The sequence below is a fragment of the Vipera ursinii genome, assembly GCF_947247035.1.
Source record: "Vipera ursinii genome assembly, chromosome: Z".
NCBI classification, from domain to species: domain Eukaryota; kingdom Metazoa; phylum Chordata; class Lepidosauria; order Squamata; family Viperidae; genus Vipera; species Vipera ursinii.
In genome coordinates this window covers 585033-636228 of record NC_139517.1, presented here as the reverse complement: position 1 = coordinate 636228, position 51196 = coordinate 585033, and the positions used below count along the sequence as shown (strand labels likewise).

Here is a 51196-nt window from a genome sequence, read left to right as displayed (position 1 = left end):
GTCCTGGGGCAGCTTGCAAATAATGGATGCAGGAAGTAACAATAAAAGATGAACACACAGGGGTCAGTTTAGGTCAGTGGTCTTCAAACTCGGCAACGTTAAGATTTGTGGACTTCAACTCCCAGAATTCCTCAGCCAGCCACGCCTGTTTTTTTTTCACCTATCCCTTAAAGCGGAGAGATTGGAGAGGAAGGGATTATAAGAGAGTAAGCAGGGCCACAGTGAGTATGCTGGCTGGGGAATTCTGGGAGTTGAACTCCACCAGTCCTAAAGTGGCCAAGTTTGAAGGCCCCTGGTTTAGGTGCTGAATTTGGACAAGGGAGAACGTGGATTCAGAGAGAATTGTGCATTTTCCAAATGCTTCCCAGAAATGACCAGAAATAAGAAAATTCAAGCGTGTAAATTTTACACAAAATCTTTTGGGTGGAACACATTACTTTCGCTGGGTGATTTCTGCAAGAAATCCAGACAGTGACGTTGTCCAAGGATTCAATGGAGTAACTTCTAGTATTGCTCTTCCTTCTTCTTTCCTGGTTTGCTGTAAGTTGCGTTTATCTATTTGCACCACCGGAAGCACCAATAGCATCAGCCTGCTCAGAGCAGGAAGGCTAAACGGTAGCAAAGGTTTTAAGGGCTTTTGCACCTTTGATTAAAGGGTTCCGCCGCGTAGATACAGTGAGCAAAAGTCTCGTGTTGCAGGATGAAGGGAAGATGAAACAGGTGTTACCATCTTTTCCTGAAACAATCCTGCATGAAGGATGGGTTCTGAAGCTCTCTCCCTCCCTCCCTCCCTCCCTTCTTCTCTTACTTTTTCTCTCTTCCTCTCTTCCTTTCTTTCTCTTCTTTCTCTCTCCCTCTTCCTCTCTCTCTCTTTCTCCCTCTCTCTCTCTCTCTCCTTTTCTCTTGCTTTCTCTCTCTTTCTTTCTTTCTCTTTCTCTCCTTTTCTCGTTTTCTTTCTCTCTCCCTTTCTCTCTTTCTTTCTCTCTCCCTTTCTCTTTCTCTCCTTTTGCTTTCTCTTTCTCTCCCTCTTTCTTATTCTTTCTGTCTCTCCCTCTGTCTCTCCTACTCTTTCTCTCTCCCTTTCTCTCTCCCTCTCCCTCTCTCTCTTTCTCTCTCCCCAGCCCTAAGTTGTCCTCCCGGAAGCTCCTACAGCCCGTGTGGCCCAGCCTGCCCTGCCACCTGCACGGATCCGGCACCCGAGAAGGACTGCCCTGCTCTGCCCTGCGTGGAGGGCTGCGTGTGCGATCAGGGCTCCATCCTCAGCGGAGACCGCTGTGTCCCTCTCAGCCAGTGTGGCTGCACAGATGCCGACGGGCACTACCACGTGGTGAGAAGGACCCGGCTGAGCCTGCAAAGGCAGTTCAGCCTCTCGTCTCTCGTCTCCTGGGCTGGGAATCAGCCCTCGGGCAGTCCTCGGCTTACAACAGCTCATTTAGCAACCATTCAGAGTTACCACATTAAAAAAAAGTGACTTGTGATTTTTTCTCGCATCCCCGTGGTCACGTGATTAACATTTGGACGCCTGGCAACCGGTTCATATTTACGTTGGTTGCAGTCTCCCGGGGGTTGCACGATCCCCTTTTGTGATTTTCTGACAAGCCAAGGGGGGAGTCCAGATCCACTTAAGAACCACCCTAACTTAAAACCACTCTGGTGTTTCACTTAACAACGGTGGCCAGAAAGGTTGCTGTAAAACAGGGCAAAACTCAGACTCGCTTATCGACAGAAATTGTGGTCGTAAGTCAAGGTCTGCCTGTAGGACAAAGTCGGATGCCGGGCACCCCTGAGTCTTTGTGGGGGTGGGGTGTCTTCCTCTACACATACCGGCAGGCAGCGCAACAGCGGGAGGAGCCGATGCCCCAAAGGGCTGCCAGGTGACCTTGAGCCAGAGCGGGGGGGGGGTGAGATTTTGGGAGACAAACCCTGAGCAGTCCCACCTCAATGCCCCCCCTCCGTTTCATCCTCAGGTTGGGGACAGCTGGATGGGGGACCCGAACTGCACCCGGCGATGCTCTTGCGCTGCCGGCAACCAGATCACCTGTGAGGAATGGGGCTGCTCCCCGGTGCAGGAGTGCCGGCCCGTGGAGGGCCTGTTGGGCTGCCAAGACACAGGTGAGGCCTCTCCCCCTGCGGCATCTCTGGGGCCCCTGCCGGCCACAGGACGGAGCCCCACTCCACCCCTCTGCCCTTGCTCTTCCCCCCAGGACTGGCTACCTGCCACGTGGCAGGAGACCCCCACTACTACACCTTTGACAGCAAGATGATCTCCTTCATGGGCACCTGCACCTACACCCTGCTGGCCCTGTGCCAGCCTGACCCTCGCCTGCCGCTCTTCAACATCACGGCCAAGAACGAGGAGCGTGGCCAGCCGGAGGCCTCCTACCTGCGCCACGTGACGGTCCACGTACGGGGAGTCACCATCACGCTGCAGAAGAGCCGGCGGGTGCTGGTGAGGGTCCTGGCTGAGTGGGAGAGGAGGCCAGAGGGCAGGAGCATGGGCCTCGGAGTCCCCGTCTGCTGGCAACCAGCAGTGGTGGCAAGAGAGCGCCTCCCTAGAAGGGGACAGGACTTCACTGCGGGAGCCGCATCCTCAGTCTTGGGCAGGGGTAGGCAACCTTGGCTCTTTTAGGACTCGTGGACTTCAACTCCCAGAATTCCTCAGCCAGCATGGGGGAACTAATGGCCCCTTGATGACCCATGGACTTCAACTCCCAGAATTCCTCAGCCAGACACATGTGCCTGGCTCAGGAATTCTGGGAGTTGAAGGCCACGAGTCGTAAAAGAGCCAAGGTTGCCTACCCCTGGTCTTGGGCTTGGTCCAATAAGTGGTCACTCCAGAAAGGGAGGATCAGAAAGAGGAGACCAGCCCATGCTCTCTCGTTTGACCCCAGATTGATGGCCAGCGTGTACGAATACCTGCGGAAGGCCGCATCCCGGGGGTCTCCATCGTCCCCAGGGGCATCTACGTAGTCATAGAGACGGACTTTGGGCTGGTGGTGAAGTTTGATGGGAACCATCACTTGGAGATTCAGCTGCCTGGGACATATTTCGGGAAGGTAAGGCCCTGACCTGCCCATCTGGGTTTTTTAGGCTTCAGACCCCACGCCGTGCCGGGGCTGCTTCACGTCAGCCTTTATTTCTGATTGCTGCATTCATTTTCCCGACTTTCGAAAGCAGGAGTCTTCAAACGTGGCCCTTTGATGACTTGTGGACTTCAGCTCCCAGAATTCCTCAACCAGGCACATGTGCCTGGCTGAGGGATTCTGGGTGTATCCTGTCTCTCGCTCCCATCACATCCATCTTCCCCTCCCAGGTGTGTGGCATGTGTGGCAACTTCAACAACCAGAGCACAGATGACTATCTGATGCCAAATGGACTCTTGGCGGTCAACGACAGCCAGCTTGGGAATAGCTGGAAAGTGCCCGGTGATGCCGACCCAGGGTAAGCTGTCGGGGGAAGATTGGGCAGTAAACGAACCAGCAGGAAGCTTATAACTAACGTTGCAAAGGATCTTTGCAGCAGAGAACGCTAGTCTGGAAATAGAGTGTTTTTCAAGCTTGGCAACTTTTAGAGACTGGACAGCCCCTTGTTTGGAATGGTATAAGGTCTCCTGCTTGAGCAGGGGCTGGACTAGAAGACCTCCAAGGTCCCTTCCAGCTCTATTTTCATCGACTGATATTCCTCCTAAAGCATCACGGCCTCTTTTTCCGACAGCTGCCAGCCGGACAATCGTCCGGACTCAGAGCCCAGCTGCTCCCGCCAGGAACTGGAGCGCCTGAGCGCCTTGTGCCTGGAGATCACGGCGCCCAAGTACCAGGCCTGCAACTCCCTCATCGACCCCAAGCTCTTCTTCCAGAACTGCCTTTACGACATGTGCCAGTACCAGGGCATGGCCTCCGTCCTCTGCGACAACATCCAGGCCTACGTGGAGGCCTGCAGGAGCCACGGCGTGGCCGGCATCTCTTGGAGGAACAGCACCTTCTGCCGTAAGAGCCCTGGGGGACTGCAAGCAGGGGCCCGGAGGGCCACACACACACAAAAACCCACAACAAGCGATGCGAGGGACCGCTAAGATGTGCGGGAGGGCAGTCGGGACACGGAGGACCTTCTGCCCCTTTGCGTCCGTCCTCTCCCACAATCCCCCAGCAGCCTGGCCCTCGTCCCTTTGTGCTCTTCCGGCACTGTTGGGTGAGATTCTACCTGAGTTTTTCATACAGATCGTTTTTCACACAATCGCCGCAGCCTCCCTGTGCTCGCACGATCAAAGTTGTGACACTCGGCAACTGACTCATCTTTATGGCGGTTGTAGCGTACTGGGAGGTTATGCGGTCCCCTTTTGTGACCTTCTGACGAGCAAAGTCAAGGGGGAAGCCGGACTCACTTAACGACTGTGTGACTGGCTTCACAGATGCAGCGATTCGTTTACCAACCGTGGCGACGAAAGCCGTTAAAATGGGGCAAACTTCACTTAACAAAAGTTGCACTTAGCAACATAAATTTGGGGCTCCACTGTGGTCGGGTACTCGAGGAATACCTGTCCTCACGTTGTAGTGGCTATTACAGGTAGTCCTCGGTTTACGACAATTCATTTAGTGACCGTTCAGAGTTACAACCACACTGGAAAAAGTGACTTATGAGCGTTTTTCACACTTACGCCTGTCCCAGCGTTCCCCCGGGTTACGCGACCAAAATCTGGGTGCTTGACAATGCTTGAGAGTTGTTGTGTCGTAAGTTGAGGACTACCTGTATTGAGGCCATGAGATTAGTGTAAAAGCACCCCATCCCCACCCCCCGACACACACACACACACACACACACACACACACACAACCAGCACATCATTTGCTAGAAATGTCCTCAGCTGCCCGGTTTAAAACAAAGGGAGTTTCCGCGATTCTGTTTCCAAAAACACTTATTGCTTTTTCTGTGCTTCTCCGTCTCCTGGCACAGCTCTTCCCTGCCCTCCGAACAGCCACTTCTCCGAGTGCGCCTCTCCGTGCCCGGCCAGCTGCGCCAATCTCTATGCCCCCGCCAGCTGCCACCACCCCACGCCCTGTGTGGAGGGCTGCGCCTGCGACCGGGGCTACGTGCTCAGCGACCTCACCTGTGTCCCCATGCGGGAGTGTGGGTGCCGGGACCATCAGCAGGAATACCACAATGTGAGTGGGGAAGGCAGGGGCCGTGGACTCCCGCCATAGGTGGGCAGTGCCACCCTCGGGCACCCAGAGCCAAATCCGGCACCACGTACCCTTTGAGGCCCACGATCCGAGTAGCCCTTGGTTCCTCCCTGGATCTTTTGGGGGTCTATCCAGCGGAGATCTATCCTGGTGGTCTTCCATCCGGGCACCTTCTGAAACTGGTCCGGGGCCAGCTGAGCGTGGCATCGAGCTGGCCGGGCAGCGGCCGGAGCCTCACCCGTTGCGCTTCCTTTGCAGAACGGAGACACCTGGGTGACGAGCGGCTGCCGGCAACGCTGCACCTGCCTGGGCGGGCAAGTTCAGTGCCAGCCTTTCAGCTGCCAGGCGGGGTCCCTGTGCAGCACCAGCAACGAGGGCTTGCACCACTGCCGACCCACCAGTGAGTCCGCGGGGCGCCCAGGGCCACGGAGTGGGGGTCCCCGCCTGGCTCTGCCCCCCTCCTCGCTTTTGCCAACTCCCTTTCTCCGGCAGCCTTCCACCAGTGCGTGATCTCGGGGGACCCGCACTACCGCACCTTCGACAACTTCGTCCACCACTTCCAAGGGCGCTGCACGTACACCCTGGCCCGCACGCTGGGCCAGCTCCCCGAGGGCCTGGAACGCCTCTCCGTGGCGGGCCGGAACCACCGCCGGTCCATCTTCCACCGCGTCTCCTTCCTGCGCGAGCTCTACGTGGAGGTGCTGGGCTTCCAGATCACCCTCATGCAGGGGCGCAAGATGGCGGTAAGCGGCCAGGAGACCACCACCCCCAGGCGGTGCTTTGGTTGAGGGGCGATGGGCCGGGGGGGGGGCTCGGCCTGACTCCGCCTCTTTCCAGCTCTTCTTCGTTCTTGGGCTCCTGGATGGTCTCTGCTCCCCGTGGCGGATGATTCCCCCCCCCACATCCACTCAGCAGCTGGTCTTAGCCCCCCCGACCTCTGACCCTCCTCTTCCTCTCCATCTTCCTTTCCTCTCCTTCTTCCCCTCCCCCCTCTTCTTTCTCCTCCCCTTTTCCTCTTCCATTCTTTCTCCGCTTTTCTCCCCCTCCCCCTCCCCCTCCTGTTTCCTTCCTCCTCCTCGTCTTCCTCCTCTTTTCCTCCTTCGCTTGCCGGGAGCCAGCTGGGAAGGTGGTAGACGGTGACCACAGGATGCTGGGATAACGCAACCGTTGCGAGTGCACACCGGTTGCCAAGCCACCTGATTTTGCCTCGCCCGTTCGCGGGGATCCTTCGTCGCCATTTCCAGGCCCTTCTGACTTTGAACGGCGACCGGACGGTTCGTCATAAGACGAGGACCTCCGTCTTTGCCAACTGAGTCGCGGCATTGCGAAAAATGGCTCCGTGTGAACAAACCGCCGGAGGGGCTGCTTTGGGGGCGGGGGTCCTTTCCCCTTTGCCCCCCACCTGCCGCCCCCAGTGACGGTTCCCCCCTTGGTTCCAGGTCAACGGCGTGAGGGTCACTCCCCCCTACTCCCCCACGGAGGGGCTCCAGATCACCCAGAGGGGCCGCAGACTGCTCGTCCAGACCAATTTCGGCTTCTCGCTCTCCTACGATGGCCACAATGCTGCCGGTCAGTATTGTCCAGGGAGGGAGGGAGCAGGAGGAGGGGCGGGATGTGAGCGTCTCCTGACCGGGCCTTGGCCTCCGCCCTCGGACCACAGCTCCCGGCCAGGAAGAGCCCTCCCGTGGGGCAGGGACCGTTCAAAAGCAGGGAGGGTGTGGGTTAGGGTGCAAAGGGAGGGGGGGGACTGCCCCCCACACACACTGAAATTGCTCAGAGGGCGGAGTGGAACTCAGAGGCCACGGGAAACCAACAGCCCTGCGGAGTTGTGAGGGGTCTCGTCCCCCTGGCCCAGCCGAGGGGCCTGGGTGCCACTGCAAAGCAGAAAAAGGGGAGGGGGTCTCCCCGGGTGGTCTTGGCTGGAGCACCAGGAATTCACAAGGTGGGGGTCATCTTTGGCGACCTTGTGAAAGCAGGCAAGGGAGTTGGCCTCCGTAGGTAGAGCTGAACATAACCCATCCTCCACGCCCATCCTAGAGGGTCGACACAAGAACCTCTGCTAGCCTTTCGGGGTCCCCAAAGGGCATCTGAACCTCAGGGACAGCTACAGCAGCCCTGACCTCAAGCACTGTTGCTCCTCGACCTACGACCACAATTGAAGCCAAAATTCTTGTTGATACGTAGGACAGTTGTTTTGCCACATTTTGTGACCTTTAAGTGAGCAGCTGCGGCTGCTAAGTCAGGAAATGGGGTTGTTAAGTCAGTCTGGCTTCCCCAACGACTTGGCAGACGGCCGCAAAAGGGAGCCACGTGATCCCGAGACTGCAACCGTCGTAAATACGAGTCGGTTGCCAAGCGTCTGAATTTTGATCACGGGACCACAACAGTCATAAGCGTGGAAAGCGGTCCTAAGTCACTTTTTTCAGTGCCTTTGTAACTTCAAATGGTCATTAAATGAATTGTTGTTAAGTGGAGGACTCACTTTAGGGCAGGGGTCTCCATCCTTGGCCACTTTAAGACTGGTGGACTTCAACTCCCAGAATTCCCCAGCCAGCCATGCCAGTTTTCTTTCACCTAACCCTTAAAGTGGAGAGATTGGAGAGGGAGGGATTATAAGAGAGTAAGCAGAGCCACAATGAGTATGCTGGCTGGGAAATTCTGGGAGTTGAAGTCCGCAGGTCTTAAAGTGGCCAAGGTTGGAGACCCCTGCCCTGTTTCATGTCCTCCCCTGTCCCAGCTCCCCCCTCCAAGAAAGGGGCTGGCTGGGGAATTCTGGGAGTTGAAGTCTTAAAGTGGCCAGGTTTGAAGGCCCCTGCCCTATTTCATGTCTTCACCTATCCCTTAAAGCGGAGAGATTGGAGAGGAAGGGATTATAAAAGAGTAAGCAGGGCCAGAATGAGTATGCTGGCTGGGGAATTCTGGGAGTTGAAGTCCACCAGTCTTCAAGTGGCCAAGGTTGGGGACCCCTGCTCTAGGGGATTAAGGGGTGATGGGGTGACCCACCCAGGATGAGGTTGGAGGGGCTGGGCTGGGCTCAGGGTCCCCCTTTCTCTCTCCGTCCTCAGAGATTGTCCTGCCCAGCACCTACCAGAAGCGGGTTGGCGGCCTCTGCGGGAACTATGATGGCCGTCGCAATAATGAGTACATGAAGCCGGATGGGACCCTGGCCCGGACCCTCAATGCCTTTGGCAACAGCTGGCAGGTTTCGGTGAAGAGGAAGGAGCTGGACGAAGGCAGCGGAAAACTCAGCCCTGGCAGAGTCAGGTCAGCTGGGGGGCACCGTGGAAGGCATGGAGGGAGGGTCCCGGGAGGGAGGGAGAGAGGGAGGGCACTGGGCCCCCAGGAATAATCAAGCAAGGATCAATCAATCGGTCTATCAATCAGTCAATCAATCAACCTAGGAAGGCAGGAGAAGAAGCAATGGATGGAAAAATTATGAAGGAAAGAAGCAACATGGAACGAAGGAAGAACTTCCTAACAGTGAGGACAATTAACCGGTGGAACCGCTCGCCACCAGGAGTTGTGGGGGCTCCACCGCTGATCGATTCATTCCTTGATCTTCCTCCCTGCTTTGAGCACCCCAAAGGCCTGTGGCTCTGGCTTGGCTGCCAGCCCCGGGTGCGAATCCTGAAGCAGCCCCTCTTTCCCGACAGGCGTCAGGAGCCGGAGGAAGAGCCCGAATCGGGGTTCGAGATGGACTGCACCCCAGAACAGCTGGCCGTCGTCAACGGGGCCAAGGCCTGCGGGGCACTGTCGGACCCCACCGGCCCCTTCTCAGCCTGCCACGCCGCCGTGTCCCCTGCCCCTTTCCAAGAGTGAGTGTGCAAGCGGGGTGGGGGTCCCGGGGCGAGGACAAAGGACCTGCCCCCCCCGGCTGTCTCTAACGGCTTCCCGCCTTGGGCTTGCAGGAGCTGCGTCTACGACCTCTGCGCCTTGTTTAACGACACGGAGTTGCTGTGCCAGGCCCTGGAGGCCTACGCCCAGCTCTGCCAGGAGCAGAAGGTGGACGTGGGGCACTGGAGGCAGGAGACCGGCTGCGGTGAGTACCCCGGGCCCTGGTGTATATGGGGGGTCCTCCAAAGTGGCATCGCCCCCTGCCTCTCCAAATGAGCTAGACTAGAAGGCAGGGGGGTCCTCGCTTTACGTCCCCTCACCCCCAGGGAGCGCGACCGTTTGAAGTTCTGACGGGCCTCCCTTGGAGTCCGCCTGACCCAGGTTCCGTGTTCCGACGGTCTCTCTGCAGGCACTTCGGGCCCTTCGCTCAAAACCTTGCCCCTAAGCAACCCCGCCCTGGCTTAAGGACCTCAGTGATTCTCTTAACGGCCGCCGCTGCAAAAAAAAAAAAGATCATAAGATAGGGTGGGTCGGGTGGCGGGCCCATTTCACGACAGTCGAGGCGATGCAACTGTGATGGGCAGGCCCCGCTTACGGTCGTAATGCGAGGACTGCCTGGACGCCACTCCTGAGTCTGCAGGGCCCTTTGGGGAATGGGCTGCCTGGGGGGGGGCACAATTTGGGAGTCCAGCGGCCGAGCCCTCTCCTCCCCCCCGCAGCGATGGAGTGCCCGGCCCACAGCAGCTACCAGCCCTGCATGACCGCCTGCCCGGCCAGCTGTGCCAACATGGCTGCCCCGTCCAGCTGCGAGGCCCCCTGCGTGGAGGGCTGTGCCAGCGCCCCCGGCTACGTCCTCAGCGGGCCGGACCACGTGCCCTACGCGGAGTGTGGCTGCTCCAACCAGGGGCAGTATTATCAGGTGGGGGCTCCCTTCCTCTCCCCCTCCCCTCTCTTCTCTTCCTTCCTTCCTTCCTTCCTTCCTTTCTCTCTTCTTTCTTTCTTTCTTTCTTTCTTTCTTTCTTTCTTTCTTTCTTTCTTTCTTTCTTTCTTTCTTTCTCTTTCTTTCTTTCTTTTCCTTCCGTCCTTCCCTTCCTTCCTCTTTATTCCTTCCTTCATTCCCCCTCTTTTCCTTCCTCTTTTCCTTCCTGCCTTCCTCCTTCCTTCTTCAGAGTCCTTCTATCACCTTCTCAAATTTCTGTATCAATGCGGAGCTAACCTCGAGTCGACCGATCAGACAATTCAGTGCAGGGGGATTATTCCAGGGGCTGCCAAATTGGATGGAGATACAGACGGGGGGGGGGGCTGGTGAAGGGGGTGCGGGGTGGGCTTTAAGGAGGCGCTGCCATGCCTGACCCATCGCCCGCCCACCGGTGTGGCTGTTTTGGTGACCCCCAGAAAGAGCCGGCAGTTGTGGGATTTGGGACAGGAGGGCGGCCGAGCGGTGGGTGGCGAGTGGGGACGGGAGCTGCGTCCTCGGGGCTGCCCGGGCTCTCCTGCCTTCCCCCCCCCATGTGGGCATCTAGTTGGCAGAGGGTTTCCCTGCCCTGGCACTGACCCCCTTCTCCCCAGATCAACGAGACCTTCGTGACCGAGGACTGTTCCCAGCAATGCACCTGCCAGCCGACGGCCGTCCTGGACTGCTCCCCACTTGGCTGCAGCCAAGGGGAGGTTTGCGCCGTCTCCAACTACGTCCGCAACTGCTTCAAAGGTGGGCAGGGGGCCTGGGGGAGGGGGCGTTCTGCTCTCTGTTGCGGCAGGCAGTCCCTCGCCTGTGGGGCACCCCGGTTGGTGCCGCCCATTTGCACCACGTTTCTCCCCTCTCTGCCCCTGCAGCCGACGCCTGCCTCAGCGACCCCTGCCAGAACGAGGGGACGTGCGAGGTCACCCCTGAGGGCTTCCACTGCCTCTGCCTCGAGGGCTACGTCGGACTCTTCTGCGAGGATTCCCCGCTAGAGAGTTCAACCCCAGCGCCCCCCATCCCCACCACCCACAAACCCATCGTCTCCAGCACTACCCAGGCCCTGCCAGACGTCAGCCTGACAACTAACCCTGGTAGGCAGCCCCCTGCTCTGCTGCCCCCCCGGGCCTGGGGCTCTCTGGCCCCTCATTCCCTCCCCTGCTCCCCTCTTTGCTCTTCTCCTCCCTCCAGGGGACCCCGAGACACCCGACTTGCTGGCCATCCTGCTGGGCATCTTCATCCCCCTAGCCGTCATCCTCCTGGCGCTGATCATCTTCTGTGTCTGTCGGCAGCGGAACTTGTAAGGAGGGGCCTCGACCTGGGTGGAATTGAGCACCCCCAGAGTAACAGAGTTGGGGGGGTCTCCCCGACAGAGAGACGACGGTATCACTTGTGAGGAAGGAGAAATGTTTTAAGAACAAAGGAGAATATTTGTATCTCAGGGTTGAAATGAGGGTCCTCGGTGCTCTCTGAGCTAGGTGGGCTTCTTGCAGATGTTTTATGAACCAAATAGGTAACCTACATGGAGGGGGTTTTGGAGGAGGAGGAAGAGGAGGAAGAAGAAGAGGAGGAGGAGGAGGAGGAGGAGGAGGAGGAGGAGGAGGAGGAGGAGGAAAGGACTGTGGGGTCCTTGGTGCTGTCTGAACTTGTTTTCTCGCGGACGTTTCGTGACCCAACTAGGGAACATCATCAGTGCTCTGTCACCCAGTCTGGGTAATGAAACCTCTGCAAGAAAGCCACCCAGCTCAGAGGGCACCATGGAGAAACGTTTGGGGCTGGCTGCCCGCTCAGCCCCCTGTGAGCCGTCAGGGCTGCCCTGCCAGTGTGCTCCAGAGACTGACCCACACGCTGCCTCCCTTGTGCCCTCCGGCCAGCCTCACCCATCTCACAGCAAGGCAGCCCCGGACGGGTTGTTTCTCTGCAGCTCCTGCCACCTGCAGTGCACTTCCCCCCCCCCACCTGCCCCCCCAGACCCCGCCTCTTGCTCGCCAGGCTTCTCCTGCTGCCATAAGTCAAGGCCCGCCTGCAAAGGGTTGCGTTGGCCTCACAGGAGACCCGCAATCAGCCGTTCAAGCGTGACGTTGCCCAGGAACTAACCACAATGCAGCCCTCCTGTTTTAGCCTCAGACTAGCCTTGCCCTGGCACTGTGAGGGGTGCCACGGGGTGCAGGAGAAACCTCCGGGGAGGCGGGGGAGGGCACCAAGCAGGGCCGGGGCTGGAGTGGGGCGGCCTTTCTGGCGAGAGGGATGCTGCGCTTGCTCCACTTCCCGGAGGGGCTTCAGACCCCGATTCCCCCAGACTCACTTTGCCTTCCTGTCTTTTCAGCGGGTACAAGATGAAGCTGAGGGAAGACCGCGTCTCCATCATCTCGACCTCAGGTGAGCCCCTGTCCCCTCCGGGCACTGGGCAGCTGGCAGCGAGCGCAGCTGGTTGGCTCTGACGGGTGACCTTCTGCCCTTCTGTCTTTCAGGCTTCGCTGGTTTGTGAGGCCCAGGTCCACAGGAAGAGGCCCTCCCTCGTCCACCCCAAGCGAAGACCCCCGTCCCCATTTTGTCAGGGCAGCTTGCCATAGGTCACCACAGGACTCTCCCCCCCATCTCTAGAGCTGGCTTAATTGGGGGGGCAGTGAGAGGACCTCAACCCCAACTCTACCCCACCAAGTTGCTTGCTGTTGCATCCAGCTTTCTCCCTGACAGGGGGGGCCTCATCTCTGCACCCCCAGGAGGGGAAGGACTCTGCAGAAAGTGTCTGGAACACAGAGGGAGGGAGGGAGGGAGAGAGGGAGGGAAAGGAAGAACTCATGTATGTGAGAATTTGGAGACCCCATCCCATGGGGAGCACAGCAAGCTGCCCCCCCCTCTTTCCTGCAGGCCCCACTGCACCCAGGGTGAGGTTCAAAGAAAGACCCCAACAATTTGCCCTACCCCGACAGGCTCAGGCTGGCTGCTTAGGAAGCAAATGCCCCGGTTGGGCTGCAGGCAGCCAGGTGGGGCGGGGAGGCAGGGCAGGGTCCCTGCGGGGAGCCAAAGGGGTGGGGGGCAACCAGGGCAGGGAGGGGGGATTCAAGTCCCAGATTTAATTCCCCAGCACAACCTGAACCCACCTGCAGGGGGAGCCCTAACACCAAAAGCCAAACACAGGGTTGAAGCAGGTGGATGGATCTTGATTGGCAGCCGCCACGGCTTCCCCCTTTGTGGTGGGCGCCCCGCCAGGAATGCCTTGCAGCATTGGGCAGGAAGGCGTTGGCCACGAGGAGCTGTGGGCCCCGGACCTCCCTCCCTGGGGCTCATCTGCCTCTCTTTCCATCAGGCCCAGGGCAAGCCAGCCCCCCCCCCCCGGTGTCTTTGCTCCAGATGCCCAAGAGACGGGGCAGCCTTGCCTGAGGAGCAGGTGCCAGGCTGCCCCTCGACGGCTGCTGCCAACCCGGCCCCCAGGGAGCCCGCCCGGACTGGCCCCGGTTTGCACTGCTGCAGTTTGCGCCCCGCCTCCAGTCAGGGAGAGGGAAGAGGGCCCCCCTGGCCATCCAGACGTTCCCATGGATGCCCCCCCGGGGCCGTCCTGGGGGATCCTAGGGGGAGGGTCCCGTGACAGAGAGAGGCCTGCGTCTGAATGCGTGTTTCTCAGCCGTGGTGACTTCCCTTAAGATAAGGAGCCTTCCCAGAGGCCCCCAGCCAGCACGTGGGGCCAGGGGTGAGGCACACGCACCCCATAGCAGCACCAGAGTGGGCCGGTTTGCAGAGCGCCCCCCCCAGATGCGCTCCGGTTGCCCCGATCGTGTCCAACTGCGAGACCCACGGATGTTTATTATTCATTTTAAGGGATGCCAGCCTCACACAGGTCAGCTGGGCACAAATGTCCACACCAGCAAATTAAACAACTTTGCAAAACCTTTCATTAGATACGTTGCTCTTGTTGTCCTGTTGTGTTTTTCCATTCCTCAACAACAAAGTGTTGTGTTCAGCTATTTCTCTGTTTTATTGTACTCGCTAAAAAGGCTATTCAAGGACTCTAATAAAGATAATGTTTACAAAGCGTCTCAAGAGGGCCCAGCCTTTAGTGCTGGGGGGCCATCCCAGCCCTGGGCAAATGGGGGGGGCAGAAAGGGCATAGAAAGGACCCCATGAAGAGCTCAGGGTGTATCTCAACCTTGGCAAGTTTAAGATGGGCCGATTCCCAGAATTCCCCAGACTGCGTGTTTTAAGATGGGTGGACTTCAACTCCCAGAATTCCCCAGCCATCCATCCTTAAATTGGGATGCAGAACTGTTCACGTGGGAATCTGACTTAAGCTGAAATCAGCTGGAACACTTCCGGATTCAGACCTTTTGCTGATTTGTATTTACACCTTTGCGCTCCCCCCCCCCCGTTTGCTTCTTCCAGGGGTTCCCCCAACATCTGGCGCTCCGTGGCTGTGGCCAACCTCATTTCTCGGCCTTTCTTCCAGAGGATTCCTCTGCCAGCTGCCTCTGCCCCACTTCCCACGGGGCAAGAGAGAAAATGGAGCCCAGCCTGATGGGGGAGATGGTACCTGGGAATTCCAGGCCCGGAAGTCTCCCCCGAGGCTGCCGAGAGTTTTACCGCAGCCCTTGTTTGCGCTGATTAACCTCCAGCGTGTGGAGCTGGCTGGCTTATCGGCTGGCTGTTTGCAAAGGAGCAGCAGCTTCAATGGGGCCATTATGACCGCAGATTAAGGCGGTCGCTGACCCTCCCCTCTGCCCCACAAGGCCTGGCCCAGTTGGGGGGCGCTTGTGGAGCAGGACTGCAGGCTTTCCGGCCATGCCAGGGCTGTGCACCAGTCAGGGCTGACCCCAGCCTCCCTGGCCAAGTGGGAATCGCTGCCTCTTCGCCTAAATGGGGGTTCCCACGGCCTTCTGGACCCAAAGCAAACCTTCTGTTGGGGGGGGCAGCCCAGTTGACAGGGGCTTGCATCCACCTCAGCCCCCCCCCTTGCCAGGGAAACAGCAGGGGTGCTCCTGGCCACCAGCGCACCAGGAGGGCGATGTGGATTAAGCTTTGGATTCAGGATGGGGGCATCCTAAACTCACCAAGCACTGCCCCCTTGGGGGTCTGGGGAAGGAACCCAGCCAGGCCTTCCCCCCCTCTGAGTACTGAGGTTGGGTGCCTGGAGGAAGTCCCTTCCCCCGGGCTGGGAATCCCCCTGGACAGGGACCCACACCCGGGCCCTCCTGGAAGCCCACTTGGGGTTTTGCTACATGGCAGGAAAGAGTCTTCCTGCCCCCTTTGTCTGAAGCCAGGCAGCTGGGAGTTCTAGTCTGGCCTCGTGCACGAAAGCCGGCTGAGTAACTTTGGGCCGATAACCAGGGGACGGTGAGTTCCAGTTGGGCCTTAGACACGAAAACCAACTGGGTGACCTTGGGTCAATCTCTAGGAGACAGTGAGTTCTAGTCCCATCTTAAGCATGAAAGGCAGCTGGGTGGCTTTGGGCCAATCACAAGGAAATGCGATTCTTCTCCCAACTCAGCCATGAAAACCAACTGGGTGACCTTGGGCCAATCCCCAGGAGGTGGTGAGTTCTAGTCCCGCCTTAGGCACGAAAGTTGACTGGGTTCCTTTGGGCCAGTCCTTCTCTCTTGGCCACCCCACAGTGTTGTTGTTGTGCGGAAAATAGGGGGAAGAAAGAGCATTGTGTTTGCCACCTCGAACTAGTTATAGAAATAATAAAGAATCTGGAATACAAATAAATGTTAAGAAATATTAAAAGCTTGCTTTCTTTGACAATGACCGGCCTGGAATGTGCAGCAACCAGGCATCACAAAGTGTCCGAGTGTCCTTCTGTGGCCGTTGTGTATCCCAGCTTGGCTCAGACCCAGCTCTGTCCTGGATCAATCCCCAGCGTGGGTGGTACAAACAAGACCCCCCACCCCACCCTCGGAGCAGCCTAGTGCCCCAATGCTGAAGTTTTTGCTATGCAAGCAGGAAAGCCAGGCCCCTCTGGGGACCAGCCCTTTCGCACACCCCACAGGTCCTCCACTAGGAGTGTCTCTTGTGCACCGGCTTTGCTTGGGTAGGGGGTCTGCAGCTCTCCCACCCCCAGTCACCCAGCAGCCTCCCTCTGCCATTCAGCAACGGGGACTCTGGGGCAGCCCCTGGCCGGCCCTCCCGCCCTCCCGCCCGCCCGCCCGCTGCAACTCCTCCAAGGTCCCGGGGTTATCTCGGTCTCTTATCGTCAAGCGATTGGGCACGTGTGGTGTTGTGGTTTTCGCAGCCCGGAGATAGCAGGGAGCCAGAGGTGACCAGAGGGGGAGGGGCACAGCCAAGCCGTGGGGCTGCCCGAAGGATGCGGCAGCCGAGGAAGGGGGTTCTCTGATGAGAGAGACACCCCACTGCTGGATCTGGATCTCTAAGCCTCATACCCCTCCCAGGGTGCCAAGAGAGACAGACAGACACACACACACAAATACCTGCAAAAGCCAGCCCTTGGTAAGGTGTAGCCTTGACTGTCTTTTCACTGGATTTTCACCTGCAACTGTCCCAGCCCCCTCCCCCTTATTCCCCCGTTCTGCTTTCCGGGTGCCGGAGGGCAAACGAGCCAGAGGCCTTCGGCCATCGGGACACTTAAAACAAATTACGATCAACGAATCATAGTTTAGGATGGCAGCGATTGGGGAGGGGGGATTGCGATTCGCCCATCGCCTTCCCAGGAGCCACAAGCAAAAAGGAAAGTTGGGGGGGATGTCCCCAACTTCTTTCCACCTGTTGGGAAGGATCACCACCGCGCAGGGGGCAGGAAAGGTGGGACCCTCCCCCCGCGCTGCCACTGCGGTCCGAGAAGACCCCCCTCCCCCCCCCCGCAGGCGGGTAGCGTTTCCGAGCGGGGCGGGCGGACCTTCTCTCGGAGGAGAAGGAGAATTTCCCCCCAGCCCGAAGCAGCCGCTCCAGAGTTGGGGCGCCGAGAGGGGCTCCCCAGTTCTGCCCCCGCCTGGCGGGCGCTGCGGAGGACGCCCCGGGAGCCCCCCCTCCCTCCCCCGGCGCCGCCCCCGCCCCGCCCCGCCCCGCCCGGCAGGATCTGAGCTCACGGAGGAGGATGCAGCCCCGCGGCCAGGGCCCGGCCGGCCCGGTCACATGCAGAGCCCGTGACCGGCATCCCGGAGCCGCCGCGCAGCCCGGAGCCAGGTGGGTGCGGAGAAGCGGGCGGGGGGCTCTCGGAGCCGGTCTTCGCCCCCGGAGGGTCCGCCGCCCCCCCTCCTCCTCCTCCTCTCGCCCGGCTTTCCCGCAGGGACCCCTCCCCCCCTCCCCGCTTGGGGCGCTCAGCTGCTCGGCCACGGCCCCCCCCAGCCGCTCCCCCCCCGCCGCCTCCGCCGCGCTGCTCGGCCCGCTCCGTCCCCACCGGCGAGGCGCCCCCGAGGACCCCCGTTGCCCCCCCGACTGCCCCGCCGGGCAACTTGGCGCAAGCGGCGCCCTCTAGATGGGCCGGAAGGGGGCGCCAGGCGACCACCCCTTCCCCCCCCCTGGTGGCGGCGGTGGCTGCCCCCAGGTAGACTCTCCCTGGACGCGGAAGCTCCAGGCAGCAGCGGGCAGCCCCTCCCTCCTCCCTCCCTCCCGGAAGTGGGCTTCCTGCCTGCTGCGCCGGACCGGGAGGAGGGGGCGGGGAAGGCGGGGGGGGGTCTGCGGCAGCCTCTCATCGCCCCCTCCTCTCCCCCCCCAGCTAAGCGGCCCGGGCCATGTCCACGGAGAGCTCCCCGCTGCTCAGCGGCCGCCTCTCTCGGCTCTCGGGGGACGCGGAGATGGCGGGGGTCGCCCAGGAAGAGGCGCCCCTGGTGGTGGGCTCGGCCTCCGGCGGGAGCGGCAGCCCCGACCCGGCCCGGCAGCTCTCCACCTTCTTCGGGGTGGTCGTGCCCACCGTCCTCTCCATGTTCAGCATCGTGGTCTTCATGCGAGTCGGTACGTGGGGACCCCCCCCGCCCCGGCGGCTGGGGGGCTCCGGACCCTCGGGCCAAGCGGGTCCGGGACAGGGAGGCGGAGGGGGGGAGGGAGGTTTCCCAGCAGGGGGAGGAGCCCGGCGCTCACCCCTCCCCCCTCCCCCTCCCCAGGGTTCGTGGTGGGCCACGCCGGGTTCCTGCAGTCGCTCCTGATGCTGGTGGTGGCCTATCTGATCATCTCCCTGACGGTGCTCTCCGTGTGCGCCATCTCCACCAACGGGGCCGTCCAGGCTGGGGGCGCCTACTGTATCCTTTGGGGCTGGGGTCTCCCGGAGATTGGGCTCCTGGAAGGAGGCCGTCCTGGCTCCGGACGGCAGAAATCCGGTCTGCCTGCAGGGGGCAGCCCTGCTCAGCTCCTCCAGGTCATCCGAGGTCACCTGGACGCTGCCCCTCCAAAGCCCAGCCGGGGTGTGGGCCCTGCCCTCCCTAGACCCCGCAGAGGCAGAGATGGGGCTCCTGCTCCTTTGGAAGAAGGAAGGGGACACGCCACGGCTGTGGGGGCCCCCCCCCCCGCCTCTGATGCAGGGCTTTAGCACCTCACCCAGGGAGGGAGACTGCTTCTCGAAGACCCTACAAGCTGCAAGGGGGGAGGGGGGACAGCCCAGGTGGTGAGGACGGGCGGGGCTCTCCAGGCTCACCAGCCAACCCCCCCAAAAGTCCGGCCTGAGCGAGAGACCCCCCCCACCATCAGGCACCTCCAGCTCTGCGGGGCGGCCGTTGGTCTCCCTTGCAAGGGCGGTGTGTGGGGGGTGTTCCTTCTGTTTTTATGGAAGCTTTGCCTTAACTCCCCCCCCCTCCCCAGTCATGATCAGCCGGACTCTGGGCCCCGAGTTCGGGGGGAGCATCGGCCTGATGTTCTACCTGGCCAACGTCTGTGCCTGCGGCGTCTATGTCCTGGGGCTGGTGGAAGCCATTCTGGACGTCTTCGGCGCAGGTGGGCTTCGAGCCGGACCCCCGGGGCTGGGTTGCAGAGCAAGGGCCGCTTGCCCACTCTGCTCTGCTCCGGACACAGGTGCGAATGGCCCCCTGAATCGCCCCTCCCTCTTCCTCCTCCCTGCCCAGATGGATCCGACCCGCCGGGCAGTAAGACGCTCCCACAGGGCTACCTGTACAGCTTCATCTACAGCTCGCTGGTGCTGTTGCTCTGCCTGCTGGTCTGCCTGGTGGGCGCCCACATCTACTCCCGGGCAGCCTTCTTCATCTTCCTGCTGGTCAACCTGGTGCTGGTCACCATCTTCGTCAGCTTCTTCACCGTCTCCCCTCGGCTCATCACCGTCTCCCATGGAGACAACCAGACCTTCAACGCCTCCTTCACGGGCTTCAACATCTCCACCCTCAGGGACAACATGTATGGTAGGGGCGCTTCGCCGGTTTGGCCAGGAGGGGGGGCAAGCGCTGGCGTTCAGCCCTGGCGTTTCCTGGGGGGTTGGAGGGCCTCTGGCAGCTGGGCAGGGGGTGCCCGGTGCCAATCCAGCCTGACCGTTGGCCAAGTTGAAAAGCCCTGGGGCGGGGAGGAGAACGGAGGACTATATGCAGCGGTGGGGTGGAGGCAGCCATGCCCCCCTCCTGGGATGACCTGGATCTTCCCCCCACCAGCCATGTACTCGCAGGACTACACTACCAATAACCTGATGTCTTTCGCCACCGTCTTTGCCGTGATGTTCAACGGCTGCACCGGCATCATGGCCGGCTCCAACATGTCAGGTGAGGCCTGGGGGGCCCTGAGGAGGGTCTCGCGGGGTCCTAGGAGAGCTTCCGTGGGGAGGCGGGATGGTTAACCCCCTCGATCCTTGCAGGGGAGCTGAAGAACGCCAGCGCCTCCATCCCCAAGGGGACGATTGTGGCCGTGCTGTACACCTTCGTCATCTATTTCTTCCTCTTTTTCATGACCAGCTTCACCTGCGAGAGGTGAGGGGCTGCGGGGGGCCCAGAGAGGGACCCCCGCAGCAGGTCGCCAGCCTCCTGTCCTCCCCCTCAGCTGGGGACTTCCTGGACTCAAGGCTGGCATGGGGGGGCAGACGTCGGGCATGAAGGGGGGGCATGCCTCCGGGGAGGGGCTTGTCAGGTGGAGGCCTGCTGGCAGGGGGGAGACTGACGCCCCCCCTTGGCCTCCCCCAGGGCCCTCCTGAAGGGCGACTACGGCTTCTTCCGGTCCATCAACGTCTGGCCTCCCTTTGTGCTGATGGGCATCTACTCCGCCTCCCTCTCGGCCTCCATGAGCAACCTGATTGGCGCTTCCCGCATCCTTCACGCCCTGGCGAAGGACGACCTCTTTGGTGAGCGAAGCCCCCTGCCCGCCGAGCCCCTCCGCCAGCCCTGCCCTCCTCCGCCCGGCCAGGAGGTCCAGCGCTGCGTCTTTCTCCCTCTGCAGGGCCTGTCCTGGCTCCGGCCAAGATCGTCTCCCGAGGGGGCAACCCCTGGGTGGCCGTCCTCTACACCTGGGGTCTCGCGCAGGTAACACCTCCCCCCCAGGTCCTGGGGACCAAGGACCGCAGGTGGAGGGAGGCATCTCTGGGGCTCCTCCGGTAGCTGGGGTCTCCAATCGTGCCCCTTTAAGACTGGTGGACTTCAACTCCCAGAATTCCCCAGCCAGCGTAAGTGATCTTGACCACTGGTGGGGGAATTCTGGGAGTTGAAGTCCACCAGAGGCCACGATTGGAGACCCCCGGTCCATACAGGCAGTCCTTGACTTACGGCTATAACGGAGCCCCAATTTTCCGTTGCTAAGCGAAACATTGGTTAACTGCCGCTTTGCAACTTTCCTCGCCACCGTCGTGAAATAAAACACTGCGGTTGTTAAGCCAGCAACAAGTGATTCTGGCTTTCCCCCCCATTGAATTTCCTGGTCAGGAGGTCGCTGAAGGGGATCACGTGACACCCCTACCCCGGGACATACACCCCCCCCCCAAAAAAAACCCTCGTGTCGGTGGCTAAGCATCCAAGTTTTGATCACGTCACCATGTGAGGTGGGGGGGATGTTGCAGTGGCCTTAAGGGGGAGAAATGACCCCAAGCCCCTGTGTTCAGTGCCATTGTAACTGAGCGGTCACTAAATGGGCCGTTGTAAGCCGAGGACTGCCTGTGCGCGGACTAAAGCAACTTCCTGCATCCTGGTGGGACAAGAGGGGTAGGCAACCTTGGCTCTTTTATGACTCATGGACTTCAACTCCCAGAATGCTGACTCAGGAATTCTGGGAGTTGAAGTCCACGAGCCATAAAAGAGCCGAGGTCCTCTTCCTGCTCTTTGGCCTCTGGAAGGCCGCCCCTCCCTCCTGGGACCCCAGACTGCCTTCCCCACACCCCTCCCTCCCCTGGCCCACCTGGGGTGACTCTGGGGGTCCTCAGAGGAGCATCATTGGGCAGAAGAGACCCTAATTATGCAGGCCGACAACATGGCGGGTGGCTTGTCCCATTCCTGGCTCAAAAGGGCTGGCCCCCTCCGGGCCTTCAGCAGGTGATCTGGGCCAGGGGGCGCCGGAGAGCCCGGGGTCACGGACGGAAGGTGGGGGGGTTTCTCCCCCCCCTTTTAAGGACTCCTGCCTTCCCCAGCTGGTGCTCCTGGTCGGGAAACTCAACACCATCGCCGGCATCGTGACCGTCTTCTATCTGGTCGCCTACGCCGCCGTGGACCTGGCCTGCCTGGCGCTGGAGTGGGCCTCGGCGCCCAACTTCCGGTGGGTGCAGCTTCCCAAGAAGGGAGGGGGAGGGCACGCCGGGGCGTGGGGGTGTCTGTGGCTCCGGCGGTGCCCTCGAGCCCCAGAAGGGATGGGGAGGGAGGGGCCGTGCCAGCCACCTCCCGCTCGCTCTCTCGCCCTCTCCCCCGGCAGGCCCACCTTCCGGCTCTTCTCCTGGCACACCTGCCTGCTTGGCATCCTCTCCTGCCTGGTGATGATGTTCCTGATCAGCCCGGCGGGGGCCTCGGGCAGCCTGGGACTGATGCTTCTCCTGTTGGGCTTCATCCACCTGCGCTCGGCCGCCTCTTCCTGGGGCTACATCAGCCAGGCGCTCATCTTCCACCAGGTGCGGCGCAGAGCGTGCGGGAGGTGCTGGGGGGGGCAGGGGCAACCTCTCCCAAAGGGGCCGTGAGACGCGGAGGGTCTTGGGGGTCCCGGGCGGAAGAGGCTGACCGGCTCTGCGCTGGGTGAGGCCGGCTGAGCGGGACGAGGGCTCCGGTCTGAGGAAAGGGCCGTGCGGATCCACGCGGGTTGGGGAAGGGGGCTACGTGGGGGTCTCCGAAGCAAGTAGGGGTCGTCCTCAACATACAACAGTTGGGACTGGAGCCTCCGTGGCTCAGCAAGGCCCTAGTCGTGCCTGGTGCTGCGGACTTTCCCCCCACGGTTGTTAAGTGAATCAAAGAGGGTCATAAATCAAATCTTGCTTCCCCAGGGAAAGTCAAACAAAGGTAGATCACCTGATCCCAGGAAGCTGGAGCCGCCCTCAGTCCGTGCTGGCTGCCAGGGCCCCAAATCTGGATCCCCACGTGACCCCTGGGGGACGCCGCGACCGCCGCAGCCCATCTCTTTTCCGTACGGTTGTCATTTTGAGCGGTCACTAAATGAAGGGCTGTAAGTGGAGGACTGCCTGCAATGCACAAGGCGGGAGCAACGCAGGGCAGGATCTGCCCCCCGTTTGGTGACCATTCAAAACTACGACGGCACTGGAAAAAAAGCGACTTCTGACATTTTTCATACTTACGACTGTTGCAGCGTCCCCGTGATCAAAATCCAGACGCTCGGCCACTGACTCGTATTTATGACGGTCTCAGTGCCCCAGAAGGGTCGCGTAATCCCCTTTTACGATCTTCTGACAAGCAAAGTCAAGGGGGGGGGAAGCCGGATTCACTTAACGACCGAGTTGCTAACTTAACACCTGCGGTGATTCACTTAGCAACATAAAACGGGTCAAAACTCACTTAACAAATGTCTCGCTTGGCAACAAAAGTTTTGGACTCGGTTGTGGCCGTAAGTCGAGGACCACCTGTAGAGAAGAAGGCAGCAGGTAGACGAGGGGAAGATGTCTCTGGTGGGACTAACGGGGGGGGGGTCTCTTCCCCTCTTGATCCTCCTCTCCTCCCCCCCCAAAGGTCCGGAAGTACCTGTTGCTGCTTGACATCCGGAAGGACCACGTCAAATTCTGGCGGCCGCAGATCCTGCTGATGGTGGCCAACCCCCGGGGTGGATCCCAGCTGATGCGCTTCATCAACCACCTGAAGAAAGGGGGGCTCTTCGTCTTGGGCCACGTGGAGATCGGGGACCTGGGTAGGGGCAGGGGTTGGGGCAGGGGTGGTGGTGCCCTTCTTCCGTGGGACGCCACGTGCCCTGGGGTCTGTGGGGCAGGGCTCAGAGAGAGGCCGAACCCCAGAAGCGTGGCACAGCTTCGGGGGGGGCGTTTCTTGCCCCCTGCGCCCGCCTTGCCAGGGGCCCTTGGCGATGCCACTTTCGCTGCTTCTCCCGCAGACACGATGCCCTCGGACCCCATCCAGGCTCACTATAACTTCTGGCTCAGCCTGGTGGACAAATTGAGCATCAAGGCCTTTGTGGATCTGACCTTGTCTCCGTCCGTCCGGCAGGGGACGCAGCACCTGCTCCGGATCACTGGCCTGGGTGAGGGGCCCGGGGGGCTGCAGGGGGGGGTGCCGGAGGGTTTGTGGTGCCAGGAGAGGAGAGACACCCCCCTCGCCAATGAGGGCATCTGGGTCGGTATTAAGGAGTCTGACACTTGGTAGCCCCTTGGGGTTGAGGCTGGCCCCTTGCAGCCCCTAAGGATGGAGCGCGTGCCAAGAAAAGGAGCCCAAAAGGAGCCAGGGGCCCCTTGAGGTCCCACCCTGTGGCCCCCCAGGGTGGCCCTGCCCCCTCCTATCAACAGAGCGGCCAGATATTTTGGGAAATCAAACCAGACAAATCTATTTATTTAGTCATTTATGTCCTGCCTTTTATTATATTTAAGAATGACCCAAGATGGCAAACATACCTGATGTTCCTCCTTCTATCCTATCTTTTCCACAACAACAACCCTGTGAGGTGGGTTGGGCCGAGAGGGAGGGACTGGCCCAAAGTTTCCCAGCTGGCTTTCATATCAAGGCGGGACTAAAACCGTCTCCTGGTGATTGGCCCAAAGTTGCCCAGACATTTTTTGTGCCTAAGGCTGAACTAGAACTCACCATCTCCTAGTTTTTAAGGCAGCCCTAGAATTCCCAGTCTCCTGGTGATTTGCCTGTTCACCCAGCTAGCTTTTGTGCCTAAGGTTGGACTAGAACTCAAAATCTCCTGGTTATTGACCTAAAGTCACCCAGCCTAAGGCAGGACTAGAACTCACCGTCTCCTAGTTTTTAAGCCAACACCTTAAGGCTTTCAGGCTTAAGACGGCACTAGAATTCCCAGTCTCCTGGTGATTTGCCTGGTCACCCATCTAGCTTTTGTTCCCAAAGCTGGACTAGAACTCGCTGTCTCCTGGTTTTTAAGCCAGCGCCTTCACCACCAGGCCAAACTCTGCCACAGGAAGGCTGCTTGGACTTCATTTGGTAGCCATTCTGAGGACCTCCAGAAGGAGACAAAGTTGCTCAGCACACAGGGAAGACCCCTCTGCTGACGTGGTGGGAAGGCTCCCCTCTGGAGCCTTTTGTCCCACTAAGTCAGGTTGCCCTCGTCCCATAGAACAAAATATTGGGGGGCGGTTGTTTTCCCAGGGGACACTGGAATATAAACCACGGTCGGTGTGCTGGGTCTTGATCTGCCTGGGGGAGGCCAGCTGCTCTCCCCCTTGCTGAACCTGGCCAGACCGTCTGCGTTGACGTGGTCCGCGCGCTTCCTTGTCTGCAGGCGGGATGAAGCCCAATACGCTGGTCCTGGGTTTCTACGACGACTGCGTCCCTGAAGATTACTTCCTGCAGGACCCGGCCTTCAGTCAAGCCAAGGAGAACGACGAGTTCGGGGTGGACCTGGCATCCCTGCAGGCCCACTTTCCCCCCGTGCGGGTCACGGCCAACCAGCGGGCTCTGAGGCCCTCCGAGTACGTGGCCATCATCTCGGACGCGGTGAAGATGCACAAGAACGTCTGCCTGGCCCGCTACTTCCACCTGCTGGACAAGGACCTGCTCTCCTCCTCGGCTTCCAAGAAGCGCCTGGAGGGCCGCTACATTGACGTCTGGCCTCTCAACCTCCTGCGCCCCAACACGCCCACCTACGTGGACATCTGCAGCCTCTTCCTGCTCCAGATGGCCTGCATCCTCACCATGGTCAGCTCCTGGAAAGGCACCCGGCTGCGCATCTTCCTCTGCGTGGAGTCGGGCGACCTGGGCTGGGTGAGCAAGGAGGAGAAGCTGCGGGAGCTGCTGACCAAGTTGCGGATTAAGGCCACCATCAAGATCGTGACCTGGGACCAGGTGGTCGCCTTCCAGAGCCACCCGCAGCCTGCGGGGACAGGGAGGCCGAGCCCTGCCGAGGTTCAGGGCCCTCCCGGTCCTCCCAACCCAGAGAAGCTCTTGGGGGAGACGTTCCTGAACGCAGCCCCGTTCCGCGTGACGGACGAGTACTTGGCTTCGGTCAACGAGCTTCTGCTGAAGCAAGCCGGTCAGGCGGCCGTGCGCTTCCTCTACCTGCCGCGGCCTCCTGCGGACACCTCTCAGTATGAGCGCTACCTGGAGCAGCTGGAGATCCTCACCACCGGCCTGGGGCCAACCCTGCTGATCCACGGGCTGACCCCCGTCACCTGCACCGAACTGTAAGTGGCCAGCAGCAGGCATGCATTCGTAGCCAGCAGCAACCCCAACGCCTTGTCCTCAACGAACAAAACGTGCCTTTGTCTCTGGAGGGGGGGGAGTAACAAGGAGGCCGTGCTGAGCACAGCTTTGCTGAAGACGGGGGGGGGGGGAGGGTACACTTGGGGCAGCGGAGAAGGGCTGCTGAAACGGGGAGGGAGGAGGACCAAGGACTGCGCTCTCCAGGACACAGATGTCTTCCACTATTTGAGGACAACTTTCGTGGGACCATCTCGGTGGGACTGAGGGTCCCAGTGAGAGATCTCCCTGTTCCCCTGGAGGCACCAGGGCTTCTTCTGAGCACTCCCACAAATCTCCAGAGCCGGAAGCACTTTCCTCATCCATTTCCTGGTGCAGAAGGCAGAGGGGGTGGCCTCCCTCCCTGTTGGAAGTAAGTGGGCGCGGATATTTGCCAAACGAAACATCTGGGACAGGCCCTTGTTGGACTTCAAGGTGACCTTCTCCTCCTCCTCAGCCGGGACTCTGTGCTGGCTTGACCAAGCCTGTTCCCCCCCCCATGTGTGGAATTACAAGTCCCATCACGGGCCCCTCAAGGATAGCTAACTGTTGACAAGGACGATGGGATTTGCAGTGCAGCGTACCAAGAAGTGCATTTGGTGTCATTACGAACACCGTTCGGATGAGGAACATTCTGTGAAGCTTCCGATTTGAGTTCGAAATGGGTTGTTTCTGCAGGGTTGTGTGTGTGTTTGGAATCCAGGACAGCTCTGTCTGGCTCGCACATCTGGTTTTGGGCCCCAAATGGTTGGAACAAGCCCTTCCAGAGGCCTTCGTCGTTTGAGCGAGCCTGGCCATCCCGAGTTGGTTCTTCCAGCATAGCCTTCCTCCTTTTCAACAGCCTTTCCTTCCGCTGGAGCAGAACAGGCTGCTGGGGGCCACCCCATTTCTCCCCCTCCCCGTGGCGAAGCCAGGATGAAAGCTCCCGGGAGGGGGTCTCCGCCAAGCCATTAGCTTAGCAGCTGATTAGAAATGACAAGCACTTAACAAAAAGAGGGTTTTTACTTCTCTCCTGCGAAAGATGCTTCCACTAACCACTAACCCACCGCAGATGAAGCTGCCTCTGGGGGGGGGGGGGAAGGGGGCCTGGGAAAAGGGGGCGCGGGGTTGGAAAGGGGAGGCCTGCGGGAGGGGTGCGAAGAGGGAGGCGAGGGGGAGCAGCTGTTCCGCGGAACAAAGCCGGCAATAAAAGCGAAACTTGCAGGAGCCGAGCGTCTTTGCCTTCAGGCTGCGGCGTTTGCGTGCTTCTCCCGGGGGTCCCTGCTCAGCCAAGGCCGGGCGAGCACAACGGACCGAGGGCAGCGGCCGGGCGGCACCTCCGCGATCTTCCCGGACTGGCTGCTACGGAGGGGAGGCGAGCTCCCTTCCCCACCTCCAGCCCCGCCTGGGCTGAGCCTGCCGAGGCTTCGGGGAAGCGCCCCCGTCTCCTCCTCGCCCCCCCATGACCGGGGGTCCCTTCCCTCCGCGGGGGGACACTGGCGCGGCTCTCCCGCCTGACCCGGAGCCGGGCAGAGCCTGGGGACCCCGGGCAGGAGCGGAGCGCCGGCGAGAGCGGAGGGGCTGCGGCGCTGGAGCCGGTCCTGGTCCGAGACGGGTTTCCGCGCTGGGCGGCGGCGCTGCAAGGAGCGGCTCCCGTCTGGGCTCCCCTCCGACGGCCGGCTGGGCGGGCGGGAAGCGCGTGGGGGAGGCTAGGCTGGCGGACCGCGGAGCCGGCTTCGTAGGCCAACTCGAGATGCCCCTTTTGAGGCTTGGCAGCTTCCGAGCGGGCGGACTTCAGCTCCCAGAATCCTCGCCGGCTGGGGAATTCTGGGAAGCCCACCTTTCTTAACGCAGGGTAGGCAACCTCGGCTCTTTTGTGACTCGTGGACTTCGACTCCCAGAATTCCTGAGTCAGAGTGGCTGGCTCAGGAATTCTGGGAGTTGGAGTCCTCGAGTCATAAAAGATCCGAGGTTGCCTATCCCTGTCTTAACGGATTGTTCTTTTCTTAAAGCTGCCGAGGGTGAAAAACCCCGTAGGGTCCTGCGTAAATCAGGCGACGGGAGGAGGTCGAAGGACCTGCCGTCGGGGAATTATGGGACCTCGAGTCCTAAAGAGTTGGAAGGGGCAGCCCCGAAGGACCCCGGAAGTTCAACCGCCAAGTGCCTAGAGCGTCGCTCTTCTCTTTCGCAACTAGCGCCTCCGCCAGATTGCTTTGGCCATAGAGGCGCAATGCACAGAGCGGCGCTCCCAAGCAAGGCGTGGCTTTCCGAGCGCAGGTGTTCATTGGCGGAAGGAGGCCACGCCCGAGCGGGTGCAAAGGACGGGCCCGGGGGGGGAGGGGGACGACGACGACGACACGCGTCCTTTCGGGCTGGCCCCTCCCAAGATGGCCGGCTCTCACTTCCGGTGGAGAACGGAAGCGCGTCCTCTCTAGGAGCGCGAGCCCTGTCTCCCTAGCCGGGCGGAAGCTCCCACTTCCGGCCTGCAGGTGTGCTCCCCAGGTGAGTCCGGGGGGGGGGGAGGAGGGGGCAGCCTCTTCGGACGCGCCCCAAGCCCTGACTCCCCCTCCCATCATCCCGGGCCCCCGAGAGTGATGGGAGTTGTAGCTGTCTGGAGGGCGAGCAGGCGCCCTGAGCCCCCAAATGAGATAGAGACACCCCCCCCTCGAGAGGCCCCCTGCTCTTCTTTGGGGTGCACGAGAGGGGTCTCTCCACCCCCAACCCCCCCCCCCCCCGCCAGGGAAAGGCCCCTGCGCCCCTCCCCCTGCCAAGCCTGATCCTGGTTTGCATGGCTCAGGGGGTTAGGAGGCTGAGCTTGTCGATCAGAAGGTCGGCAGTTTGGCGGGTTGAATCCCGAGTGCTGCATAACAGAGTGAGCGCCTGTTACTCGTCCCAGCTTCTGCCAACCTAGCAGTTCGAAAGCACGTAAAAATGCAAGTAGAAAAATAGGGACCGCTCCGGTGGGAAGGTAACAGCGTTCCGTGCGCCTTTGGCGTCTAGTCATGCCGGCCACATGACCACGGAGACGTCCTCGGACAAGCGCTGGCTCTTCGGTTTGAAACGGAGATGAGCACCGGCCCCTAGAGTCGGAAACGACTAGCACGCATGTGTGGGGGAACCTTTACCTTTATCTTTTTTATTTATTTTTAACACCTAAGGTCCTAGTCTCTTACATCAAATCAAGATACCATATCGGTCCAATGAGATAACCCAAGCGGAGATTTCTTGATCAAGCAACACTTTATTTGATTAAACTAAGCAGCTGGGCGGCCAGCAAGCTGGAACGCAGCCAGAGTTACATCCAGAAGTGGCACGCCTTGGAAAGCTGGTAGCATGCCTTTATAAAGTTTGTTAGCCAATGAGAATCAGACAGCGGAGCCACTGCATCCTAAGGAAGACATCAATCACTCCTGCACACTCCCTTGTTCCCCCCTTCAGTACATCCCATCCATGCACACGTTTCCCACGCTTGCATGAGATTTCCCTGGTGCAAAAGCCAATTACGAAAAGCAGGAAAGCAACAGTTAATACTAAATAATTCCCCTTTGTTCCAGAACCCTTCAAAAGTATGTTGGTCGCCCATCTTGCCCCTGGCGTAACTCCTGAGTGGCTGGCCATACTTCTGATGTTATTAGTTGCGAAGACCCATCGCAACTCCAGGCCTTCCTGTCCTCTACCATCTTCTGGAGTCCATTTAAGCTCACGCCTCCTGCTTCAGTGACTCCGTCCAGCCACCTCCTTCTCTGTCGTCCCCTTCTTCTCTCGCCCTCCACCTTTCCCAGCATGAGGCTCTTCTCCAGTGAGTCCTTCCTTCTCATTAGGTGGCCAAAGGATTTGAGTTTCAACTTCAGGATCTGGCCTTCTAAAGAGCAGTCAGGGTTGAACTCCTCTAGGACCGACCGGTTTGATCGCCTTGCAGTCCAAGGGACTCTTCTCCAGCACCATAGTAAAACTCTGCAAACGTCCCTGTTAGGGAATTTGTTGTGCAGAGGTCTCCTTGTGCTACCAAAGAGTTGCACAGACAAGGAAGGGTACTGAGAGCAGTAAGAGTCACACACAAGAGTACACTGAGTTGTAAAAACAAAAAGTATTTTACTTTGAGGTGGTGTAAGAACAAAAAATGCACAGTCAAAAATAAACAATCCAGGTCATAAACAATAGCAAGAGTCCAAGGAGTAATCCAAACTACAAAGTCTTCTTACCGGTCCAGAGGTCAATACACAGTTCAGGTTTACAACAGCAGAGCAAAAACAGTAGTAGAGATCAGTGAATCAGTGATAAGATTCTGTAGAAATACAAATACAGGCAGTGACCTGTTAACAACCTTTGCAGCCTTCCCCGCCCCTCCCCCCCCCGTCATTGCAATCAGAATGCAGGGGCTTGGCAAGTGACTCATGTTTATGACAGTCACTGTGTCCGAAGGTCACGTGATCACCTTTTGCCACCTCCTGACAAGGAAAGCCAATGGCGAAGGCAGATTCTCTTAACGACCGTGTGACTAAGTTAACAAGTGAAGTGATTCACTTAGCAACTGTCTCGCTTAGCTACGGAAAGTCGTAAGTCGAGGACTGCCTGCACTGGAAGCAGCCACCACCCCTTCCTCCGCTTCGCTCCCCACACGTCTGCTCTTCTCATCTTTCAGGCCGTCCAGCTCCGGGCATGGCGTTGCTGTCCGCCGTCCACCTGGGCCTTCCCCCTCCGGGCTGCCCGCATCGCCAGGCCCTCGTGACCGGGCCCTACCGCCACTACCACTACGGCTGCGACGGTGTGGACGACCGAGGGTGGGGCTGCGGCTACCGTACCCTGCAGATGATGTGCTCCTGGCTGGCGGCAGCCGGGGGAGAAGCAGCCGCCGGCCGGCCGGTTCCCTCCCTGAAGGAGATCCAGGATTCCCTGGTGGAGATGGGGGACAAGCCCCCCTCCTTCGCGGGCTCGCGGGACTGGATCGGCACCGTGGAAGCTGCTCTCTGCCTCGATCATTTTTACCACGTGCCGGGCAGGCTGCTCCACGTCCGCCTCGGCCGAGACCTGGAAGGGGAGCTGGAGACGTTGTATGCTCACTTTCAGGGGGGTGGGGGCCCCGTGATGATGGGGGGAGGCCAGGACCACGCCTCCAAGGGGTTGCTGGGGGTCTGCTCCGGCCCCGAGGGACACCACCTGCTCACTCTGGATCCGCACTACTACGGCCCAGCGGGCTCGCTCAGCCGACAGGAAGCCCAGGCCAAGCGGTGGGTCTCCTGGCGGGGGCTCGGCTCCTTTGAGGAGGCCTCCTTCTACAACCTCTGCTTGCCCCAGTTCAGGGCCAAAGGGGCCCCCCCACCGCCAAAGAGGCCTTCCTGAGGCCAGGCACGCGACGCGGACCAGCAGTTTGAGCCCCTTCCAAGGGACTGGCTGTGGGTGGGCATCACACGCTTGGCACGTGCTGGGGGCATCAACGTGGAAGGAGAAGCCTTGGCGGCAGCTCCTACATCAGCCAAGAAGGGCTCCTGCCCTGGGCAGCCCTTGGGTTGCTGAAGCCCCTCACCCAAGCTCTGGAGCCACTGCTAGGCCTGCGGCATTGCCAGATCATTGCTGGGGCCTGGCTGAGCCCGGCCTTCCCTCCCTGGCCTGCACACCCAGCCAGCTCCGCTAAAGATCAGAGGACTAAAGTGGCTTTATTTTAATATGGCTGGGGTTTGAGGAGGGTTAGTACCACATGGAGCTGGCTGGTTTGGTGGTTTAATCGCTCTTTAGTGCCGAAGCTGTGCTCCCAGCGGGCCTCTCCTCAGACGAGGTTCGTCGCCAGAGCCGGGCTCTCCTGCCCACTTGTGGACTTCAACTCCCAGAATCCCCCAGCCAGCAAGGATTTACCAGGATTCAGCAGGGGTTAGGACAAGGCACAAATACGGCCAGGTAACTTCGTTGCAATTTTTGGACCAGGGTAACTGTCTTAATAGCTGGTGGGAATGCTGTCAACGTAACACAGCTGGCTGGGGAATTCTGGGAGTTGAAGTCCAAAGTCTTCCAAGTGGCCACGGTTGGAGACCCTTGCATGGGTGACTTGGCAGGGTGTGGAAACTGTAACAAACATTTCTTTTTTTGAAAAGTTTTTCAGTACATTTTATCTTTAACAAAACAAAAAAACCCTCCCAACCCCCTCCCCTCTTCCCCACCCTCCCCCAACACCTCCCTCCCTCCCTTTCCCCCTTCCCCGACTTCCCAGAACTAAATACAAGGTATAAAAGTAAAAACAATCATAATCTACCATATGCAAACAACAATAAACTATTAAATCTACTGCACTTTAACTCTTATAAAATGACTACAAGCAATATAAATATCACATCAATACTTATTCAAATGCTAAGTGAAACTTTTTAGTCCCATATTTATTCTGGATGTAGTCAATCCATTTTTCCACTCCACAATATATCTCTGTTGCGAATGGTCTTTCAAGTAAGCCGAAATCTTTGCCATTTCCGCCAGGTTGGAAACTATAGTCGGCAGTTCTTCCTTCTTCCAATATTGCGCTACTAAAAGTCTCGCTGCCGTAATTAAGTTCAACATCAACTTAGTGTCCACAACAGTGGTATCAGTAATAATGCCCAGTAAAAACAATTGCGGACAAAACTATCCTTTTCTTAAATATCTTCTGCATATTCCACCAGATTTTAATCCAAAATGCTTTAACCTTTTTACAGGTGCACCGTACGTTGCATCTTCACCACCACACCTCCAACATTTAGGCTGGTAGTTCGGATACATACTTGCTAATTTTTTAGGATCTAAATGCCACCTATAAAACATCTTATAAAAGTTCTCTCTTAAGTTTTGAGCTTGCGTAAATTTTACATTTCTCACCCAAATCTTTTCCCAGGTATCCATTGTAATGACTTCTTGAAAATTCTGAGCCCACTTTATCATACAGTCTTTAACAAGTTCTGTCTCTGAATCAATTTCTATCAATGCAAGATATATCCGTTTGATATGTGCTTGACCTTGATCTCTAATTTGCTTTACCAGATTTTCATCAGTCATTGAAAAACCAATTTTCTGATCTTCTTTCCACCTGGCCTGTAATTGCCCATACTGAAACCAGGTTTGAACAAAAGGATTATACGACTTCAAATGCCATGAATTCCTTTCCAAACTTAAAATTTCCTTATGTAACAAACATTTCTGACGTTAAACAATTACCAAAGAGAAACTCCCTTTCTGAATAACTAAAAACTGAAAAAGTACACATTGTTCTTGGACTAGTGTCGTAATTGTGTGACCGGTTGAGACACAATTGTCCCAATACCCAACCTGGGCCACTCCTGAGGTGAAAGTCAGGGGAGTGCCAATTTTTATGACTTGTTCAATTGATGAATGGCAGAGCTGTGAAGGTAAGGCAGGCTGTCCGGCCAGGAGGCTTGAGGTTTGAGGGGACTTCAGCGTCCCGTGGGGCAGGGGAGGGACACTCAGGGGAAGGGGGGGAAATGTGGAATAACCCGGGGAAGATAACAGGAAATGGGGGCTGGCTCCCCCCTCTTCGGCCAGCAAGACCCAATTGCCGCGTCCCTTTGGTCCCATGGCCAAAATTTGGACGCTTGGCAACTGACTCATATATACGGCGGTCACGTGATCCCCTTTTGTGGCCTTCTGACAAAGTCAATGGGGAAGCCGGATTCACTTAACCAGGTTACTCACTTAGCAACTGCAGTGATTCACTTAACTGTGACAAGAAAGGTCGTAAAATGAGGTTAAACTCACTGAACGGCTGTCTCGCTTAGCGACAAATCTGGGGCTCTGTTATAAGTTGAGGACTACCTAAGGTTTTCCTGGCTAGCAACACCTGTCGTAACCCCAAATCAAGAATGGCACCTACTAACTAATCCTTCCATGCCAAATTCTTTGTCGTTTTACACCTGTGGTCAAAAATCTTGCCGGACTGAAGGTTGTGTACATCTCCAACATACTTTGGGAACTGTTCAGGAGAGTCTGTCCTCACCCTCTTTCTCCCACAGTTCCTATCCGTGCTGAGTTGCTTCTTCCTTCTCTGCAGTGGGGCCCCCCTCCTGGGAATCCCCCTCGCTACATCTCCCCGCCCAGCACCCAAGTGATTATTTTCTGGGATTTATTTTGTTTTTTCCCCAACATCCCAGTTAAGTCTCTTTTTTGGCAGGGGTTGCCTGTCAACCGTCCCAACCTGGTCAGTTAGGAAAGAAAGACTCGCCGAAGTGGTTACAGAAGCGGCAAAAGTGAGATTTTCCCACGCAAAAGATAACGATTAACCTTCCTCCCCTTTCCCTGGCCAGCCCCTTGGTCACCGGTCGCTGTCCAGTTGGATGTTAACAAACGGTTTGTGGAACCGTTTTTCACCTGCTCACCGGCTCTGCTTTCCTTTGGTGCGGGGGGGTCTCCAAACTTGGCTGGCTGAGGAATTCTGGGAGTTGAAGTCCACAAGTCTTAAAGCAGCCAAGTTTGGAGACATATACTTTGGTGAGTGCTTGAGACGGCCAGTGCTTCCCACGGGACAGGACAGCTCGGTTTCGATTCCTCTTGGTCCCCGCCCGACGTCTCCTCCCCCACTGCTTCTTTCCCCCCCCCATTACTGATGTCAGGGTGTCAGCTTGCAGTGCGTGGCTTAGCAGAACGGCAGCCGTGGCATGTGAGGCCGGGTGTTGCTGTGGCAGCCTGGCACCCTGTCAGATTCCCCAAAGAAATGTTTTCTTATTCCTTTATTCTATGTCTGCTTGTGCCTGCAATTTTATCTGGAAGACGGTTTTTGCTTGGAGCCGGAGGGAAACGAAACCCGCCGACAGAGACCTTGAAGAGACGGTTACCAAAACACAATGCCACCTGTGGCTTGGCCAAGATTCAAAAGGGCACTTAGTTTTCTGGACTGCCCTATCTATGTTTCCTGGTAAAATAAATGGGGAAATCCCATAGGAGGAAAATTCCACTTAGGGTTAGGGTGAGGTCGCCCTGAACTCATAGAGCAAAATGGACACGACCAACAAATTCGGAGTGCTTGGGTATGGTTAGGAGGGCACTGGCTTTTCTAGGCTGCCCTATCTACGTTTCCTGGTAAAATAAATGGGGAAATCCCATTGGAGGAAAATTCCACTTAGGGTTAGGTCGCCCTGAACTCGGAGAGCAAAATGGACACGGCCAACGAACTAGGAGTGCTTGGGTATGGTTAGGAGGACACTGACTTCTAGGCTGCCCTATCTACGTTTCCTGGTAAAATACATGGGAAAATCCCATTGGGGAAAAATTCCATCCTGTTCCAGTAGCGGTTCAGCAACCTGTCCCAATAAACGGTCCTGTCGTCTCTCCCGAGATCCTCCTTCTGAGGACCCTACAAGAGGCCTGAATTCTGCCTCTCAGCCAGCCCGGACACAGGAATCCTTCGGTTAATGGCTGCCCTTGCTGAAGCCATTAATTTGGGCAGCTTCCCACCTCTCCGTGTCTCGCACCTGGCGCTATCTCTCTGCTGCAGCCTTACGCGTCCAATCAGAATCGAGCTGGAAGGGACCTTGGAGGTCTTCTAGTCCAGCCCTCTGCTCCAGCAGTGGACCCTATGTCATTCTAGACAAATGGATGCCCAGTCTCTTCTTCAAAACCTCCAGTGATGGAGCACCCACGACTTCTGGTGGGAAGCCGTTCGGCTGGTTAATTGTCCTCACTGTCAGGAAATTGTGTTCTAGGCTGGTTTGCTGCTTGATCAGTTTTCATGTTAGTTCCGCCCAGCCTCAGAAACTGTGAATGGGTGACCTTGCCATAATTAGACCTGCAATTCCAGATAAGTCTGATAATTGCATATTAGAACACTTCAGGGCCAGATTTTATGATTTCTTTTTCCCCGTTTTAGAATCATAGAGCTGGAAGACTTTAGAATAACTTTATTGTCACTTTAGAACAGAAGAGAATAGAATCTGGAAGGGACCTTGGGGGTCTTCTAGTCCAGCCCCCCGCTCAAGCAGGAGAACCTATAGTACCATCTCAGACAAGTGACCGTCTCTAGCCTCTTCTTGAAAACCTCCAGGGATGGAGCGCCCACGATTTCTGGTGGCCAGCGGTTCCACTGGTTGATTGTCCTCCCTGTCAGGAAGTTTCTCCTTAATTCCAGGTTGCTTCTCTCTTTGGTCAGTTCCTGACCATTGTTTCTCGTCCTGTCCTCCGGTGCTTTGGAGAATAATTGACACCCCCCCCCTCTTCCTTGTGGCAGCTTTAAATGTACACTAATCGGCATATATTGAACTTTCGTTGCATACAGCTCTCAAAGGTCACCTTCTCCAGTATACAAAAAAATGTGGGCTGGGACTGGGCTCTGGCAGACGCGGCTGCCCCGTTGCTGGCAGCACCGAGGACCCCACAGTCCCCCTCCTCCTCTCCATCCTCATTTCTCCTCCTCCTCCTCCTCCTCCTCCTCCTCCTCCTCCTCCTCCGCGAGCCTGAGCAGTGCAGCCGCCGCTCCGCGACAGACGCTCCGACCCAGCGAGGCGCCGAGTTGCGCCCCGACGAGAGCCGGAGCCCCAGCCTGGGGCGTGGGGGGCTCCTCGGGCCCCGCGGGGCGTCCAGACCCCAGCCCGGCTTCCCCTCTGCTCCCGGGAAGGGAGGGAAAGGCCGGCGTTGGTTGACTGTCAACGAGGCAAGACGAAAGAGGCTGCCTCGCTTCGCGGCGGGGCTCCAAAGCCGGGGGCGGGGAGGCGCTTGGGGGACTCCGGCCTTGGGGCTGCCTCCCGGCCCACCCCCAGGCGCGGCACAGGGTCTCCGGAGGGAGGGGAGGGAAGCAGGCGGCCAGCTTGGGAGCGGCGGCGGTTGAGGGCGGGCAGACCCCGACCTTGCCAGCCCAGCCGGGCTCCGGGTTGTCCCTCCGACGGAGCTTTTCCCTTCGCTTCGCGCAGGTTCGTGTCCCCATGCGTCCCCGCGGCCTCCCTCAGCTCACCGTCCGCAGAGGCTGCCGGCTTTGCGGGCTGGCACTGGGGGCCCTGACCTCCATCGTCTTGACCCTGAGGTGGCCCAGGGAGCAGCTGGTCCCCAGCGTCACGGCCAGCACCATCGGCAGCCAGACCGTCTCAGCCCTGACCGACGGCACCTTCACCTTCCCCTTCAACCGGAGCGCCTACGAAGCCCACTTCCCTCACCTGCAGCAATACCGGTGCCGCGAGGCTATTGCCCGGGACGACTTGTGCCAGGGACCCTCCGGGCTGCCTCTGCTGCTCCTGGCCATCAAATCCCACCCGGCTTCCAGCGGCAGGAGAGCCACCCTGCGCCGCACCTGGGCCCGGCCGGCGGAGGTGGGGGGCTTCCGGCTGCAGCCCCTTTTCCTCCTGGGGACCACCTCCAACCAGAAGCACCTGGAGCTGGTGGCGCAGGAGAGCCGCGTGTTTGGCGACATCCTGATGTGGGACCTTGTGGAGTCCCACCACAACCTGTCCCTGAAGGAACGCTGCTTCCTCCGGTGGGTGCACGGGCACTGCCAGCAGGCGGCCTTCGTCTTCAAAGGTAAGTGGGCAAGGTGTCCCCAAAACTGGGGCTCTGTTCACACGATGCCCTCAGCAGGCAAGGTCTGGAAGCTGATTGGCACCACCTGCTATGCTGGCCTGGGTCCATCTAGAGCAATAAAACTTTTTTATTGAAAAGTTTTTCAGTACATTTTATCTTTAACAAAACAAAACCCCTCCCAACCCCCCCCCCCCTCTTCCCCCCTCTTCCCCACCCTCCCCCAACACCTCCCTCCCCTTCCCCCCTCCCCGACTTCCCAGAGCTAAATACAAGGTATAAGAATAAAAACAACCATAATCTACCATATGCTAACAACAATAAGTTATTAAGTCTATCGCACTTTAACTCTTATAAAATGACTACAAGTAATATAAATATCACTTCACTACTTATTCAAATGCTAAATGAAACTTTTTAGTCCCATATTTATTCTGGATGTAATCAATCCATTTTTTCCACTCCACAATATATCTCTGTTGCGAATGGTCTTTCAAATACGCTGAAATCTTTGCCATTTCCGCCAGGTTGGAAACTTTTAAAGTCCACTCTTCTATAGTCGGCAGTTCTTCCTTCTTCCAATATTGCCCTACTAAAAGTCTTGCTGCCGTAATTAAATTCAACATCAACTTAGTGTCCACAACAGTAGTATCAGTAATAATGCCCAATAAAAACAATTGCGGACAAAACTTTATCCTTTTCTTAAATATCTTTTGCATGTTCCACCAAATTTTAATCCAGAAAGCTTTAACCTTTTTACAGGTCCACCATATATGAAAATACGTTGCATCTTCACCACCACATCTCCAACATTTAGGCTGACAATTCGGATACATACTCGCTAATTTTTTAGGATCTAAATGCCACCTATAAAACATTTTATAAAAGTTCTCTCTTAAATTTTGAGCTTGCGTAAATTTTACATTTCTCACCCAGATCTTTTCCCAAATGTCCATTGTAATAACTTCTTGAAAATTCTGAGCCCACTTTATCATACAATCTTTAACAAGTTCTGTCTCTGAATCAATTTCTATCAGTGCAAGATATATCCGTTTGATATGTGCTTGACCCTGATTCCTAATTTGTTTTACCAAATTTTCATCAGTCATTGAAAAACCAATTTTCTGATCTTCTTTCCACCTGGCCTGTAGTTGCCCATACTGAAACCAGGTTTGAACAATCTTTTCTCCTCGTAGGAGATTATACGGCTTCAAGTGCCATACGTTCCTTTCCAAACTTAAAATTTCCTTATATGTAGTCACATCATGTTTAAACCCAACATTTATATTTTCTATTGCGTGTTTCGGTATTGCCCATAGAGGTATCTTATAATTTAACTTATATCTATACATTTTCCAAACTCGCAACAGAGCATGTCTTAAAATATGCACCTTAAACACATTATCCACCTTCTTATCATACAATAGATATGCATGCCAACCAAATAACAAGTCATGACCTTCAAGATTTAATAATCTTCCTTGTGTTAAATTAATCCAATCACTTATTGCTGACAAAGCAGCAGCTTCATAATATAATTTAAAGTTGGGCATTTTGAGACCACCTCTCTCACGCGTATCCTGCATAATCTTAAATTTGACTCGTGGCCTTTTCCCTGCCCAAACAAATTTATTAATACCCTTTTGCCATTCCTCCAAGTTCGAATCCTTTTTAAGAATAGGTATCATTTGGAATAAAAATAAAAATTTCGGCAAAACATTCATTTTCACTGCTGCAATTCTTCCCAATAAGGACAATTGTAATTTTTTCCAGCTATCCAATTCTTTTTGAACTTTTCCCCATAACTTTTCATAATTATTTTTATATAACTTTACATTTGAGGGAGACAAATATACCCCCAAATATTTAACCCTTTTAACAATTTCAAATCCCGTTAACCCTTCTAAAACAGCCTTTTGTGATACTGTCATATTCTTAGACAGCATTTTAGTTTTTTGTATATCAACCTTGAATCCAGAAACTTTCCCATATTGCATTATTATCTCCATCAATTCTACAACAGAATTTTCTGGCTGGGTCACCGTAACAACCAGATCGTCTGCAAATGCCCTCAATCTATAATCCTGATCTCTTATTTGAATTCCCTTAATTTTTTCTGAATCCCGTATTTTAATCAATAATATCTCCAATGTTAAAACAAATAATAGAGGTGATAATGGACACCTCTGCCTTGTGCCCTTTTCAATATTGCATACTTCAGTCAAACTGTTATTTACTATTATACGGGCTGTTTGCTTTTGATATAATGCTCTAATTGGTTGTAAAACTTTATCCCCAAAATTCATTTTATCTAATACTTTCGTCAAAAATTGCCAGTCCAATTGATCAAAGGCTTTCTCAGCATCCAAAAAAATCAGCGCTGCAGGGATCTGGTTGTTTCTTTCCAGAAATTCCAACAAATCAACTATATTTTCAAGGTCAAGGTTCAAGGTCTTAGTGATGGTTTTTAAGTCCTTACATGGCATGGGTCCGGAATACCTCGGGGACCACCTGCTGCCGGCGTCGGCTCCCCTCCGCCCTGTGCGTTCCCACAGAGAGGGCCTCCTCAGGGTGCCTCCAGTCAGAGAATGCCGGCTGGTGGCCCCCAGGGGGAGGGCCTTCTCTGTGGGCGCTCCGGCTCTGTGGAATCAACTGCCGGTTGAGCTCCGGATGGCACCGGATCTCCGCTCCTTCCGGTGCGGGTTAAGGACCCATTTATTTGAACAAGCTGGCCTGGCCTGATGGGGAGTTACTTAGGGTTTTAATATTTATATATATATATATTTATTGTTTTTACTTTGGGCAATAATTTAATTTTTTTTTAACTTTTGTATTTTTGTAGTTTTATGATATGCCCTGTTCACCGCCCTGAGTCCTTCGGGAGAAGGGCGGTATAAAAATTTAATAAAACCTAAACCTAAACCATATGCCTCACGTTATTTTTCATTTGTCTACCACTTATAAACCCAGTTTGGACACCATGAATTACCTGTTGCAGTACCCTCATTAATCTATTAGCTAAAACCTTAGTAAATATCTTGTAGTCCGTATTCAAAAGTGATATTGGTCTATAATTTTTTGCTTGAGTAACATCCTGATCTTCCTTCGGAATCAGAGAAATGAAAGCAGTTTTCCAAGACGGAGGCACCCCTCCTCCCATTTGAATTGTCTGAAACAATTCCCTTAATGGCTTTATCATCTCAAACTATAAATTTTTATAATACACAGCGGTCAACCCATCCGTCCCTGGCGCTTTACCCACTTTCAATTGTTTAATTGCTAAAAGAATTTCTTCCTCAGTTATCAGTTGATTCATCTCTTCCTTTTGTTCTTGTGTAAGAACCGGAATACTAGCATTCCTCAAATATACATCAATATCTGCTTCATTAATCTTATCTCTAGCATATAATTTAGAGTAAAAGTCAACAAAGGTTTCCTTAATAAGGTTCTGTTGATACACTACCTTACCCTTGTGTTCAATTTTGTCTATATTAGAAGCCCTTTGCTTCTTCCTTAACAAATAGGCTAACCATCTGCCTGGTTTACTGGCGTTACAAAAAGTATTATGTCTAGCAAACCGTAGGTTAGTTGCCACCTGATCAGCCATCAACTTATCAAACTGTCCCCTTAACAAATTAATGACCTCTTTAATTTTCACATCCGATGGATTCAAAATTAAGGCCTTTTCTTTTTCCCTAATTTCATTCTCTAATTCTTTCCTCCTAAATTCCAGATTACGTCTATATTTGTTATTCAAATATATTAACACACCTCTCATGTAAGCTTTACTAGCATTCCATAGAAGTACCCTTATTCATATTGGTTTCAAAAAAAAACCTTCATCTGTTTTTTACATTCTTCCACATTTTGCTGATTTCTAAACAGGTTCTCATTTAAATGCCAGGAGCGTCTATCTCTATTATCCTTATCAATCTCTAACCAGACTAACCAAACCATCTATAATCTCAGCTAATTGCTGCGATTGCTTTTCCAAAGCTTCTTGCATCACGTTCTGCAGATCTTTAACTGTCAGAGCTGGCGTAGGTGCAGGTGCAGGGGGCAATAAAGCTTGCAAGGAAGACTGCTGCACCAGGGAAGCCCCCGCGCTTCTAAGAACTTTAGAAGATTTAGCCGCCATTTTCACCCACTATTGCCTACTACACTTTCACTTTCAAGGTCTGCAAAATCCATTGAGCTAAAGATCAAAAGTCCACTTTCACCTGAATCTCCTGCATCGCTCTGCCTGCGTCCTCATTCTCCAAAATTCTTTCCTGCTGGCAGGGATGGTTGCGAACGCCCTGTTCTGCTCCTAAAAACACGGAGCAGAAACGCTGCGCAGCCCAGAGGAGACCCAGGCTTCAGGGGGGCTCAATCCTTCAGCCGCCAGAACTTAAAGTTCAGGCGGCCCCGGAGAGCTCAACCCCTACCTGGGTACTCGCCCCCTCCTCTTCTCCCAAGGAGGGGGCTTCCGAACCGCCGAAACAGCTGATCGGCGCTGTTTTCGGCGATTCTACAAAGCCACGGAGCTGACAGCCTGGAAATGGCTGTCTTCGGCGACGCCTTGCCACCCGGAAGTCCGCAACCTTGGCTCTTTTATGACTCGTGGACTTCAACTCCCAGAATTCCGGGGCCAGCATGGGGGAACTATGGCCCTCTTCATGGCTTGTGGACTTCAGCTCCCAGAATTCCTGAGCCAGCATGGCTCAGCTTGGAAGCCTCTCCCTTTCCCCTCAGCACAGCTGGCTCAGGAATTCTGGGAGTTGAAGTCCACGAGTCATAAAAGAGCCCAGGTTGCCTACCCCTGATTAGAGGCTGTCTGAACCCAGCAAGTGTTAACTTAGGCACGCTGTGGCTTAATGGGCTGATGATGGAAACACCCAGGCTGGAGAAATAATCTGTTTTTCTTGGAACACGATTCATTTCAGGTGAGCATACAGGTTAGAAGTGTGTTTAGGTCAAATGGAATATAGACTGAACACACACACACACACACACACACAACACACACACACACACCATGCTAGCCAGCAAAGGAGAAAGTGAGGGAGAGTTAACGAAGAAGCGGAAGGGCAGACGTGGGGACAAGGCTGCCCTTTGGAAGGGAAACTCTCCTTCACCCCTTTGCCCTCCTGCCTTTTGTCCAGGGCCTTCTCTTTGTCAGCTGTGGGCCTTTGGGGGGGGGAAGCCACGTTAGTCTCAGACTACCCAAGATCCAAAAAACAGGCAGCCCCTTTTCTGAGAGAGAATTCTGACGAAAGGCAGGTTTGTCAGATCACAGACCCACCCAGGGATGCCAGGATGGTTAACAAGCATCTTGCGTGGAGCTGCCCCCGGGTTACCGGCCTCTCTTGGCCCCCCACAGTTCCTCTGCCTTCCCCCAATTTAACCCCCCCCCAACAGCCCAGCCCCTCCATGCACCCCCTCACTGCTTGCCAAGCTTCCAAGGGGGCTCCATGGCTCTCCCTGATCTCTCTCAGGTGAACCCTTGGGGGGGGGCTGTTCCAGGGACTGGGGGGTTCCCTTCCCACAAGTACAGGCAGTCCTGGACTTGTTTAGTGGCCATTTGAACTGAACTGGCTTATGACCAGGTTTCAGACAACCGTTACAGCATCCCCCCAGGTCAGGCAACCAAGATTCAAACGCTTGGCCACTGACTCCTGCTTATGACGGCGATCTTCTGACGAACAAAGTCAACGGGGGAAGCCAGATTCACTTAACGACCGTATGGCTAAGTTAACAACTGCGGTGCTTCACCTAACAACTGCGTTGGGAAAGGTCACAAATGGGGCAAAGCTCGCTTAATGACTGTCTTGCTTAGCGACGGAGACCTTGGGCTGCATCATAAGTTGAGGACTTGCTGCAACAGGGCTGGTTGGCCATCTTCGGTGTGGCCTTGGAGCTGAGGCAGAGCTGCAGACCGAGCTGGTGGACAGGAAATGCTCCCCGTGGAACCCCCATCAGCTTGAGCCCCTCTCCTTTGGGGCAGCCCCAGAGATACTACAGGACTTGCTATCCTGTCCCCCCTGGTCCTTCTTCTCTTCATTAAACCAGACACGCCCAATTCCAGCAACCTCTCTCTGCATGTGCTTCAGCCTCCAGTCCTCTGATCGTCTTTGTTGCTCTCCTCTGCCCTCTTTCTGGAGTCTCACCACTTTCCTAATCTCCTCTGCTCCCTCTGCAACCTAAGCCTTAAGCTTCCATCACACTTGAGGCTGGGCTTTTGTCAGTGTGCTGCCACTCGTCCCACGCTCTCTCTGGCTGCTCTGATTTCACCCTGCCTGCACAAGAGCCCTCCCGGCACCCGCTTTCTGCCTGAGACGCTCCCTTTGCAGGGCGCCTGCCAAGGCTGACTGGCGGCTGAAGCCGGACTCCCGTTGTCTGGCCAATACAGAACTAGAACTACTATTTGACATGCAGGGAAATTTAAAAGCGCTGCATGGCCGGCCGGCCTCATTTCTTCATGTGTTCCTCGCGCTGACCGTCCCCCTGTCTGCTTCCACCGGCAAGCAGGGGGAAGAGTTACCTGCTGGGAGGGGGTGTCACAAAAGCCAAGATGGCGGATGCACCTGGCGATTAAGGCCCAGTCCTTTTAATCTGCAACACCTGTCAAAGCGTGTGTGTGTGTGTGTGTGTGTGTAGGCTCTTGACCTCCTGACCCTCCCGCCTGGATGGTTAGGGTTCCAGGGTCCGAAAGCTCCAGCTTGACACCGTTCCTTTGGGAAGCGGGTGGGGTGACTCTGGAAGCTTCAGTTGTGCACCCCGAGGATCAACTTGGGGCGTGATCTGTCACCATCCATGGGAGTAAATACCCCGTTGCTTTTCAGGGGACGATGACTTCTTTGTGAACCCCAAGGTGCTGACTGATTACCTCCGCCGGACGCCCAACGCCTCCCGCTTCATCCACGGCAACATCCAGGTCCACGCGACGGTCATGAGGTTGGGCAAGTATGCCGTCCCGTGGGACCTCTACCCCCTAGACCGCTACCCCAACTTTGCCTCCGGAGGGGGGTTCGTCATGTCGCGCGTGGGGCTGGCCGGCCTCTATCGAGCCTCTCTGCAGCTGCCCGTCTTCCCCCTGGACGACGTCTACCTGGCCTTCCTGACGCTGGCAGCCAAGATCCCCCAGCGGCACGACGGGGGCTTCCGCGTGTGGGGCATCCCCAAGGACGAGCTCTCGGCCTACCAGGACTCTGTGTGCATCCACGGGGTCAGCATGGAGAGGATCGAGGAGGTGTGGAAGCAGCTGGAGAGGCCCCCACAGGACCCCCGGACCCCCTCTTAATGGCTGCAGATGGACCGGGCCTCCCCACCCCTCCCCTGACTGGTGGGTTAACCAGACCCTCGCGGGCCTCTGGGCCTCGTCTACGGTGATTCTCGGCCATCCAGGTCATAGTTATGGCGAAGGTGATTTTCCAGGAGGCAACTGGATTTCCTTTCGTTTTCTTTGAAGACGTTTCGCTTCTCATCCAAGAAGCTTCTTCAGCTCTGACTGCAGGGTGGGGAATGGGAGGCTTGTCCACTTCAGGTGTGGCCATGTGAACAGGGCACGAGTGGCCATAGGACTGCCCCCACCCCTGGGGAATTAGAAGATACATCACTGTGACAAAGCAGACGTAAAAATTAGCAATATTGTTGGACCTGCCCCAACTCAGACCTCTGGGAAAGAAAGGCCCTCAGCTCCGTTTGGTTGAAGCCATAGGTTCTTTCAGTAAGGTTAAGTGGTTTCAGTGAAAATAAAGCTAGATCTGAGTGAGCAAAGGTTACACTTTTCCCCCGTTCCCTGCCCCTCCCCCTTGACCATCACTGTCCAATAGGATGCCGTTTTGATAGTTTGGGAGCCGCTTTGACACTTGGCCCCTCTTGACGTAGCTTTGCACTCTGTTCCCAGGCCAAACACCCGTGGTTCTTGTCCACTCTCTCCCGTCCTCCCTTCTCATTTCCATGCCTGAACTTTACCAGCCCAATTCCTCCCTCCCTTCCTGTAGTGTATGCTCTTAAAGCATACATGGAAGGTCAGCACAGCAGGGGGCTGGACAGCTCCAGGCTATAACCGCTTTTGGCGGGAAAGCCTGAATAGTCGTTGACAGCCCCAGGGCATGGTCAGCTCTGGCAGGAAGCCAGGGTTTAAATCCATTGGCCACCTGCACTGGCGGGAAGCCCAGGTTTGAATCTATTGGTCGCGATTCACCTGGGCAGGTATAAAGAGACACCAGGTAACCCCTTTGCCCCAGTGTCATTCCTGATCCAATAAAGAAGTACTACCCAGCTCAAGTGTCCGTCTCTCTGTGCGACCACGCGACATTGCACTTCCCCTCCCTTTTATGGCAGGATGCTGGCAAAGCCAAAAAGCTGAAGATGGCAGACCCAACAAATGCTTTTTGGGGCTATGCTGGGTGCTCCCCACCCCATTCCTTTCTCCGACCTTGCAATCTGCCTTTCTGCTTTGGGAAGTGAGCGCAAGGCGGACCAGCCTGTCCAGCTGCAATTTTTAGAACTGGGAATACCCTTGGGTCAGGGTAAGGGAGAGTCCTTTCTTGGCAAGGAGGTAGGTTGGATAGGGCAGCTCAGCTCTGCAACCGTGTTTGTGTGTGTGTGTGTGTGTGTGTTTTGGGAAGGCGAGCCCTGGCCAACGCCTGCAGCCTCTGCACCAGCTGCCATGGGCACACTGGGACTTCCAGAGCATCTGTTTTGCACACCGGGGCCTTTCCTGTGAGAGGTTTGGGGAGGGGGAGACGGGTAAGCGCCCCCCCCGACTCAGGAGATACCATGGGGGCATTTGGGAGGGAGGGAAAGGAGTCTCCTGGAGGGGAAGTGCGGCAGACCCCACCTGAATGCTGGGGAGGGGGCTGGAAGAGGCTGGTGTCCATAGTGAAAGGAATACAAGTATTATTCAGAAATTTCTAGTGAGTCTAAAGGTTGAAGCAGAAGCCAACTGAAGATCAGAAATAATATTTTATCTAAGTATTGACAAGTACAAATACGAAAAGCAGAAGTTACAGATTGTAAGAGGAAATATTGAAACAACTATAGGAGACGGACTGTGGTAACAGAAAATCAGATGGTGAAAGATTTAATTTAATTTAATTTAATTTATTGAGATTTCTATACCGCCCTTCTCCCAAAGGGACTCAGGGCGGTTCACAGGGCATAAATATAAATGACAATACAAAAATTAAAAGACAATTAAATAATGCCCAAGTTAAAACAAGAATAATAAAACAAGCCTATAAAAACCCATGTACCCCCATCAGGCCAGACCCGCTAGTTCAAATAAATGGGTCTTCAACCCGCGACGGAAGGATCGGAGGTCTGATGCCGTCCGGAGCTCAACCGGCAGTTGGTTCCATAATGCCGGAGCACCCACAGAGAAGGCCCTCCCCCTGGGGGCCACCAGTCGACATTCCTTGACAGGAGGCACCCTGAGGAGGCCCTCTCTGTGGGCGCGCACAGGGCGGAGGGGAGTCGACGCCGGCAGCAGGTGGTCCTCGAGGTATCGCGGACCCATGCCATGTAGGGACTTAAAGATCATAACCAAAACCTTGAACCTTACCCGGAAGACAACTGGCAACCAATGCAGCTCACGGAGCAAAGGTGTAACATGGGAGTACCGGGAAACTCCCAAGACAACTCTCGCGGCCGCATTCTGTACCAGTTGGAGCCTCCGAGTAGTCTTCAAGGGAAGCCCCATGTAGAGAGCATTACAGTAGTCTAGTCGAGAGGTCACGAGCGCATGAGTGACCGTACATAAGGCCTCCCGGTCCAGATAGGGCCGCAACTGGCACACCAGGCGAACCTGGGCAAAAGCCCCCCTAGATAGGCTATGGACAAAGGGGCTTCCTGGAACATGGGAAGGACGGTGGTTTAAGGTGGTCCGGAAAGTTTATCGGATGACTAGGGAAGGGGTGTAGAGTGCAATAGGGGAGGTGGAATCTGCGTGGGGGATAGGATATAAAAATGTGTTAATCAGCTCTGTAAGGTGTGGCTGAACTGTGTGTGTTTCAGTCCACCAAGCCTTTGCAAACGCTTCTTTTGAAATAAAACTTTGTTGCTGGAATTCCAAGTGAGTTCATTTGTTTTGGATCTTGAGCCACCTTCCAAACAACTTGGGGGCTCGTCCTGGGATATCACCGGGAGTGGGCACCCCTAAGGGGAAAGGCGCCACGTCTATTTTGATGGTTTCCTGAAAGGTGACCACCATCACCCCTCCCGCCCAGTACCGTGAAGAACCGGATGCTAAATTAGTGGATTCCAGGAACAAAGGAAGTCAGGTCAATTTTTTTTAATGCCCTGAGGGTCTGAAGGACTGGCAAGGCAAGGAGCTGGGTGAAGTACCAACTGCCGGGAAACTCTGTGCACAGACCCAGGTAAGAAAATCAGGGCATTTTTAGTTACCTGGGCGGCTGGGTGGGTAGGCTGGTGTGAGAGGGTGACTGAGATGCCCGAGAGCCATAAGGGCTGGCAAGGCGAAGTGAGAGCCGACTCCTGAGTGGAAAGGAGGAAGTCAGGTGGTCTCACTAGGCTGGTAAGGATAAGAGAGCCAGACAGTAACCACTGATGGCTAATAGATTTTCCGAGAAGCCACAAAAGGATCAAAGAGGGGACTCCCAAGATGAGGGAAAGGGAGAGAATGTTTTCATCCCTCCTCACAGTCCCCTGGGAACGTTCCTGGCTGGATGGAATCATCCTCCTTATAGCGGAATGGTAAAAGATTTCGATAAAGATTTGATGATTCGATACTGTTATTTTATTTGGGGACAAAAACGAATAGATGAGGGAACTCAGTGGCCATAGTTAGGTAGTTTTAATTACTTCATTTGAGGGCAAGGTTGGCAGAATAAACTATATACTTGAGGTAAAAGTATTATGATAAAGTATTGCGGTTTTAAATGTTAGCAGGATGGGATGGAGTCATCTGGAAAATACACCTGGGATAAGAGTAAAGGTACCACGACTCAATATTGTTATTTTAAGTGGGCAAGAAATCCTGTTAAAAGCATTAGTGCATTTTGCTCAAAATATGGAAGTTTTAAAAATTGGCTATGTCAAGCACTAAACATTTATTTATTTATTTATTTATTTATTTATTTATTTATTTATTTATTTATTTATTTATTTATTTATTTATTTATGGGACTTATATGCCGCCCTATCTCCCAAAGGACTCAGGGTGGCTCACAACAATAAAACAGCTATAAAAAAACAGTAATACAAATATTAAAAAAGAATTAAATTACGAAGCCCCATAATTAATTACTAAAACCAATAAAATTTAAAACAATATTAAAACCCCCCATCCTCAGTCCAGGTTGGCCAGTTGGAAAAGATACGTCTTTAGGTCGCGGTGAAAGGACCGGAGATCCGGGGACATCCGAAGTTCTCGGGGGAGCTGATTCCAAAGGGCAGGTGCCCCAACAGAGAAGGCCCTCCCCCCCGGGGGTCGCCAGCCGACACTGTCTAGCCGACGGCACCCTGAGGAGACCCTCCCTGTGTGAGCGCACAGGGTGGAGGGAAGTCGTTCCTGGCAGCAGACGGTCCTGCAAGTATCCCGGGCCTAGGCCATGTAGGGCTTTATAGGTAAGAACCAGCACCTTGAACCTCACCCGGAGGACAACCGGCAACCAATGCAGCTCACGCAGGAGGGGTGTAATATGGGAGTATCGGGACGCTCCCATCACAACCCGCGCGGCCGCATTCTGCACCAGCTGAAGCCTCCTGGTGGTCTTCAAGGGCAGCCCCATGTAGAGAGCGTTGCAGTAATCTATACAGGAGGTAGGCTAACAAAAGAAGTTTATATGCCTGTTGGATCCCAGGCAATATATAGTCCATTTTTGTTAGAGGAGTGTGGAGGTAGTGTCTGCATCTCTGTGTTGTGTTTAATAATAATAATTAATAAAAAGGCCTTATTTACAAACAAAGAAAGAGATTAAAAAAACAAAGGAGCTCATTGGCTTGTGAACAGCTCCTTGTAATTATAATAATAGTTATTGATTTGTCAGAAGAAAGTATGAAATAAAATATCTGTACCTGAAACGGTTTATTCAAGCAGCTTGAATGGAAGTGAATGTATGGATATGCTAATCCTCTGTCTGTGTGTGTGAAAGAGAGAGAGTTTCTCGCCCACCACAGACTGTGAAAGAAACAGTAAACTGCAGAATTTTTTGTTTGTTTATTGTTGCTGTAAAAGTGAAATGAAAAGGCAATATAAGCATTTGTGAGAGATTTAATGGAAATGCATGTGAAGAAGAGAAAACTATTTTGTTAGTGGTGAGATTTTTGTGTAATTCTTCTTTTTCTGGCTGGGCTGAAATTTAATGTTTAATGTTCCATCTGAATGGAATCTGATTAAATTGGAATTTGACTAAATTTATATTAAAAGCAAAGAGTTGATACTAGTTTGATACAAAACTATTTCAGTAACTCAGAACATCTTATTAAGCTTGTTTATTTATTTTTGTGTAGTTGCTTGTTGTTTTACTTTTATTTTTTTAATGTTTTTATGTCTGTGTGCAGGACACACTGATAGAAAATAATATGTCAGAATCCATTTATATCATATTCATAAATGTATGTTTAAAACATTATTCCATGGATTCTGCCATCTTCCAAAGAGAAGAGAATGGATGTGTATTGAACCGGTATTAGGCATTTCAAAGGAAAGGAGAAGCCTTTTGAACTGGGGAAACAAAAGGGGGGGCTAGCATCTGGCTTGTGTCACGGAAGAGAGCAATAAACATGAAGGGTCCTAAGTTCCTTTTTCCCACGAGAGGGATGATATGAGATAAAGGATGGGGGACTAACCAAATGGGGGTTAAGGGGGGTTAAACCGGGAACTCTTTATAAGGGTTTACTTCGTGGAATAATATTAAGTCCTGTCTCGTTTCCTACAACCAAGCATGTCATAGTAAAGATTCTTTTTGGAATAGATTTGACTCCAAGAATTTTGTCTTCCTAAGACGTGGTTTGGGGTGGGCCCTGACATTAGACAGGACTTGCACTGAAAGTCAACCTGGGAAGAGGAACCTTACCGGGGGACTTTGCAAATAAATATGATGTCTGACGATGAAGCAAGAAGGGAGGGAAGCCCCACGGAGAAGGAGCCTTCCTCCCAGCCGAACTCCCAGAAACATTGGGAAGCTGAAGCGTCATATTCCTCCTGGGAGGAAACGGCGGAGCAGCACGAACGAAAAACCCGGTGGTCGATGGGCATTGGAAGGAAAAGTGAGTGGGAAAAGGCTTCGGGAGAAGTGACCCTGAGACGGAGCGACCACCAACCGGAATGGAAACAAGAGATGGAGAACTCCCTGCACGCTAGTGAGGAAGAGCGGATTCTGGAAAAAGCTATTGACTTGATGAAAACAACCCTGAGCTCACTAAGGGAGGAGAGAGCTGGAAACCGCAACCGACACAACACCTGGGGTCGCAACTGGAGGGGTAACGGAAGGGATCCAACACCTGAAACCCCAGGGCCATCCAATGGAACAGGAGCTGCTGACTCAGCGGTACCCACCCACCCCCAGACCCCCAGACGGGGATCGAGATGAGGAGCGATACACTCTGTGGCGCAGACAACACTCCAGCCAAAGATTCCCACCCCTGGAAGCAAAGTTCAAGGGTGAGCCATCACGACTGGGATTTTTCCTAACCCAAGTCCTCAGCTACATGGAAGAGTACGGACGGGATTTAATTTAACATCAAACCTTTTGTAATACAGGCAGATGCGAGCGACGTAGCAGTCGGAGCCGTATTACTACAGGAAAATGATGAGGGGGCGTTGCAACCTTGCGCATATACATCCAGGAAACTTACAGAAACTGAACAACGATGGCCAATATGGGAGAAGGAAGCATTCTCATTAAGGTGGTCATTATTAATTTGGCGCCAATTTTTGGAAGGAAATAAAATACCTTTCCAGGTCTGGACTGACCACAAAAATTTAGAAGCACTAAAAACACCCAGGAAACTCACTCCTAAGCAAGCCCGCTGGTCCCAACACTTTCACCGATTCAATTTCACTCTCAAACACTTGCCGGGGGGGGGAGAACTTCCTGGCAGACGCATTATCT

The 51196-nt window shown here is 55.4% G+C and overlaps 3 protein-coding genes across 3 annotated transcripts; all 3 read left to right on the top strand.

Annotated features, from left to right (window-relative positions):
• Positions 1-16886: 16886 nt before the first annotated feature.
• SLC12A9 (solute carrier family 12 member 9) lies at positions 16887-27190 on the top strand. The gene is made up of 14 exons (XM_083379150.1): positions 16887-17103; positions 17636-17871; positions 18021-18155; positions 18712-18843; positions 18972-19262; positions 19506-19613; positions 19706-19817; positions 20028-20185; positions 20281-20363; positions 21458-21582; positions 21736-21928; positions 22992-23166; positions 23365-23511; positions 24727-27190. The coding sequence occupies exons 2-14, from the start codon at positions 17652-17654 to the stop codon at positions 25629-25631; spliced, it is 2784 nt and encodes a 927-aa protein (XP_083235276.1). The 5' UTR covers positions 16887-17103; positions 17636-17651; the 3' UTR covers positions 25632-27190.
• Positions 27191-28080: 890 nt separating this feature from the next.
• UFSP1 (UFM1 specific peptidase 1) lies at positions 28081-31932 on the top strand. The gene is made up of 2 exons (XM_083377997.1): positions 28081-28163; positions 30304-31932. Exon 2 carries the CDS (start codon positions 30321-30323, stop codon positions 30999-31001), a length of 681 nt encoding a protein of 226 aa, XP_083234123.1. The 5' UTR covers positions 28081-28163; positions 30304-30320; the 3' UTR covers positions 31002-31932.
• A 3604-nt stretch (positions 31933-35536) lies between these two features.
• Positions 35537-45921, top strand: LOC310649576 (N-acetyllactosaminide beta-1,3-N-acetylglucosaminyltransferase 3-like). Its single transcript, XM_083378102.1, has 3 exons — positions 35537-36279; positions 36536-37136; positions 43958-45921. The coding sequence occupies exons 1-3, from the start codon at positions 35863-35865 to the stop codon at positions 44413-44415; spliced, it is 1476 nt and encodes a 491-aa protein (XP_083234228.1). The 5' UTR covers positions 35537-35862; the 3' UTR covers positions 44416-45921.
• The last annotated feature ends 5275 nt before the right edge of the window (positions 45922-51196 follow it).

What these genes read in the sequence shown, in the direction of transcription:
- SLC12A9 (XM_083379150.1), top strand. Translation starts at nt 17,652, where the DNA reads ATGTCCACGGAGAGCTCCCCGCTGCTCAGCGGCCGCCTCTCTCGGCTC. An exon ending in CGTGGTCTTCATGCGAGTCG is followed by an intron (nt 17,872 to 18,020) that starts GTACGTGGGGAC and finishes CCCCCTCCCCAG; the next exon opens with GGTTCGTGGTGGGCCACGCC. An exon ending in GCTCCGGATCACTGGCCTGG is followed by an intron (nt 23,512 to 24,726) that starts GTGAGGGGCCCG and finishes CCTTGTCTGCAG; the next exon opens with GCGGGATGAAGCCCAATACG.
- LOC310649576 (XM_083378102.1), top strand. Translation starts at nt 35,863, where the DNA reads ATGTACACTAATCGGCATATATTGAACTTTCGTTGCATACAGCTCTCA. An exon ending in GTTGGTTGACTGTCAACGAG is followed by an intron (nt 36,280 to 36,535) that starts GCAAGACGAAAG and finishes CGCTTCGCGCAG; the next exon opens with GTTCGTGTCCCCATGCGTCC. An exon ending in GGCGGCCTTCGTCTTCAAAG is followed by an intron (nt 37,137 to 43,957) that starts GTAAGTGGGCAA and finishes GTTGCTTTTCAG; the next exon opens with GGGACGATGACTTCTTTGTG.
- UFSP1 (XM_083377997.1), top strand. Translation starts at nt 30,321, where the DNA reads ATGGCGTTGCTGTCCGCCGTCCACCTGGGCCTTCCCCCTCCGGGCTGC.